This window comes from Eleutherodactylus coqui, chromosome 7, assembly GCF_035609145.1.
Source record: "Eleutherodactylus coqui strain aEleCoq1 chromosome 7, aEleCoq1.hap1, whole genome shotgun sequence".
NCBI classification, from domain to species: Eukaryota; Metazoa; Chordata; class Amphibia; order Anura; family Eleutherodactylidae; genus Eleutherodactylus; species Eleutherodactylus coqui.
Window position 1 is genome coordinate 29299234 of NC_089843.1, and position 72089 is coordinate 29371322.

At 47.0% G+C, this 72089-nt stretch overlaps 1 protein-coding gene across 1 annotated transcript; it reads left to right on the forward strand.

Moving 5' to 3' along the window:
- Positions 1-8343: 8343 nt before the first annotated feature.
- Positions 8344-31166, forward strand: LOC136573461 (vomeronasal type-2 receptor 26-like). Its single transcript, XM_066574751.1, has 4 exons — positions 8344-8352; positions 8449-9468; positions 9599-9722; positions 30226-31166. The coding sequence occupies exons 1-4, from the start codon at positions 8344-8346 to the stop codon at positions 31164-31166; spliced, it is 2094 nt and encodes a 697-aa protein (XP_066430848.1).
- The last annotated feature ends 40923 nt before the right edge of the window (positions 31167-72089 follow it).

The following is a 72089-nucleotide window of genomic DNA, read 5'->3' on the forward strand; positions in this document are numbered from 1 at the left end:
TATACTGCTGCTACACAAATGTTACAGGGGTCTGCCTATACTGCTGCTAAAGAAATGTTACAGGGGTCTGCCATTACTGCTGCTAAAGAAATGTTACAGGGGTCTGCCATTACTGCTGCTACATACATTTTACTAGGGTCTGCGTATTCTTCTTCTACTAAAATGTCCCTGGGGTCTGCCTATGCTTCTGCCACGTAAATGTTACAGGGGTCTGCCTATACTGCTGCTACAGAAATGTTACAGGGGTCTGCCTATACTTCTGCTAATCAAATGTTACTGGGGTCTGTCTATACTGTTACTACAGAAATGTTACTGGGGTCTGTCTATACTGTTACTACAGAAATGTTACTGGGGTCTCCCTAGACTTCTGCAATATAACTGTTACTGGGGTCAGCTTATACCTTTGCTACAGGAATATTACAGCGGTCTGTGCATACAGTGGGTGCACTAAGTTTTCCCATTGTGGTGTTCTACCTATCTGCCCCCCCAAAAAACCCAGACTGACTAGGACATGGAGTGTGGGCCGAAGCCAATATGTATTTTCTATCACGTTACCACAGCTATCCGGAGCACTGCAATGGGATTTCTTTATATACCTTCTCTGGGTGCCTGGTAGCCACCCATGCTGTGGGTGCACAGCACACAGACTTCCCATAGCGGAGTTGTACCTGCCTGGCACTTAAATAAAAAAAACAGATTGACTGCAGCAAGGAGTGTGGGCCGAAGCCAACATGTATTTTCTCTCACGTTACCTCAGCTATCCATGGCACTGCATTGGGATTTCTTTATGTACTGTCTGTGGGTTCCTGGGAACCACCCATGCTGTGGATACACACAGACTTCCCATAGCGGAGTTGTACCTGCCTGGCACTTTAAAAGAAAAACAGACTGACTAGGGCATGAAGTGTGGAACGAAGCCAACATGTATTTTCTCTCATGTTACCACAGCTATCCGGGGCACTGCAATGGGATTTATTTATGTACCGCCTGTGGGTTCCTGGGAGTCACCCATGCTGTGGGGGTTGCACGCAGACTTCCCATAGTAGAGTTGCACCTGCCTGGCACTTTAAATAAAACCCAGACTTACTAGGGCATGGAGTGTAGGTCGAAGCCAAAATGATTTTTCTCTCACGTTAGCTCAGCTATCCGGGGCACTGCAATGGGATTTCTTTATGTACCTTCTCTGGGTTTCTGGGACCCACGCATGCTGTGGGTGCACACAGACTTCCCATTGCAGTGTTGTATCTGCCTGGCACTATGAAAAAAGCCCAGACTGACTACAGCATGGAGTGTGGGACGAAGCCAACATGTATTTTCTCTCTCGTTACCACAGCTATCCGGGGCACTGCATTGGGACAAACAAGAGAAGCGATACAGTGCTAATAAGACGTTCACACCTACGCTAGCATTGGAGTCCGTTCTAGGCCCGTGATTGCTGAGGGTTTGTGCAGAGGCCTATGTCCTGGTTGCAGTGAAAATCTGCTTCCTGCCTACGGTTGCTGAAGCTGTTGGCCGAGTCCTATGTCCCGGGGGAACTGCAATGGCGCCAGGTTGGGCCTGTGGAACTTTTTCCTGGCTAATCCAGTCTTTGGAGCAGTGAAAGAAAATGTAACGGATTTACTGAGACCTTCACAGGTGTACTAGCATCGAAGTCCGCTACATGCCCGCGATTGCTGAGGGTGTGGGCTGAGGCCTATGTCATCGGCGCAGTGAAAGTCCGCAATGTTTGGGCACTCTAATTTCTTTATTGTTCATGTTTTGGTTTGCCTAGGACCCACCTATGCAGTGGGTGCACACATACTTCCCATCGCGGTGTTTGACCTGTCTGGCACAAAGACACTGACTGACTTGGGTAGGGGGCAGAGTGCAGATGGCTTTCCCCTTGCGGTGTCGATTGAGCTATCGGACTTCTAGACAGAATGAATACTGTGTGGGCACATGGATTCCCCATAGCTATGTAACTCATGCCCACGTTTGCAGCTCCTGAAGGAGGTTGGCACTTTATTGGAATGAAGGTCGAACCTCAATTTCTCATTGATTCTCAACTGCATTGTGGGCTATCCCCCCTCCTTTTAAAGAAGGTCGCTACCTGGCCCTACCAACCCTCTGCAGTGTGTGCCTCCGGTTCCTACTTATCACAGACACACTTATAAATAGACATGAGGGTGGTGTGGCATGAAAGCATCTGAAGGCTGCGCAGGGACACTTTTGTGTGTGCTGCGGACGCAGGGTCGTGCGGGGAGGTTGGGCAGCATGTAACCCAGGAGAAGAGGCAGCAGTGTGTCCCGCAGGCAGTGATTGTGCTTGGTTGGAGGTAGTGTGGTGCTTAGCTAAGGTATGCCTTGGTAATGATGCTTTGTCCGAAGTAAAAATTATTAGGGAGGGGGCCCACTCTTGCCGCTATAGTAGCTTAATAGTGGGTCCTTGGAACCTGAGACGCAGCCCAGCATGTTGCCCATCGCCTGCCCTATTCGTTTCTGTGTCGTTTCCATCACTTTCGTAGGTTTTCCAGATTTTCACAAATGAAAACCTTAGCGGAGCATGGGTCATATACAAAAATGCTGGAGTCGCCCATTGACTTTAATGGGGTTTGTTACTCGAAACAAACTCTCGAGCATCGCGAAAAGTTTGACTCGAGCAACGAGCACCCGAGCATTTTGGTGCTTGCTCATCTCTACACAACACCAAACAACTCTTTGAGACCTTCTACTTCCTCCTCAGCCCCAAAGAACAGGTCCCCGTGACAGACCTGACTGCTGGAGAACTAGCTTCCTATTTCAAAGAAAAAATTGACAACATTTGAAAAGAAATCTCTGAAAACCGCGTGGCTAGCCCCGATACCACTTTCGTCAGCACTGCTTCCAGAACATACTCACTTTCTACGTTAGAACCAACGACAGAGGAAGAAGTCTCCAGGCTCCTTTCCGCTGCCCGCCCTACCACCTGCGCTAGCGACCCTCTCACCTCCTCCGGTCCCTTTCCCCAGCTCTCATTACTCACCTCACCACAATCTGCAACCTCTCTTTAACCTCTGGCACTTTCCCCTCCTCATTTAAACACTGCATCATATCCCCTCTGCTTAAAAAACCAACCCTGGTCCCAACTGATGCTGCCAACTACAGACCAGTCTCAAACATCCCCTTCATCTCCAAATTACTAGAATGCCTGGTCTACTCCTGCCTTATACGTTTTCTCTCTGAGAACTCACTCCTCGACCCCCTCCAGTCTGGTTTACACTCTCTACACTCAAATGAAACTGCCCTCACTAAAGTAACAAATGACCTGATGACTGCAAAGTCGACAGGTAACTACTCCCTAGTAATCCTCCTTGAACTGTCTGCTGCATTTGACACTGTCGACCATAACCTCCTTCTCACTATGCTCCGCTCTATTGGTCTAAAGGACACTGCTCTCTCATGGTTCTCTTTTTACCTCTCTGACCGCTTTTTTAGTGTATCCTTTGGCTTCCGGCTTCTGACCTCTCCTTTACCCCCCATATCTAATCTCTGGCTCAAACATGCCACATGCACCTCAGAAATATTGCAAAAATATGGCTGTTTCTCACCACGGACACGCTAAAAGCACCGCAGCCCAGGATGACAGCTCCATGCTGTCGGCTACCTGCGGGCACCAACGTCCTCATCCAAGAGGGTGCATGTTTTTACGTCCTCTAGGATTAAAGCCCACTTAGTGAGGACGTAAAAACACTATGGGGACGTCACTAAGAAGTTAAGAATTGCAACTTCCCAGAAGTGATGCAAGACATTTTTAATCAAAACACTTCATGTCGGCGTGAAAATGAGTTTCTCCGCTTGATATTTTGCTCGCTCATGTGAATGCAGCCTCAGTTGAATAACTTGAGACAAATAAGGTCTCTTGTTGTTCTTCGGTTCTATATCCATGTCTTTGTTGTGTGTGTTACACAGCCCCAGCGCCCACCAACGGACCCCCCTAACACGTGCTCAAGCAGATTATATAGTCAGCAGTAGGTGTTTCCTTTACATGAGATTTTTATATAAAGATAACCATGACAGATAGATTTACCAACGGCCCATAGAGCCTTAGTGTACCAATATAGGTATATGCATCAGTAATGTGTGAAGTTCACCCTTTCACTTATCATTTTCATTACATTTCAAATAAATACATTTAACAAAAATGTGGTAACAAGGATGGAGCTGCCAAAGTAAAGCCATTGCCTGTAGCTGTTATATATGGACCCCACATGTATTACTGTGTGCAGCTGTTATATATGGACCCCACATGTATTACTGTGCGCAGCTGTTATATATGGACCCCATGTGTATTACTGTGTGCAGCTGTTATATATGGACCCCACGTGTATTACTGCATGCAGCTGTTATATATGGACCCCACATGTATTACTATGTGCAGCTGTTATATATGGACCCCACATGTATTACTGTGTGCAGCTGTTATATATGGACCCCACGTGTATTACTATGTGCAGCTGTTATATATGGACCCCACATGTATTACTGTGTGCAGCTGTTATATATGGACCCCACGTGTATTACTGTGTGCAGCTGTTATATATGGACCCCACATGTATTACTATATGCAGCTGTTATATATGGACCCCACATGTATTACTGTGTGCAGCTGTTATATATGGACCCCACGTGTATTACTGTGTGCAGCTGTTATATATGGACCCCACGTGTATTACTATGTGCAGCTGTTATATATGGACCCCACATGTATTACTGTGTGCAGCTGTTATATATGGACCCCACGTGTATTACTGTGTGCAGCTGTTATATATGGACCCCACATGTATTACTATATGCAGCTGTTATATATGGACCCCACATGTATTACTGTGTGCAGCTGTTATATATGGACCCCACGTGTATTACTGTGTGCAGCTGTTATATATGGACCCCACGTGTATTACTGTGTGCAGCTGTTATATATGGACCCCACGTGTATTACTGTGTGCAGCTGTTATATAAGGATCCCACATGTATTACTGTGTGCAGCTGTTATATATGGACCCCACGTGTATTACTGTGTGCAGCTGTTATATATGGACCCCACATGTATTACTGTGCGCAGCTGTTATATATGGACCCCATGTGTATTTCTGTGTGCAGCTGTTATATATGAACCCCACATGTATTACTGTGTGCAGCTGTTATATATGGACCCCACATGTATTACTGTGTGCAGCTGTTATATATGGACCCCACGTGTATTACTGTGTGCAGCTGTTATATATGGACCCCACATGTATTACTGTGTGCAGCTATTATATATGGACCCCACATGTATTACTGTACGCAGCTGTTATATATGGACCCCACGTGGATTACTGTGTGCAGCCGTTATATATGGAGCCCACATGTATTACTGTGTGCAGCTGTTATATATGGACCCCACATGTATTACTGTGTGCAGCTGTTATATATGGACCCCACATGTATTACTGTGTGCAGCTGTTATATATGGACCCCACATATATTACTGTGTGCAGCTGTTATATATGGACCACACGTGTATTACTGTGTGCAGCTGTTATATATGGACCCCACATGTATTACTGTGTGCAGCTATTATATATGGAGCCCACATGTATTACTGTGTGCAGCTGTTATATATGGACCCCACGTGTAGTACTGTGTGCAGCTGTTATATATGGACCCCACATGTATTACTGCGCGCAGCTGTTACATATGGACCCCACATGTATTACTGCGCGCAGCTGCTATATATGGACCCCACATGTATTACTGTGTGCAGCTGTTATATATGGACCCCACATGATTACTGTGTGCAGCTATTATATATGGAGCCCACATGTATTACTGTGTGCAGCTGTTATATATGGACCCCACGTGTAGTACTGTGTGCAGCTGTTATATATGGACCCCACATGTATTACTGCGCGCAGCTGTTACATATGGACCCCACATGTATTACTGCGCGCAGCTGCTATATATGGACCCCACGTGTATTGCTGTGTGCAGCTGTTATATATGGACCCCACGTGTATTACTGTGCGCAGCTGCTATAAAGGGACCCAACATGTATTACTGTATGCAGCTGTTATATATGGACCCCACATGTATTACTGTGTGCAGCTATTATATATGGACCCCACATGTATTACTGTGTGCAGCTATTATATATGGACCCCACATGTATTACTGCATACAGCTGTTATATATGGACCCGACATGAATTACTGTGTGCAGCTGTTATATATGGACCCCACGTGTATTACTGTGCGCTGCTGTTATATATGGACCCAACGTGTATTACTGTGTGCAGCTGTTATATATGGACCCCACATGTATTACTGTGTGCAGCTGTTATATATGGACCCCATGTGTATTACTGTGCGCAGCTGTTATATATGGACCCCACGTGTATTACTGTGTGCAGCTGTTATATATGGATCTTACATGCATTACTGTGTGCAGCTGTTATATATGGACCCCACGTGTATTACTGTGTGCAGCTGTTATATATGGACCCCACGTGTATTACTGTGCGCCGCTGTTATATATGGACCCCACATGTATTACTGTGTGCAGCTATTATATATGGACCCCACATGTATTACTGTGTGTAGCTGTTATATATGGACCCCACATGTATTACTGTGTGCAGCTGTTATATATGGACCCCACATGTATTACTGTGTGCAGCTATTATATATGGACCCCACATGTATTACTGTATGCAGCTATTATATATGGACCCCACATGTATTACTGTATGCAGCTGTTATATATGGACCCCACATGTATTACTGTGTGCGGCTATTATATATGGACCCCACATGTATTACTGTATGCAGCGGCTTCATCAGCTTCACATTTCAGATTTGATACAGAAGTTCCACTGCTTTCATCTAAATGCGGCACGCTCATGTAGAAACAATTCCATCCCGCTGCATGGGAGAGATATTCATCTGCATTCTATTCTACAAGTCTCCAGCATGTGAGCGCACCCTTAGGTCGGCTTATTTATGGCATATTTGTGTGCATAATTACAAACACAAAATTTGCACTGGCGATACGCAGTGACTAGATCCCATTAATTTCCCTGGGTTCGCTCACATGCACATTTCAGTGGCGCAAATAAAAAACAAAAATGTAGCATTCTTTATATTCCTGTGCCTTTGCACACCAAATGTCCCCATAGAAGTCAATGGGGATGCGCAAATACGTGTACAATACACTAGGAGATGCGTGAAACACTGTGGAGTTGCACTGAAAAAAAAAACACATCTTGAACTTATTAGAGTAATTAGCCATTCCAACTGCTGGGAGCATCGGTGCTTTTTTTTGCATGCACAAATGCACATGCCTGCAGGATATACACTAATGAACGTGCAAAAAAGCATTATTAATTCCACAAATACGCAGCGCTCATGTGCACGCAGGCCTATGTTCATGTGAAGCTGGACTTAAGCCGCCTTCACATGGATTGTAAATGCTGCAGAATTACCAGAGTGGCTTTGACTGTAGATTTTCTGCATCATTTAGGTGGGTTTTAAGCAGGACAGATTTGCAGCGGGATTTCTGTGCTGACCCTCCGCACGGAAATTCTGCGGCATTTACAGTAGCAGCAAAGTAGATAACATTCTGAAAATGTCATCCACAAGTTATCCACTAATAACCCGCACAAAACCAATTCTTCAGCATATCTATTTTATTGCCGTTTCCACTGTGGAATTCACCGCTCCTCAGGGCTCAGTCAGACGGGTGTTTGTTTGCTGCACATCTCTTTGTGCAGATCGCAAATGCGCAAAAATTTGCGTTACCGAAGAGGGCATCGCGCTGAAAAAAAAAGCACATAGTTGTGTTTATACGCACATAAAGTGCGCTGCCTGCAATCCCCTGCTGTGGCTGTGACAGCTGCAGCAGGGGAGTCCTTGGATGTAAAACCCCTGGATGCTGTCACATTCAGGGGTTTCACCTTGTGGTCAATGGGGCCAGTAGTAGCAGCGGTGGTCCCATTGACATACAGAGAAGAATGCGATCCTCTGCCACAGCTGTGACAGCTGTAGCCGAGAATTTCTTCATCTCTGCGGGGAATCCCCTCATCACTGAAAACTGTCAACAAAATGACAGATGAAGATATCCTCTGCCACATGAGAATTTTTTTTTATTCTGACCAAGAGTCTCAGTTGGAAAATCGCTGCATGTCCTATCTTTGTGTGAATCTCGCTAGACAATGGGGCATGTAATGTACGGTTTCCGGCACCTCGCACAGCACACAGATGGGGTGTCCATGTGTTGCGCCATGCGTTCTGCATTCGAGACTCTTGGGCACAACTTGCTACAGCACATCTAAATACAGTATAACAGAATGGGTTTTGTATGTGTAGTTTTGGATTACTGAGGACGTCCTATTAACTAACTGACTGAGAACAGTCTGTACAAAATGATCTTAGTTTTCTTCTGTGTTTTGCAGATCAGCTATGGAGCCTCCGACCCCTCATTATCTGATAGACTCCTCTATCCTCATGTTTTCCGAATGGTCCAAAATTACCACATCCACAATATGGTGATCAGCGAACTGTTGGAGCACTTTGGCTGGACCTGGGTTGGGATTATACTATCGAATGATGAAACTGGAGAGGATGAGCTGCATATACTAACAAAGTACATGAGGGAACGCGGGATCTGTGCTGCCTTCATCATAACACTTAGAAATAAAAATTATAATAGGATTTTACAAGCTGTAAACGATCCACAAGTCACCATCATTATAATGTGCGGGACCTTCTTTCCTCATATAATTGTTTTAATGCAATACTATGAATTTATATTTTTAGACACCACCTTCATACTTTCACCATCCTGGATCTCTACTGCTCCCGAAGGGATTATTGAAGACCTTCTGGTATATAATGGAAGTCTAGCAGTGAAGTTTTCATCATTTTTTCCAGGTCTGGAGGATTTTAAAAAAACATACAGAAAACATGATGAGATGGACCAAATACAGTCTTACTGGAGATTGCTAGATGATCTAGCTAAGAGTAATGATATAGATTCCTTCATATCAGACTATGTCATCAATAAAGAGCACAACTACACTCAGAACTATACTGTACCAAATCTGAGGGATAGCTTTATATCAGGGGTCATCCCAAGACTGTATTCTGCAGTAGAAGTTCTGGCAAAAGCTCTACATGAAATGTTCTTATTTATAAAGGACGAATATGAAGAAAGCTCAATAACTGGATTTATACACTACAGACGGAAGTTACAGCGCTACATACAAATGATGAAGTCCTCACCGGATCCATTGAGTCCTTCGTATTACTTTAATGAGCAGGGAGAAGTCGTACATCCATATGAGATAATAAACTGGTTATATATAGGAGAGGCCATGCGTGAGGTTGTAGTAGGAAATTATACTCCGTGGGCCATCAGTGGTGAAAAGCTTCACATAAATTGGCAGTCTATAACATGGAGACACAAAAAAGAGGTGAGAAGTTATATTATGTAGGTGATTATGTAAATCTTGTCCGCTCTATAACATCATTATATGGTTTACATCTTCTTATCATGCATGCGTGTTTTATCTTTGTAGTAAAGGTTCTTGTCTTTTCCTACAGATTCCAGTATCCCGCTGCTCCGACCAATGTTCACTTGGAAGCAGAAAAAAGTCAGGAGGAACAATCCATGCCTGCTGTTATGACTGTGTCCCGTGTTCAGAAGGGGAGATCTCCAATATAACCGGTATATGGTAGTATGAGCAGTAGGTGATGATGACCATGATTTACTAAAGGGTGCACATATGAAAGAAAAAATAAGTGAACTCTTTGGAATTATCAGTATTTCTGCAATCATTACTAATAAAATGTGTCAGGGTCCATCAACATTTTAGACAAATAGAAAAACAAAAATGTTCTACCATTCATATAGGTTATTGTACACATTAAATACTCATCCAGAATGCATGGAGAAAAAGAATGTGAACTTATAAATTTAAAACAAGCCTGTCACCTCCCTACAAGACCATAAAGTAAGTCCTGGTCCTGTTAGGGAGGTAAAAGGGAGCCGGGTGATATATGCTTTATACTCACCTGCTCCCGGGTTCCTGCATTGTTTGCCACTGAAGTCACATAGTGAAGTGAAATCTCTTTTCAGACTGCCGTGTGTGCGCTCTACTATAGATGTCTATGGGAGAGCGCACAGACAGAAACCTGAAATGAGTCTGATATTTGTGTGCCGCATTGACGTCAGTAGCAGGAACCAGGGAGTGTGTATATAAAAAAAATTACCTGGCTCTGTGTCACATGTAGAGATGAGCGAGCACCAAAATGCTTGGGTGCTCATTGCTCGAGTCGAACTTTCCGTAATGCTCGAGAGCTCGTTTTAAGTAATGAACTCCATTGAAGTCAATGGGCGACTCGAGCATTTTTGTATGGGACAGATGCTCTGCATAGCTGATGACTTGTCAAACACCAGAAAACATGAGAAAGTCATGGAAACACCACAGAAACGGATAGGGAAGGGCAGGGGCAGCATGCATGGCTGCATCTGAGGCTCCCAGGTCCCACTAAAGCCAAAATAAGGGTAAGAGTCTGGCATCACCCCCCTAACAATTTACTTCGGACAAACCCTAATAGCAAGGCACACACGCTGGCACATCTTAGCTAAGCACCACACTACCTGCAACCAAGGACAATCACTGCCTGTGGGTGATCCCGCTGCCTCTTCTACTGGGTTACATGCTGGCATTGCTGTCCAACCCCCCCTGCTCGACCTTCCGTCCACAGTGCACACAAAAATTTCCTGCGCAGCGTTCAGCTGCCCTCATGCTACACGCTCGCTTCATAGCCACACCACCCTCATGTCTATTTATAAGTGCGTACTGGATGAGGAGGAACTGGAGGCACACACTGCAGAGGGTTGGCAAGGCCAGACAGCGACCCTCTTTGAAAGTGTGGATAATAGCCCACAATGCTGTTGAGAATTTATGATAGCTTGACATACGATCAACATTTTAATCCCGTGCTACCTCCGTCACAAAATTGTCAGGAGCCGCAAACGTGGGCATAAAGGGGACACAGGTGCCACCACTTCTACACATCTCCACAATGCAGTAATACTGGTTGGGAAGCACGCAAGCGGGCCCAGGGTCAGGCTCGGTCCCAGCCTCCACCTTGTGTGACCCAAGGTGCCGCGAGTTACTTAGCAATGGGAAATCTGTGTCCTGACACAATTCATTCTATGTAGGTGTCAGATAGCTCAACACCGCAATGGAAAGTCTTTGAGTTCCTTTGGCTCGCCTATGGCAGAGTTTCACGCCGCCAAGGACCTTGGCCCACATTTCTACCCCACTCAGTTAGTGTATTTGTGCCAGATCAGTACAACACAGCAATGGGAAGTCTTTGTGCACCCACAGCATAGGCGAGCCCAAGGAACTTAAAGATGGTATTACACATAAAGAAATCAGAGCGCCCAAACATGGCAGAGTTTCACCCCACTAAGGACCTTGGTCCACATTTCTACCCTTGTCAGTTAGTGTGTTTGTGCCATACCGGTAAAACACCGCTATGGGAAGTCTTTGTGCACCTACAGCATAGGTGAGCCCAAGGAACTTAAAGATGGTATTACACATAAAGAAATCAGAGCGCCCAAACATGGCAGTTTCACCCTGCCAAGGACCTTGGCCTCGGCTCACACCCTCATTAATCGTGGGCATAAAGCGGACTCGGAATGCTTGTGCAGCCGTGAACGTTCCATTAACGCAGTAACGCTTCTTTTGTTTGGCCCAAACCAGTGTCTCAGATAACTGTGGTAACACGAGAGAAAATACATGTTGCCCAACGCTGATCCCCAGACCCCAAGCAGGAGGAGGAGGTGGCATAACAAGCCCAAGAAACCATAACTGAGGTAGGACTCGCAATAGTCTGTGTGGGAAGTATGTGAGCGGGCCCTGGGTCAGGCTCAGTCCCAGCCTCCACCTTGTGTGACCCAAGGTGCCGTGAGTTACATAGCTATGGGAAATCCATGTGTCCCCACACACTTCATTCTGTGTAGCTGTCAGAAAGCTCAACACTGCAATGGGAAGTCTTTGAGTTCCTTGGGCTCGCCCATGCTGTCGGTGCGCAAAGATGGTATTACACAAGAAGCAATCCAAGTGCCCAAACATGGCAGAGTTTCACCCCGCCAAGGACCTCAGCCTTGGCACACATTTCTGTAGTAACGGTATAGGCAGACCCCAGTAGCATTTCTGTAGCAAAAGTATGGGCAGACCCCTGTAACATTTCTGTAGCAAGAGTGTAGGCGAACCCCTGAAACATTTCTGTAGCAAAAGTATAGGCGAACCCCTCAAACCATTCAGTAGAAACTGCATAGGCGGACCCCAGTAACATTTCTGTAGCAAAGGTATAGGCGGACCCCAGTAACATTTCCGTAGCAAAAGTATAGGCAGACCCCAGTAACATTTCCGTAGCAAACGTATAGCGGACCCCAGAAACATTGGTATACCAAGAGTATAGGTGGAACTCCAGTAAGATTTATGTAGCAAAAGTATATGCAGACCCCTGTAACAGTTCTGTAGCAAGAGTGTACGCAAACTGCTAAAACATTGGTGTACCAAGAGTATAGGCGAACCCCTAAAAAAATGTGGTTACCAAGAGTGTAGGCGAAGGCCGGAAAAATGAGTTAGATAACAGTATAGGCAAGGTCCAAAAAAATTGGTGTACCAAGAGTACAAGTGTACCCCTGAAAAATTGCTCAACCGCTAGCGCAGGTGAAACCCATAAACATTTTTTAAAGATACAGCTCGCTGTTACTTAATTTGCAACAGAGCCTGGAGGCAGCCCTGTGAAAAAACTTGGTGTCTGTTAAAGTATCAATCCTTTTGAAACGTTTAAAAATTGTAAAACACTTTTAAACAGAACCTTTTGGGCTGCAGAAAAGTTGGCAGTTCAGCGTGATGACATTCTGTTTTAGGAGGAGGAATAATAATAATATCCGAGAGTGATTGACAAAGCTAATTCTTCCTTTTTTGTGTTGATAGAGGATGCAATTATCTACTGTTGCAGCAAAAAGTATCATTAGGTTCCGCTGCTTTCCGTCGGTGGAGAAGAGAAGTCTGGGGGAAATCCAGCTTTTGTTCATCTTTATGAGTGTAAGCATGTTGGCAATGGCAGTTGACAGGCGGGTATACTTATCTGTGATGATTCCCATGGTGATTCCCCCAGCTGCACTAAACACCCTCTGACAAGATGCTAGCGGCAGGGCGGGCCAGAACCTCCAGGGCGTACAGCGCAAGTTCGTGCCACGTGTCCAGCTTTGACACCCAATAGTTGTATGGAGAAGAGGCATCATGGAGGACAGTGGTACGATCGGCTACATATTCCCTCACCATCTTTTTACAGTGCTCCCTCCAACTCAACCCTCACTGGGGAGTGGTGACACAGTCTTGCTTTGGAGCCATAAAGCTGGCAAAGGCCTTGGAGAGTGTTCCCCTGCCTGCACTGGACATGCTGCCTGATCTTCGCTCCTTCCCTGCTACTGCGTCTTCTGCAATTAGCACTGTCAGATGGGAACTTTAGCATCACTTTTTCCACCAGGGCTCTGTGGTATTGCATCACTCTCGTACCCCTTTCCTCTTCGGGAATCAGAGTGGAAAGGTTCTCCTTATACTGTGGGTCGAGAAGGGTGTACACCCAGTAATCCGTGTTCGCCAAAATGCGTCTAATGCGAGGGTCACTGGAAAGGCAGCCTAACATGAAGTCAGCCATGTGTGCCAGGGTACCAGTATGCAACAAATCGCTGTCCTCACAAGGAAGATGACTTTCAAGATCCTCCTCCTCCTCCTCTTCAGCCTATACACGCTAAACAGAGGAGAGGCAAGCAGCGTGGGTACCCTCTGCAGTGCGGCCAGCTGTCTATTCCCCCTGCTCCTTCCCCTCCTGCTTCTCCCCCAAAAACGCGCTGAGATATAGACATGAGGGTAGTCTGGCAATCAAGCTACATACTGTCATCCCCCGTCTCCTGTTCCAACCGCAAAGCGTCGGCCTTTATGCTTTGTAGCGAACTTCTCAGCAGGCAAAGCAGCGGGATGGTAACGCTAATGATTGCCGCATCGCCGTTCAACATCTGGGTGGACTCCTCAAAGTTTCTGAAGACCTGGCAGATATCTGCCATCCATGCCCACTGCTCAGTAAAGAATTGTGGATGCTGACTACCACTCCGCCGCCCATGTTGCAGCTGGTATTCCACTATTGCTCTACGCTGCTCGTACAGCCTGGCCAACATGTGCAGCATAGAATTCCAGTGTGTGGGCACGTCGCACAGCAGTCGGTGCTCTGGCAGCTGAAACCGATCTTGCAAGGTCCTCAGGGTGGCAGGGTCTGTGGTGGACTTGCGGAAATGTGCGAAGATGCGGCGCACCTTGCCGAGCAGGTCAGACAAGTGTGGGTAGTTTTTCAGAAACCGCTGAACCACCAGATTGAAGACATGGGCCAAGCATGGCCCGTGTGTGAGGCTGTCGAGCTGCAGAGCTGCCACCAGGTTACAGCCATTGTGACACACGACAATGCCTGGTTGGAGGCTCAGCGGCGAAAGTCAGAGGTCGGTCTGCTCTGTCAGACCCTGCAGCAGCTCGGAGGCAGTGTGCCTCTTGTCACCTAAGCTGATTAGTTTCAGCACGGCTTGCTGACGCTTGCCCACCGCTCTGCTGCTGCGCCGCGTGCTACCGACTGCTGGTGATGTGCTCACACTTCTTAATTGAGAGGTAGAGGGGGCAGAGGAGGAGGCATAAAATGCTGCAGATACCAGCATTGAGGTAGGACCTGCTATTCTGTGTGTAGGACGTGAGCGGTCCCAGGCTCTGACTCGGTCCTAGCCTCCACCAAGTTCACCCAATGTGCCGTCAGGAAGATATAGTGGCCCTGCCCGCCAGTACTTATCCACGTGTCCATGGTTAAGTTGACCTTCCCAGTAACCACATTGGTGAGGGCATGATTTATGTTGCGGGAGACGTGCTGGTGTATGGCTGGAACGGCACACCGTGAAAAATAGTGGCGACTGGGGAGCGAGTAGCGTGATACCGCCGCCATTATGTTTTTGAAAGCCTCCGTTTCCACAAGCCTGTACGACAGCATCTCCAGGCTGATTAATTTCCCCTGTGCACGTTTAAAGTTTGTGCATGCCGGTGGGTAGCGGCTTTCACTCCAACACTTGGGTTAGCGACAGCTGAACGCTGCGCTGAGACATTGCTGGATGGAGTGGAGAACAGTGGAGGTGACAGTGTAGGTGCAGGCCAGGAGGCGCTCGTTCCTGAGTCCTGGGAGAGGGATTGAATCTGTGTGGCAGGTTGGGGCACAGGGGAAGAGGCAGTGGTGTGACCCGGAGGCGGTGAACGGCCTTTGTCCCACCTTGTGGGATGCTTGGCCATCATATGGCTGCGCAGGCTGGTGGTGGTGAGGCTGGTAGTGGTGGCTCTCCAGCTGATCTTGGTGTGACACAGGTTGCACACTACTGTTTGTCGGTTGTCTGCGCTCTCACTAAAAAACATCCACACCTTTGAACACCTAGCCCTCTGCACTGAGGCTTGTCGCGAGGCGGTGCTTTGGGAAACAGTTGGGGGATTCTTCGCTCGGGCCCTGCCTCTACCCCTGGCCACTCCACTGCCTCTCCCTACCTGTCCTGCTGCTGCACTTGCCTCCCCCTCTGAAGCCCTGTCCTCCATAGGCATAGCAAACCAGGTGGGGTCAGTCACCTCATCGTCCAGCTGCTCTTCCCCGAATCCTCTGTGCACTCCTCCCTCGGACTTACTGTCCGTTACTACTACCTCACTGACAGACAACAGTGTCTCATCATCCTCATACACAAAAAGCTGTTGAGACAGATGCCGGAAGTCCCCAGCCTCATCACCCGGATTCCGGGAACTTTCCAAAGGTTGGGCATCGGTCATGACAAACTCCTCAGGTGAGAGAGGAACCGTTTTTTCCAACTTATGGCAGGGACCCAAGAGCAGTTCCTGGGAGTCTGCCTGCTCAGAATCTGTCATTTTCATAGAGTGAGGAGGCAGGGAGGAAGGAGGAGCAGCCAGAGGATTCAGAGTTGCAGTTCCTAGGCCGGGAGCAGTGGACTGCATAGAAGACTGTTTAGCGGTGAGACCTCTGTTTAATGCACTGCAGACACAGAACGGTATAACTGAAGTCTTTTGCAGTAGGCTAGGAAATATTAGAGAGCTGGTTGTACGGCACTGCAGGCTGAGAACGCTATTACTGAAGGCTGGAAACTGGCCTAGATGCGTAATACAAAAATTGATGCACTACTACTCCCAGCAAGCCACAACTATAATGCACACGGTCAGATGTAGCTCTAAGAAGGACCTTTGGGGGTTTTTGAAGACAGGATCCTACTTTAACACTTTCCCTATATAAGCAGCTCTTCCACTCAACTCTGCCTACGGCACTGCAGACACAGATCAGTATAGCTGAAATGGCCTCCACAGCCCGAGATGCTTAAAAAAAAAGATTGGTGCACTACTGCTCTCAGTCAGCCACAACAGTAATGCACACTATGAAGAGTAGCCCTAAGAAGGACCGTTGGGGTTCTTGAAGACAGGATCCTACTCTAACACTTTCCTTATATCAGCAGCAGCACTTTCCCTAACCTCTGCCAGCATGTGTCTGAGGCGAGCCACGGGTGGGACCAATTTAAGTACTTGGCGGTCACCTGATCGGCCCAGCCACTCACTGGGTGAGAGGGCTGGCACTTCACGGCAGGAAGTGGTAATACCTTCCCGCATGTCTATTGGCTAGAAAATGGCGATAAACAAGCAGGGAAGGAAATGCAATTGACTCGAGTACCGCGTTGTGTTCGCCTCGAGTAACGAGCATCTCGATTACCCTAATGCATTTAGCTCGGACGAGTGTGCTCGCTAATCTCTACTCACCATCTCTGCCTCTATTGTGGGAAAGCCAGACATCGTGTTGCGACCTGTCCTCAGAAGGATGTACAATAGCGATGAGCGAGCATCAAAATGCTCGGGTGCTCGTTCCTCGAGTCGAGCTTTCCGCGATGCCCGAGAGTTCATTTCGAGTAACGAACCCCATTGAAGTCAATGGGCGACTCGAGCATTTTTGTATATCACCAATGCTCGTTAAGGTTTTCATTTGCGCAAATCTTCAAAACCTACGAAAGTGATGGAAACGACACAGATATGGATAGGGCAGGCGAGGGGCAACATGCAGGGCTGTATCTCAGGTTCCCCGGTCTCACTTTTAAGCCACAAAAGCAGCAAGAGTGGGTCCCCCCAACAATTTTTACTTCGGACAAACCCTCATTAGCAAGGCACACCTTAGCTAAGCACCGCACTACCTCTAACCAAGCACAAGCACAAGCACTGCCTGTGGGACACACCGCTGCCTCTTCTCCTGGGTTACATGCTGCCCAACACACACCCCCACCCCCCCGCACGACCCTGCGTCCGCAGCGCACACAAAATTGCCCCTGCGCAGCCTTCAGCTGCCCTCATGACACACGGTGGCATCATAGCCACACCACCCTCATGTCTATTTATAAGTGTGTCTGCCATGTGAAGGAACCGGAGGCACACACTGCAGAGGGTGGGCAGGGCCAAGCAGCGACCCTCTTCGAAGGGGTGGGGGGAAGGGGATACCCCACAATGCTGTTGTTACGGCACTCTGCCCCCCGAGCGCCAGGTGGGGTGCCCTGATCTTCCCACACCCCACTGTCCCTGCCCACTTGCCTCGGCCCTGGCTAACCCCAGGCGGACAACTGGGCGGGACAAAAGGTTTCAATAGCGACTTATGGAATACCCTGTGAACCCTCCATGTGGCTGGCAACCCCAGCTCATAGGCGAGTGGGTTTACCACACGTGTGATGGCAAACGGCCCCACGTAACGTGGCACCAGCTTCAAGGACAGGACCCGCAATTTGAGATTTTTAGAAGACAGGTATACCTTCTGTCCCACCCTGTAAGGTTCAGACACAGACTCTTCCCACTACGCAACTGCATACGGGCCCCCGCTGCCTCCAAGTTTCTCTGTACCTCTTTCCATACCCCCTGAAGCGTATCTGTGGCGACATCAGCTGCAGGACAGACCGACGGAGTGGGGACTGCTGTAAGGAAGCGAGGATGCTGAGCGTATACACAAAAAAATGGAGACACCCCAGTGGAAGAACAAAGGCAGTTGTTTAGTGCAAACTCTGCCAACGGCAGGAACTCTCCCACTGATGAGCCTTTTCGCTAGCAAACAATCGTAAATATTGCACTAAATCTTGGTTCTTCCGCTCAGTCTGACCATTAGTCTGCGGGTGGAACGCTGAAGAGAAGGAAAGCGACGTTCCCAGGTTTCTAATACCCTACAAAGTGGCTACAAAGATGATCCGTCACTCTGGAGGACTCTGCATTACAAGGACAGTGCATTAATTTGTGATGCTTTTTCCCTGTGGAGGAGCTGTAGGGAAATTTTTAACTGATGAGCAGTGCAATACTGTGATGAACCTTTAGTGACCAGGAACCACAAGATGAAAATAGATTTCCAAAGTAAACAACCCTTTAAGAAAAGGGAATATGCTGCTGGTTGTGATCTAGCCTACGCCTTGTGATTTTGACATTTTGGGGATGCGGGGACCCCTGTAGCAGGTTAGTTAAGAAATGTTGCAGTAAACAGTCTTTACTGGGGCAACAAAGTGGCAATACAGTTTTTAGAACTTGGCACAGTCTGAGCCTTAAGGCCTGCCCGGCGTCAAGTTACAGTCTCTTTAAAGTGCATTTAGAAGGAACGTGTTACGGCACTCTGCCCCCCGAGCGCCAGGTGGGGTGCCCTGATCTTCCCACACCCCACTGTCCCTGCCTACTTGCCTCGTCCCTGGCTAACCCCAGGCGGACAACTGGGCGGCGGTCCCTGCGCTGGCTAGGGACCTGGCGGCTACCTAGATGGAACTACTAACAGGGGACAGAGTGCCGACAGAAGAGGCAGGTGGAACAGACCAACAAAACGTACAAAGCAGACTAAGGCTGGAGATGGAGCTCACAGGCAAACTGACAGGATACTGACGAGCAACTAGAGCAGACTGAGACAGACCTGACTAGAGGCTAGCAGAACCAATAACTGGTAGTGAGCTCAGGTCACTGCCAGCCTTTTAACTTAAAGCCTCCGCCCAGGGGCGGAGAGTGGGAGGAGCCGACTCTCCCACTGTTGCATATGGAAGGTGGAGGAGAGCGGGCGGCACCCTACGGGCGGACACGCCCACGCCTTTGCACGCTGGCTGCTCCATGCCGCTGGGAGAGCTCTGGGACGCCGGAGCCGACATCGGAGCGCCGCGCGCCGGCCGCGGGACCCTGCGCCGCCCTGCATGGTAACAGCTGTTGAAAATTGATAATAGATTGACGTTACTTCTTCATTATAATCCTTTGCACCTCCATCAGGAGCTGCAAACGTGGGCATAAAGGGGACTCCACTGCCAGCCCAGCACTTCTACACATCTCCACAATGCAGCAATACTCGGTGTGGGAAGCATGTGAGCGGGCCCTGGGTCTGCCCCTGTCCAAGCAAACACCTTGTGTGGCCCAAGGTGCTGTGAGTGACATGGCAATGGGGAATCTATGTGTCCACACACTACTCATTCTGTTTGGGTGTCGGATACCTCATCGACAACGCAAGGGGTAAACCATCTGCACTCTACACCCTACCCAAGTCTCTCAGTGTTTTGGGGACAGAAGTCTGTGTGCACCCACAGCATGGCTGCCTCCCAGGAACCCACAGACGTTACATGAAGAAATCCCATTGCAGTGCCCCGGATAGCTGAGGTTACGTGAGAGAAATTACATGTTGGCTTCGGCCCACACTCCATCCCCTTGTCAGTCTGGGTTTTTTTAAAAGTGCCAGGCAGGTACAACTCCACTATGGGAAGTCTGTGTGCACCTGCAGCATGAGTGGCTAGCAGGAACCCACAGACGTTACATCAGTGGTTCTCAACTCCAGTCCTCAGGACCCCCAACAGGTCATGTTTTCAGGATTTCCTCAGTGTTGCACAGGTGATGTTATTATGGTCGGTGCCTCAGACATTGCCACAGGTGTTCTTACTATAGGATATCCTGAAAACATGACCTGCTGGGGGTCCTGAGGACTGGAGTTGAGAACCACTGCGTTACATAAATAAATCCCATTGCAGTGCCCCGGATAGCTGTGGTAACGTGAGAGAAAATACATGTTGGCCTCGGACCACAATCCATGCCCTAGTCAGTCTGGGTTTTTTTGGGGGCCAGATAGGTAGAACACCGCGATGGGAAGACTTAGTGCACTCATAGTATACACAGACCCCTGTAATATTCCTGTAGCAAAAGGTATAAGCTGACCCCAGTAACATTTCAGTAGTAACAGTATAGACAGACCCCAGTAACATTTCAGTAGTAACAGTATAGACAGACCCCAGCAACATTTCTGTAGTAACAGTATAGGCAGACCCCAGAAACATTGATGTAGCAGCAGTATAGGCAGACCCCTGTAACATTTCAGTAGCAGCAGTACAGGCAGAGCCCAGTATTAGTAACATTTCAGTAGTAACAGCATAGACAGACCCCAGTAACATTTCTGTAGTACCAGTATAAACAGAACCGAGTAACATTTCTGTAGTAACAGTATAGGCAGACACCAGTAACATTTCAGTAGCAGCAGTATAGGCCGACCGCTGTAACATTTCAGTAGCAGCAGTATAGGCAGAGCCCAGTATTAGTAACATTTCAGTAGTAACAGTATAGACAGACCCCAGTAACATTTCTGTAGTAACAGAATAGACAAAGCCGAGTAACATTTCTGTAGTAACAGTACAGGCAGACCCCAGTAACATTTATGTAGCAGCAGTATAGGCAGACCCCTGTAACATTTATGTAGTAACAGTATAGACAGATCCCAGTAACATTTCTGTAGCAGCAGTATAGGGAGACCCCAGTAACATCCTTGTGGCAGCAGTATAGGCAAACTCCTGTAAAATTTACGTGGCAGCAGTATAGGCAGACCCTAGTAACATCCTTGTGGCAGCAGTATAGGCAGACCCTAGTAACATTCTTGTGGCAGCATTATAGGCAGACCCCTGTAACATTTATGTGGCAGAAGTATAGGCAAACCCCTTTAACATTCAAGTGGCATCAGTATAGGCAGACCCCTGTAACATTTAAGTGGCATCAGTATGGGCAGACCCCTGTAACTTTCTTGTAGCAGAAGTATAGGCAGGCAGACCCAGTAAAATTTCTGTAGTAATAGTATAGGCCAACCTCTGAAACATTGGGGTAACCATGAGCGTAGGCGAAGGCCGGAAAATTTGGATTGATAAGAGTGTAGGCATGGGCCCGAAAAACAAGTGTACCTCTTAATCAACTGAGAGGGCAGGTGAAACCCATAAACATTTTTTTAAAGATACAGCTCACTGTTGCTTAATTTGTAACAGAGCCTGGAAGCAGCCCTGCTGAAAAAATTGGTTCATGTTACAGTCTCAATACTTTTGAAACTTTGAAAAATTGTTAAAAAAATTGGTAGATGTAGATGAGCCTTTTGGGCCGCAGAAAAATTGGCCGTTCAGCGCGATGACATGTTGTTTATGGAGGTGGATTAGCAGGAGGAGGACTAATGTCAGAGACAGATTGACAAAGACAAATACCCCGCTTTCTCGGTGATAAGAAGGAGTGCTTTTATCTGCGGTTGCAGCGAAAAGAATCTTTAGGTTCCGCTGCTCTCCGCAAGTGGAGAAGAGGAGTCTGGGGAAATCCAGGTTTGTTCATCTTTTTAAGTGTAAGCATGTCGGCACTGGCAGTTGACAGGCTGGTACGCTTGTCCGTGATGATTTCCTCAGCTGCACTAAACACCCTCTCTGACAAGATGCTAGTGGCAGGGCAAGCTTGCACCTCCAGGGCATACAGCGCAAGTTCGTGCCACGTGTCCAGCTTTGACACCCAATAGTTGTATAGAGCTGAGGCATCAGGGAGGACGGTGGTACGATCGGCTACGTACTCCCTCACCATCTTTTTCCAGTGCTCCCTCCGACTCAGCCTTGACTGGGGAGTGGTGACACAGTCTTGCTGGGGAGCTATAAAGCTGGCAAAGGCCTTGGAGAGTGTTCCCCTGCCTGCACTGAACATGCTGTATGATCTCCGCGCCTCCCCTGCTACTTGGCCCTCGGAACAGCGCCTTCTGTACCATCAGTTTTTCCACCGGGGCCCTGTGGTATTGCATCACTCTCGAACCCCTTTCCTCTTCGGGAATAAGAGTGGAAAGTTTCTCCTTATACCGTGGGTCGAGAAGGGTGTACACCCAGTAATCCATAGTGGCCAAAATGTGTCTAACGCGAGGGTCACGAGAAAGGCAGCCTAACATGAAGTCAGCAATGTGTGCCAGTACGCAAGACCTTCTACCCCTCCTCCTTCCTCCCTCCTCAATCGGTCCTCCTCCTCCAGGGTCCTCAGGGTGGCAGCCTCCGTGGTGGACTTGCGGAAATGTGCGCAGACGCGGCGCACCTTGCCGAGCAGGTCAGATAAGTGCGGGTAGTTTTTCAGAAACTGCTGAACCACCAGATTAAAGACGTGGGCCAGGCATGGCACGTGTGTGAGGCTGCCGAGCTGCAGAGCCGCCACCAGGTTATGGCCGTTGTCACACACGACCATGCCCGGTTGGAGGCTCAGTGGCGAAAGCCAGAGATCGGTCTGCTCTGTCTAACCCTGCAACAGTTTGGGGGCCGTGTGCCTCTTGTCACCTAGGCTGAGTAGTTTCAGCACGGCCTGCTGACACTTGCCCCTGCTGTGCTTCCGTGCCGCACACACCGACTGCTGGCGACGCGCTGCTCACATTTCTTAGTTGAGAGGTTGCGTAAGAGGAGGAGGAGGGGGAGGGTTTAGAGTAGGTGGCATAGACCGCCGCAGATACCAGAACCGAGGAAGGACCCGCTATTCTGGGTGTGGGCAGGACGTGTGCAGTCCCAGGCTCTGACTCAGTCCCAGCCTCCACCAAATTCACCCAATGTGCCGTCAGGGAGATATAGTGGCCCTGCCGGCCAGTACTTGTCCACGTGTCCGTCGTTAAGTAGACCTTCCCAGTAACCGCATTGGTGAGGGCACGATTGATGTTGAGGGAGACATGCTGGTGTAGGGCTGGGACAGCACACCCGGAAAATAAGTGGCGACTGGGGACCGAGTAGCGTGGGACCGCCGCCGTCAACATTTTTTTTTAAGTCTCCGTTTCCACAAGCCTGTTCGGCAGCATCTCCAGGCTGATCAATTTGGCAATGTGCACGTTTAAAGCTTGAGCATGCGGGTGCGTGGCGGCGTATTTGAGCTTTCGCTCCAATGCTTGTGCTAGTGACAGCTGGACGCTGCCCTGAGAGACATTGCTGGATGGGGTCGAGGACAGCGGAAGCGAGGGTGTGGGTGCAGGCCGGGAGGCGCTCGTGCCTGTGTCCTTAGAGGGGGGTTGGATCTGAGTGGCAGGTTGGGGCACAAGGGGAGAGGCAGTGGTGCAACCCAGAGGCAGTGAACGGCCGTCGTCCCACCTTGTGGGATGCTTGGCCATCATATGCCTGCACACGCTGGTGGTGGTGAGGCTGGTAGTGGTGGCTCCCCGGCTGATCTTAGCACAACACAGGTTGCACACCACTATTCATCGGTCATCCGCACTCTCACTGAAAACATCCACACCTTTGAACACCTAAGCCTCTGCACGGTGGCTTGGCGCAAGGGAGTGCTTTGGGAAACAGTTGGGGGAGTCTTCACTCTGGCCCTGCCTCTACCCCTGGCCACCCCACTGCCACTTCCAACCTGTCCTGCTGCTGCACCTGCCTCCCCCTCTGAAGATGTGTTCTCAGTTGGCTTAGCAAACCAGGTGGGGTCAGTCACCTCATCGTCCAACAACTCTTCCTCCAAATCCTCTGTGCACTCTTCCCTCGGAGTTATTGCCCTTACTACTACCTCACTGATAGACAACCGTGTCTCATCATCATCGTCCTCCTCACCCATTGAAAGCTCTTGAGACAATTGCCGTAAGTCCCCAGCCTCATCACCCGGACCCCGGGAACTTTCCAAAGGTTGGGCATCGGTCACGACAAACTCCTCAGGTGAGAGAGAAACCATTTTTTCCCCAATCAAGGCAGGAGCCCGAGAACAGTTCCTGGGAGTCTGCCTGCTCATCAGAATGTGTCATTTTCATGGAGTGAGGAGGTTGGGAGGAAGGAGGAGCAGCAGCGAGAGGATTCAGAGTTGCAGCAGTGGACGGCGTAGAAGTCTGGGTGGTCGATAGATTGCTGGATGCACTTTCTGCCATCCACGACAGGACCTGCTCACACTGCTCATTTTCTAATAAAGGTCTACCGCGTGGACCCATTAATTGTGAGATGAATCTGTGGACCCCTGAAATTTGCCTCTTTCCTAATCCCGCAGCAGTCGGCTGCGATACACCTGGATCAGGAGCTCGTCCTGTGCCCACACCCTGACTTGGGCCTCCGCGTCCTCGCCCGCGTCCACGTCCTCTAGGCCTACCCCTACCTCTCAGCATGGTGTATTACGAGTAGAGCAGAAACAGAACGCTGTAATTAAATGTAAGACTGGGTGGTTGATACATTGCTGGTTGCATTTTCTGCCATCCACGACAGGACCTGCTCATACAGCTCTGTTTGTAATAAAGGTCTACCACGTGGACCCATAAATTGTGATATGAAGCTGGGGACCCCAGAAACTTGCCTCTCTCCTAATCCCACATAAGCCAGCTGTGATTCTCCTGGACCAGGAACTCGCCTGTGCCCACACCCTCACTTGGACCTCCGCGTCCTTGCCTGTGTCCATGTCTACGTCCTCTAGCCCTACCCCTCAGCATGGTGGATTACGAATAGAGCAGACACAGAGCAGTGTAAATAATTATGGAATTATTTCCGTACACTTTCACGCTGACAGCAGTATTGTAACGGTAACTCCAGGCAGAAACAAAGAATACGGAACGCTGCAAACAGGCCTAGCTGTGCAATAGCGATGCGCTGCAACTCCCAGCAGAACACCCAGTAAATTTCAGACGGTCAGAGATAGCCCAACGAAGGAGCTTTTATTTTTTTTAAAAAAAAGAATACAGGCTATATAGCGTGTATATGACTTTCCCTCTATCAGTGCTGTGGCCGTACGCTGTGCGTGAAGTTCACTGCAGACACAGACCTGTGTAAGAAATTATGAAATTATTGACGGACAGTTAGAGGCTGACAGCGGTATTGTAACGCAAACTGCAGGCAGAAAAAATTATATGGAAGGCTGCAAAAAGGTCTGACTGTGCAATAGTGATGCACTACAACTCCCACCAGACAACCTGTAAAATGCAGACGGTCAGAGGTAGCCCTAAGAAGGACCGTTGGGGTTCTTGTAGACAGGATCCTACACTACAATTGTCCCTGTATGAGCACCACTTTCCCTATACTCTGTATTACAGACTGCAGACTTAGGGCGCCCACCCACTGGCGATTTTTTTCCCTTTGCGTTTTGCATTTTTTCTCAAGAGCAATTAGAATTGAATGTGTTCCTGTCCACTTGCGTTTTTTTTTTTCAGTCCGTTGCAATTTTTAACATAGGAACTGTCAGTTGCATATGTGTCCTTATTTTTCTCTTAATGCACCCATGAATGTCAATGGAAACTAACGGAAAAGGCACGAAAATGCCGCAAAAACCGCAGCGAAAAACGCGCAGAAATCGCGCCAAAAACGCGCGGAAAATGCTGTGTTTTTCACGCACGAAAATCGCAAACGCCAGTGGGTGGGCACCCTTAGAACGCTATAGCTGTAATAGCCTGCACAGCCCGAGATGAAAAAAAAAAAATTTGGTGCAAAACTGCTACCAGCCAGCCACAACAGTAATGCACACGGTCAGATGTGGCCCTAAGAAGGACCGTTGGGTTCTTGTAGACAGGATCCTACACTAACACTCTCCCTATAGCAGCAGCAGCACTTTCCCTATGCTCTCCCAGTGTGTCTGAGGCGAGCCGCGGGCGGGACCGCTTTAAGTACTCGGCGGTCACTTGATCTCACCAGCCACTCATTGCAGGGGGGGTGGGATAGGGCTGGCACGTCACAGGAGGAAGTGGTAATGCCTTCCCTGCATGTCTATTGGCTAGAAAATGGCGCTAAACATGTAGGGAACGAAATGGAATTGACCTGAGTACCGCGTGGTGCTCGTCTCGAGTAACGAGCATCTCGAACACCCTAATGCTCGAACAAACATCAAGCTCGGACGAGTGTGCTCGCTCATCTCTAATCAGCACTGTATAACAATACAGAACTCATTGCACACAGTCTGTTTTTGGATTTAAGAGGATGTAAAATACCCTGAGTTGTAAACAGCCGGATTGGATTAGGCTGAGAAACGCACGCATCCCTGAGAGTCTGCGATGGGCGGTATGTACAATCTGCTCCCGATCTGTTGCGCAGCGCGGGATCCTGCTTTGGCCACTTAAAATTTCTTCATGTGTCTCACTGTCCTCGTAGTGATCAAAGGAAACGTTATTGATTTAATGAGACTTTCACAGGTTCACTGTATACTTGTGCTGGCAACTTTTGCAACACCTCCTGCTTCAAACCAATCTTTGGTTTTAGAATGTGTTGCTGAATTGTGGAGATGGGTAGAAGTACTGGCATCTGAGTCCCCTTTATGCCCACGTTTTTGGCTCTTGGCAATTTTGTAACGGGAGTGGCATGGGCATTGAAATTCTGATCAGCACTGTATAGCAAGACAGAACTTATTGTACACTATTTTTGGATTTAAGCAGAAGTAAAATACCCTGAGTGGTAAACAGCTGGTTTGGTTTGGGTCTGATAAACGCATGCATCCCTGGGGGTCAGCACTGGTCGGCATTTATTAGCTCTCATTTTACCACAGTTATCCGAGATACTGGATTAGAGCGTTCGCAGGAAGCATAACTTATTTAAGAGACTTTCATAGGTTCACTGTATACCTGTGGTGGCTGATTTTGCGACACCTGCTGCTTCAAACCAATCTTTGGTTTTAGAATGTGTTGCAGAATTGTGGAGATGGGTAGAAGTACGGGCATCTGAGTCCCATTTATTCCCATCTGTGGCTCCAGACTATATAGTCATGGAGGTGGCTCGGGCGTTAATTCTGATCATACGTTAATTTATCATCTATTCTCATCAGCATAGTTAGATATCGCCCACAATTTCAAAGAGGGTCACTGCCAGGCCCTTCCAACCCTTTGCAGTGTATGTTTCCTGTTCCTCCTTATCCAATACGCACTTATAAATAGACATAATGGTGGTGTGGCTATCAAGCGACCATGTGGAATGAGGACAGCTGAACGCTGTGCTGTGAAAAATTTGAGTATGCTGTGGACGCAGTCTCTTACCTGCATCCGGGGGGAATTGGACAGCAATGCCAGAATGTAACCCAGGAGAAGAGGCAGATATGTCACCCGCAGGCTGTGATTGGCCTTTGTTCCACCTAGTGTGGTGCTTAGCTAAGATGTTTCAGCGTGTGTTCCTTGCTGATTATGGCCTGGCCCAACTAAATTTTTAGGGGGGGTGACCATCAGGCACTTGCCCACAATTTGGCTTGATAGTGTAACCTAGGAGCCTCAGATGCATCCATGCATTCTGCCTCTGCTGTTCCCTATCCATTTCTGTGGTGTTTTCATCACTTTCTGATGTTTTTAGCTGATTCTCCCCTATGCAAAGCACGGGTCAGCTCGAAAAATGTTCAAGTCTCCCATTGACTTCAATGGGGTTCATTACTCGAAACGAGCTCTTGAGCATTCCAAAAAGCTTGACTCGAGCAATGAGCAGCCAAGCATTTTGGTGCTCGCTCATCTCTAGTAGCGATCCTTTTAATGCTAGGATCATCTCTGTTATGAAACATTCCGATGTAGCCATAGCTTAGCAATTGATATTCAATATTGGTTCTCTTTCTTTTACTATATCCCTTGCTGCACCACCGTCCTCATTGTGGGGGCTGTCTGCATAATTTGTTTTCTTTTCTATGGAGAGCTGCTTCACTCCTTCTTGCAGCGCTGCAGGCGCCATTTTCTTTATGGGGTCTGGGCTTAAGACTCGCTTTCTCTCTACTTTTCCTCACTTCCCCGGCTTTTTCCTTGTGCAGTAGGTGAGAATTGGAAGCTTGCTTACCTTGCTCTCACTGCGGGGTAATCTCCCGAAACCGCTGCCTTCATGATCTCCAGTTGCTCTGTGCCTGCGGTCGGCACATCCATCTCTCCTCCTGCATCTTGCACTGGGAAAAACTCTGTTAGTCTCCATAGCTGCTTCTTTAGCAATTGTTTCCTCTGCATCGTTTCCTCTTCTTTTTCTTTTTGGTAAATCAAAATTATTCTTTTCTCCTTACTTGTTTGTTGCTTGTAAAGGTTTCTTTCAGTGGAGCTCAGTCTTCTGCTTTTACTGCCACCACCATCCAGGCCACGCCCCCTATTGTTCACATTTCCAGTAGTCCAGTCAGGAAAGAGAGGTAGAATATGTTTAGGGCACCTTTTCTAGCTGCCTCCTCGTGTGGGGTGAGAAGGGGGTCCTAAATAGGGCTGCTCAGTCGTGGATATAAATGCCGAACTGCTCAGCTGCCTCAGACCTTGAGATAGTGCAGCATCCGAGGAGCAAGTTCACAGCTGAGGAGACAGAAGGATAGATAAGGGCCTTGTCATGGGCTTAATCATCTCCTCAAATGGGGGTAGCTCTGGACCAGAACAAGGCACTGCCAGGGGATATCAAAGGGTTAGCAATCAGAGGTTACATGTAGACTATTTGTCACTCATGATGCCACCATTCTGTCCTTTATTACATCTGGGAGATCCGCCACAAAGTAGTCCACACACAGGGTAACTTCTGAACAAGAACCGGGAAAGGTACATTCTGTCTGTTTACTGAATCTCTCGAACGTAGATCCAAATAAACAGTCTTTATACAGAAAACAAGTCATAGTGGTGTACCGGGGAGGATTATTGGGGCATTTACATAATCTACAGTCTAAGTTATCGGTAATATTTATCTCCCAGCAAATTCTCTCTCCACCGGCAAACACACTCTCTCTATCTGCTTCTTGCTATGAAGTGGCTTATCTATCTCTCAGCCTTCGGCAGAAGCATTGAGGACTCATGGGTTGAATGGGCCCATGCTGAGCATAAGGAGGTTGCACAGCATCCTCCATGACTTCACACACAGATCAACTTGTCTCTTCCTCTCATGTATCTGAGTTCGAGAACATCCAGAATCTCCTCTCTCTCTCTTGAATCTCCAGCAAACACATATCTAGCCACATCACGTGCACACAAATGATATATACATAATGATTAGAGATGAGCGAGTATACTCGCTGGCGCCGGGGAGCGGTGAGTAGCAGCTGTCAGCAGAAGGGAGGGGGGGGGGAGAGAGGGAGAGAGAGATCTCTCCTCCGTTCCGCCACGCTATCCCCCGCAGCTCCATGCCCGCCGCCGGCACCTGAACCTGCAGTCTCGAGCGGGGGAGATACTCGCTAAAGGCAATGCTCGCTCAAGCAATTGCCTTTAGCGAGTATACTCGCTCATCTATAATAATGATTCATTTTCTAGACAGGACAGAACATTCCCGACATTAAAGCTTTCAGTCCTGCAGATATTCAATATACATAAATCTAATGCACTCTTCAAACAAGACACTGACAAGACAATGACACAAGACAGACATAGAATATTATGGAGAGGCCCCACTAACTCTGGGCCACTACAATAGAACAACTGAATCCATAGCTAGCACCCATGTGCCAGTCTTTGGCTAGCGGCTTCCAGATTTCACAGTCTTGCTCTCGTCACTCGCTGATTGCCATGGTATAACCTGGGTATTTTCTACATATAATTATATACGCACAGCTGGTATAGGTTATGCATCTCCCTGTATATAGTAATAAGTACCATGCTAGTATAACCTGGGTATCTCCTGTATATGATGTCACACTTTATATACAATTAAAAAAACACATAAAAACCTGCATGCGGTATTGTTTGAATCCACATGCCAATTTTTAGTAGAGTATGCAGTTTCTTACAAATGCATGTAGTTTTTAAATATGACATGCAGTTTTTTGATATATTTTTAATTGTGGTTCAAAAATGCAACAAAACCATGAAACCAGCTTAAATAACTTTTGACATTGCCCAGGAAATGAGTCATCTTGGGAAAGCTTATACCAAAAGATGGATGAATATAATATTTAATGTGTTATGAAATATTTCTACAGATGCTGAGGACTGTGTTAAATGCCAAAGTGATGAATGGCCAAATGAGAAGAGAGACCGATGCCTGCCCAAAGTCCTGGAATTCATCTCTTACCAGAATGACACAATGGCTTCTGTATTTTCCTGTGTCTCGGTCTTTGGATGTCTTGTGACTGGCTTCATCTTTGGAATATTTATCTTCTACCGGGGCACTCCTATTGTTAAAGCTAATAACCGGAACCTGAGCTATCTCCTTCTGGTCTCCATCATCCTCAGCTTCCTCTCTGTCTTCTTGTTTCTTGGTCGTCCCAGTGACGCAACTTGTAGATTACGGGAAACCAGTTTTGGGATTTTTTTCTCAATAGCCGTCTCTTCACTTCTCGCCAAGACTACTATGGTTTGTGTTGCTTTTAAGTCCACCAAGCCTGGAAGCCCCTGGAGAAAATGGTTGAATGTTAAGCTGCCCTATACCATAGTGCTGTTGTGCTCATCTATTCAAGTTGTCATCTGTGTTATCTGGTTGTCCATTTCTCCCCCATACCAGGACCTGGACACTCTGTCTTATCCTGAGAAGATTATCATTCAGTGTAATGAAGGCTCAGATATCTGTTTCTACTCCATGCTGGGTTATATGGGGCTCCTGGCAGCAGTTAGCTTTGTTCTGGCTTTCACGGTGAGGACATTACCGGACAGTTTTAATGAGGCCAAGTACATCACCTTCAGCATGCTGCTGTTCTGCAGTGTCTGGATCTCCATGATCCCGGCTTATCTGAGCACAAGAGGGAAGTATATGGTGGTGGTGGAGATATTTGCAGTAATGGCATCCAGTGCTGGACTTTTAGGTTGTGTATTTCTCCCTAAATGTTTTATCATTTTGTTCAAATCTGAAATGAATAGAAAAATTGATCTGCTGGGAAAAAGAAGTAATGTTGGCAAAATATTGCCACCTGATAATATACAGTAGTACAGCATGTACGTGGCTCGTCAAACCACCCATTCCCAGAAAAGAGACATGTACCAACCCACTTATATCTCGTGAACCTATCCCCCGCTCCATGTAATAGTGCAGGCGGCCCCACCCTTAAGTACAGCTGATCAGTCCACCCACATCTCTGCAGTAGTGAGGGCCCAGCCAATCACTCAATGAGTTTCTCCCGACACTGGAGTTATTAATTTTTCCACACTGGAGCCTGTGCTATTCTCTCCAACACCCTCAATTGTTATTATATTGGCAGCCATCTAAAATTGTACACAGCACACTATTAAAAAGTTTAAAGTCTTTATTGAACAACCACAAGTATACAACAGGCATATAAAAACGTATGAAACTACACATGATCAGATGTATTTTCTTTTGAGCGATACAGTGGTCGGAATCTATACACAAACATCATATAATATTCATTATTAGTCGAGCTAATTATATATATAATTAGCTCAACTGTGGCTTTGTGTAGTAGTATGTCCAGCAAGTTAGATCTGGGAATAACAGCCTTCTTGTAATTAAATTTGCTTTAATGATTCCATGTTGTAATTTTTCTGCTCTGCAACAGTCTGGTTTTTGTAAACACTGTGTTAGGTAGATATGCTGTAAAGCAACACTAATTTCATCACCATAATGTGATATCCATATCCTTTGGTTCTCCCTTTACACCCTTTGTAGCTCAATGTTGGTTAAGCCTGGTATTGCAGAGAGGACTTTGTGTGATGCCAAAAGTCGAACTCCATTGTGCTAAAAAATCACATGAATGGGAGGCAGCCATGACCAAGTTGCGGTTGCATTCCCCGTGTAAACACCCGTTCGGATGGGCCGAGTGCCGTGTATATTTGCTGCAGCCTGGAATCCTGTCAGGCAGGAGGTAAAGAGTTTAGCTCTGCCAAACTCCCTTCCCCCTTCTGCGACTTTGCTGGCTGCCAGCAAGGGGAAGGAGCATGACAGGATGGGAGCTAGTGTTCTAATATCCTGCCCTGTCTTGCCCCCTCTCCTTGCTGGCAGCCGGCAAGATGTGGAGAGGGAGAGTGAAGCAGCAGGTTGTTTAGCAGAGCCCCGCAGGGAATTGTTGCCCCTTCCCTGTCGCAATCTAAGTAGATCGCAGCAGGGAAAGGGTTCACAGAGGGAGCGCACTCCCTCTCTGTGACTTCAAACGTCTCTTGCGATGTTATCGCAAAGAGCCCGGCTGGTTCCTATGGCAACAGGACTCCAGATCCCGGCGTCCTGTTTTGCCATTGCCTATGATCACTGTAATAAGCGATAAGGCATGGCAGGAGAGAAGTCCTGCCATGCCTTATCATAGTGATCATCAGTGCTGCAGAGTAAGTCCCCCAGAGGGATACAAATGGTGTAAAAAATATCAAAATAATGTACAAAAAATAAAAATGTTAAGAAATGTTAAACCTTTTTTTATGCTTTTTCTCATATTAGCATAAAAAATCCCACATATTTGGTATGAATGTGTCCATAAAGACCCGTGCCATAAATCAAACATGCTTTTTATCCTGCACGGCAAAAATTGTTTAAAAAAATGCTAAAAAACTGTGGCAAAATGCTATTTTTTTAGCATTTTGCCTCCAAAAAAATGCCATAAAAGTTATCAAAATAAACATATGTACCCCAAAATGGTACAAATAAAAACTACAGCTCGTCTCGCAAAAAATAAGCCCTCATAGAGCTCCCTCTATGGAAAAATAAAAAAGGTATAGGACTTTGAATGCAGTACACCTGCTTTGTTGCATAGTGCATTTTTTGGCATCTCTAGAGCTTTGCCTTGGAGTAGGCTTGTGTTCTTCTTATATAATTAATCCTTATAAAATGTATGACATTGCTTTTAAAACAAGCAGCTCTGCTGCTGTCTTTATTGGCACAATTTCTGACCTAGGAGACACTATCTGTGTTTCCTTTTGTTTTCAGTGACACCACTTTGCTGTGATTGACATCTACACCGCTGTACACCAAAATGTATTATCTCCTTTCCATAGAAGGTATTCTCCCATCCCCCACCCTTCAGAGAAATTATACTATACCCTGCTCAGAAACATTCAGATACCTACGACTCAAACACTTCATATCATCACTAGTAAAAAGCACTGCCCACTGACTATAGCACCCTTTGAAACCTTTTGTCTTAAATACCCTAATGCCAGAGCTGTTCTATCCCAAATCTATGCCAGACTAGTCCCCTCCTCTCATCTTACTCAATCATCATATATTTCCTTCTGGGACACAGATATTGGAAGTTCCCTTTACTGAAGATGGTTAGTCTTAGATCTGGGAATCAACTAAAAAAAGCTCCTGCAATATACTCATGTTAGAAACCTCCTTTATAGTACTATTCTGTTAGTGTCTAGTCCCAACCCGAATGCCCCCACTGTGCCAGGATACCCTTCAAATTGCTTTTGTGGTTTTCAACCTCCAGGTGACATGATACACATTTGGTCGTCCTGTCCCCGAGTCAAACAACTATGGATAAGAGTCTACTTATTCATTTATTTAAAAAAGGGGTAGCATAGTTTGCTTCTAGAAGACTGGGTTGTCCTCACAAGATGTGTCAGAAAAAAATTGAAAAAATGGTTTGATGTTCCACACCAGATCTATAGAGATAGAAAAAGGAGCAGCATCCAACAATGTTAAACTGAAGATCTCAAATGTATAGCAGACACAGCTTGTATGTCTCAAAGTATGGTATCTTTATTCCCACACACCAATATGCAGCGACGTTTAAATAGAAACCTTGTACCAATCACCAAACACCACTCATTAAAAATGCTCTCTTACACCTGTAGCTCACCTTCCCAGTGTTGAGAGCGCACCTGATATCCTGGGACGACAACCTCTCATCACCAGGGCAACGCTGAAAGCCGCGCCATCATTATCCTGAGAACGGCGACATCCGTATGTACCGCGCATGAGCGAGATTAGCGGAAAAACGCGAGAATTCGGCAGCCATTTTCTATAGCCCTAGAAATGCAGAAGGAGTCAACCACATCACGTGTGGGGCATACCAAGTCCCGCGAGAGTTCAGCGGCCATCTTGGTCTACCCAATCTCTGCATGTTAAGTAGTACTCCATAATAGAGTATATGCGGCAACCATCTTAGGACTCCTAAAGATACCGCCAAATCCCGTGAGAGTTCAGCGGCCATCTTGGTCTGCCCAATCTCTGCATGTTAAATAGTACTCCATAATAGAGTATATGCGGCAGCCATCTTAGGACTCCTACAGATACAGCCATCTATTACTGCGGCATCCCTATATGTAATTAAACAAGATCCAAATAGTGATCAAAGTAGCAGCAACACCCATCGCAGCAATTACAAATTTGTACATTCAAAACACTTAGGTAGCCCAATTATAATGTAGGGGTGCATAAAAAGAACACAAGGAGAACCTTATCATACGTTGACTGATGGGAAATGATCACATTATATACCCCATTAGTGCATAAATCTAGTGTAGATAACCAATGTTATGTATATAGACTAAGTGACCCCTATAATGCTTATTGTTTTTGTTTTGGGGCCCACCCTGGGAACAAAGTCACACTGCTCAAGTATTAACGATGACCCATACTCAAAGATATTACGTAACTCAGAACTCATGCTGACAATATTCTTTTTTTATTATATACACGTCAATAGAGAAAACGTAGAAAGGGGAATAATGGTCTCGATGTGTCTCATTATATTATGCGAAAAAGCGGCAAAAATAATCCCAATGGCTGTGGAAGAGATGGAAGCCCAGAAATCGATGCGCGCTCCTCAACCGGTGTACAATCTAGAAAAGAGAGCACAAAATGTACATTATAAACAGATTAATAAAAAATACAAATTCTATCCTATAGCATAACCACAACATGACTATAGGGTATCATGATGCTGACGACACCTAACCTCCTATAAATGTAAAGCAGTATTGAACTCCAGATTTAAGCCCAAAGGTGATAAAGTCTCCAACCTATGGATCCATTCTGATTCCTTATGCTTCAGAGTCCTCTCCCTGTCACCTCCTCTGATGTCAACCGGGACATCGTCGATGACTCTGAAGCGTAACTGGCTCGTTGCATGATTCTTTTCCACAAAATGACGCGGTACGGGGAGATCAATCTTTTTAGTACGAATAGTACTTTTATGATTCGTAATTCGAGTTTTTACCTCTGTTCTTGTTTCTCCCACGTAATATAATCCGCATGGACATGTAATGATATAGATGACAAATGAAGAGCGACATGTAAAATGCCCTTTAATTTGGTAGGTTTTCCCCGTGTGGGGGTGATGGAACTGATCCCCTTTCAAAAGATTGCTGCAGCATGAACAACCCAGGCATGGGAAATTCCCACGCCTGGGTTGTGCCAGAACCTGTTAGCCCTTGCCCCTGTCTACTTTCTGGTAGGAGTGTACCAATTGATCTTTAATATTAGGGCCCCTCCTATACGCCATCATTGGAGGACTAGAGAATTCAACAATTTGTGGACAGCTCTTCGTCAAAATGGGCCAGTAACGCCTAAGGACATTCGAGACCTGTCCACTCATTCTGTTGAATGTAGAGACAAATAGCATTCGTCCTGTTGTTCCAGTCTTATCTCGTGGGGTCAAAAGTTCTGTCCGATCTTGGGCCCTTGCTCTCTCCGAGGCACCCTCGACTAGATCTGATGGATAGCCCCTTTCCTTAAATTGGCACATCTGCCCAAGTCTCTCATCAACAACCGTTTCTCCTACGATACGACGGAAACGCAACAACTGGCTCCAAGGTAGTGATAATAAAGTCAGTTTAGGGTGACAACTCCCAAATTGGAGCAAGTTGTTGCGGTCTGTCTCCTTGCAAAATAGGTCAGTCCCTAACACTGTTCCTTTTTTAATGACAAGGACATAGAGAAAATGAATTTTCTCTTCTGAATAGGTCATTGTGAAATTCAACTCAGGCAGAATCTCATTCAATGACGCATAAAATAGGTTCAGTTCTTCAATCGTACCTTCCCAAAGACAGAATACATTGTCAATATAACGACCCCAAAAGGGGACCTTGGACCACATAGGATGTGTATAAACATAATTGCGTTCAATCCAATCCATAAAGATGTTTGCGTACGTGGGTGCCACGTTGGATCCCATCGCGGTACCCTGGCACACCAGATCTAGTGGACAACTGCCACTTCTGTCAAGTTGGAAAGAAAAGAGACATAGTTACATCCAGCCATTGAAAAAAAGATTTTGCCTCCAGAGCCTGATGGATTCTTGGAAAGTTGTTTCTGCTGTTATGGACAATCCTCAGTATAAAGGGACTGTATGATGTGCTAAATAAACATTGGGACAATATGTTATTAAGCATTGTGAGATTATTGTGAAGACTTGATAGATCAGAGAAACATAAAAACTGTTGGAAATGTTGGAAATGCAAATAGCAATCCCCTTAATTCCCCATAATTCCATCAGAACTACAACATATAGTCTGTAACAATGTTAAATTCACACAGGTGAAAAGAAAAAGCCAAGTCAACGAGAGCCCACTCCAAGTTGGTGTTTGGTGCCAGGACCCTTGGCTTATTCTCAATCTGTCAATGCCAAGCGGGGAAGGTGGGATCAGTCACATACCTTTTCCTCAGATGTGCGCTCATCCTCCTTCCACAACTGTTCATATGTTGAGATTAAACAAGAGATAACCCTAGTGAGGGCAGTGACCAAAGCCAAGATACACATGGGATTTAATAATAATGATCTCTCATGTATGAGTATACTCAAACACATCCTTTTTAGAAGAGCAGCCTATAATAATCCAACACAGAATGGTAAACCTCATGTGGTGTCTATGAGTGCAGGGTAATAAGTTTTCTTTATTACATTGTTCACTTTCCCAATGATTATGTAGATAATGGAGATGTTAGTAGTGGCACGTGATTATTTAGTTGATCAGATATATTCACAGTGTTATTGCCCTTTTACAAAGGGTGACAGTCGGCTCAATGACTGCACAAGCGCTGATGTCACCACTAAGGTCATTAACGCTCATGCAGAGGGTTTAGAGAAAGACTTCGCTGCTGGATTGCTGGTTTCTTGCTAGCCTCTCACTCAGTGCTTTACCTTCTATGTAAAGAATTAAGCGGGAAGCATTTACACGGAACAAGAAGACAGTGATCCAGTGATAGTTTTTATGCTGTCTGAAAATCAGCAATAACGAATTGTGAACGAATAATGGGTGGTTTTTTTTTTTTTTGCATTTACACTGTATGATTATCCCTAAACTTTGTTCATTTGAAAGAAGTTTGGGAGAAAATCCTTATGTATAAATGGGCCATAAGGACTGATAAATCAGAAATATGATACAGTCCCAGATAATTGTCACTAACCAACATACAATATTACTAAATTACCTTACAGCTTCCCAGGGTGGAAAGTGTCAAATGATGGATCATACAAGCTATATTTCAAACACTGCTGTTGTGTGTAGCTGCTTACAAAATATTTAGATTGCTGATGTACTGCATGCCTTATATGTTTAAAGCTTGGAAAACAGGAATTAGGACTAGAGATGAGCGAGCACACTCGTCCGAGCTTGATGCTCGTTCGAGTATTAGGGTTCTCGAGATGCTCGTTACTCGAGACGAGCACCAGAAGGAACTCAAATCAATTTAATTTCCATTCCCTGCATGTTTAGCGCCATTTTCTAGCCAATAAACAAGCGGGGAAGGCATTACCACTTCCTGCTGTGACGTGCCAGCCCTGTGGCCACCAACAGAAGTGAGTGGCTGGTGGGATCAGGTGACCGCCGAGAACTTAAGCTGGTCCCGCCCGCGGCTTGCCTCAGACGCATGCTGGCAGAGGTTAGGGAAAGTGCTGCTGCTCATATAGGAAAAGTGTTAGAGTAGGGATCCTCTCTTCAAGAACCCCAATGGTCCTTCTTAGGGCTACTCCTCATTGTATGCATTACTGTTGTGGCTGGGAGCAGTAGTGCACCAATTACCAATCTACAAGTCTCTGTGTGCGGTAAATTAGTCACAGTTTTCAGGGCTATAAGGTGGGATAATTTATTTTGGCCCTGCTCTATCCTTAATCCGATATGATTAGGAGTAGGGCTAAGGGTCGAAGACGTGGACGTGGCCGCAGGTGTCCAAGTGAGGGTGTGGGCACAGGCCGAGGTCCTGGGCAGGGTGCATCACAGCCGGCTGCTGAGGGATAAGAAGAGCGCCAAGTCCCTATGCTTCCCAGCTTCATATCACAATTTGCTTATCCGCGTGGTAGACCTTTATTACAAGCACAGCAGTGCAAGCAGATACTGTTGCAGATGGCAGATAACGTGTCCAGCAATGTATTGAATATCCAGTCTTCTACGCAGTCCACTACTCCCGGCCTAGCAACTGTAACTCTGAATCCTCTGGCTGCTCCTCCTTCCTCCCAACCTTCTCACTCTAGGAAAATGACAGATTCTGAGCAGGCAGACTCCCAGGAACTGTTCTCGGGTCCCTGCCATGAGTGGGAAAAAAATGCTTCCTCTCTCACTTGAGGAGTTTGTCATGACCGATGCCGAACCTTGGGAAAGTTCCCGGAGTCCGGGTGATGAGGCTGGGGACTTCCAGCAACTGCCTCAAGAGCTTTTTGTGGATGAGGATGATGAGACACAATTGTCTGTCAGTGAGGTAGTAGTAAGGGCAATAAGTCCAAGGGAGGAGCGCACAGAGGATTCGGAGAAGAGCTGCTGGATGATGAGGTGACTGACCCCACCTAGTTTGCTAAGCCTACTGAGGACAGGGCTTCAGAGGGGGAGGCAAGTGCAGCAGCAGGACAGGTTGGAAGAGGCAGTGGAGTGGCCAGGGGTAGAGGCAGGGCCAGAGCGAAGAACTGTTTCCCAAAGCACCCTCTCGCGGCAAGCCTCCATGCAGAGGGCTAGGTGTTCAAATGTGTGGATGTTTTTTAGTGAGAGCACGGACGACCGATGAACAGTGGTGTGCAACCTGTGCCGCACCACTACCAGCCTCACCACCACCAGCATGTGCAGGCATATGATGGCCAAGCACCCCACAATGTGGGCCAATGGCCATTCACCACCTCCGGGTCACGCCACTGCCTCCTCCCCTGTGCCACAACCTGCCACACAGATCTAATCCCCCTCCCAGGACGCAGGCACGAGCGCCTCCTGGCCTGCACCCACACCCTCACCTCCACTGTCATCCACAGCCTCTGGCAAAGTTGTTCAGCACAGCGTTCAGCTATCGCTAACACAAGCGTTGGAGCGAAAGCAGAAATACACTACTACCATGCACAAGCTTTAAATGTGCACATTACCAAATTAATGAGCCTGGAGATGCTGCTGTACAGGCTTGTGGAAACAGAGGCTTTCAAAAACATGATGGTGGCAGCGGTCCCACGCTTCTCCGTTCCCTAGTCACCAATATTTTTTACAGTGTGCCATCCCCGACCTACACCAGCTCGTCTCCTGCAAAATTACTTGTGCTCTCAACAACACAGTTTCTGGAAAGGTCCACTTAACGACGGACATGTGGACAAGTACTGGCGGGCAGGGCCACTATATCTCCCTGATGGCACATTGGGTGAACTTGGTGGAGACTGGGATCGAGTTAGAGCCTGGGATCGCTCACATTCTACCCACACCAAGAATAGCGGGTCCTACCTCAGTGCTTGTATCTGTGGCATATTAAGCCTTCTCCAAAATCCCTCCTCCTCCCCCGCCACCTCCACCTCTCAATAACGAAGTGTGAGCACGTCGCCAGCAGTCAGTAGCGCGCGGCATTGCAGCACAGCAGTGGGCAAGCGTCAGCAAGCCGTGCTGAAACTAATTAGCTTAGGTGACAAGAGGCACACGGCCCCCGAGCTGTTACAGGGTCTGACAGTGCAGACCGACCTCTGGCTTTCACGGCTGAGCCTCTAACTGGGCATGGTCCATGTGTGACAACGGCCGTAACCTGGTGGCGGCTCTGCAGCTCGACAGCCTCACACACGTGCCATACCTGGCCCATGTCTTCAATCTGGTGGTTCAGCGTTTTTTGAAGAACTATCCCCACTTGTCTGACCTGCTCGGCAAGGTGCGCCATGTGTGCGCACATTTCCGCAAGTCCACCACGGATACTGACACCCTCAGGACACTGCAAGGTCGGTTTCAGCTGCCAGAGCACCGACTGCTGTGCGACGTGCCCACGCTCTGAAATTCTATGCTGGCCAGGCTGTACAAGCAGCGTAGAGCAATTGTGGAATACCAACTGCAGCATGGGCGGCGGAGTGATAGTCAGCCTCCACAGTTCTTTACAGAGGAGTGGGCATGGATAACAGACATCTGCCAGGTCCTCAGAAATTTTGAGGAGTCAATCCAAATGGTGAGCGGCGATGCGGCCATCATTAGCATTACCATCCCGCTGCTTTGCCTTATGAGAATTTCGCTGCTAAGCATAAAGGATGACACTTTGCGGTTAGAAGAGGAGACGGGGCATGACAGTATGTCGCTTGATAGTCACACCACCCTCACCTCTATATCGCAGCATGTTTTGGGGGAGGAGGAGGGGGAGGGTGATGAGGAGGAAGAGGGGGAAGAGACTGCTGGCCACACTGCAGAGGGTACCCATGCTGCTTGCCTGTCATCTGTTCAGCGTGTATAAGCTGAAGAGGAGGAGCAGGAGCATCCTCCTATTGAGCACAATGATGTGTTGCGTACTGGGACTCTGGCACACATGGCTGACTTCATGCTTGGCTGCCTTTACCATGACCCACATGTTAGACGCATTTTTGCCAACACGGATTACTGGGTTACACCCTTCTCGACCCACGCTATAAGGAGAACCTTTCCACTCTCATTCCTAAAAAGTAAATGGGTACGAGAGTGATGCAATACCGCAGGGCCCTGGTGGACAAAGTGATGCTAAAGTTCCCATCTGACAGCGCTAGTGGTAGAAGATGCAGTTCTGAGGGCCAACTAGCAGGGGAGGAGCGGGGATCAGGCAGCATGTCCAGCGCAGGCAGGGGAACTCTCTCCCAGGCTTTTGCCAGTTTTATAGTTCCCCAGCAAGACTGCTTCACCACTCCCCAGTCAAGACTGAGTCGCAGGGAGCACTGTAAAAAGATAGTGAGGGAGTACATAGCCGACCATACCACTGTCCTCCGTGATGCCTCTGCTCCATACAACTATTGGCTGTCAAAGCTGGACACGTTGCACAAACTTTCACTGTACGCCCTGGAGGTACTGGCCTGCCCTGCCGCTAGCGTCTTGTCAGAGAGGGTGCTTAGTGCTACTGGGGGATCATCATGGATAAGCGTACCCGCCTGACAGTGCCGACATGCTTACCCTCATAAAGATGAACAACGGCTGGATTTCCCGAGACTTCTCTTCTCCACCAGTGGAAAGCAGTGAATCCTAAAGATTCTTTTCACTGCAACATGAGAAAAATGCATCCCCTACCACCCCCAAAAAATGGGAGACTTAGCTTTGTCAATCGCTCTCAGATATTACTCCTCCTCCTCCTCAAACAGCATGTCATCACGCTGAACTACAAATTTCTCTGTGGCCCAAAAGGCCCTGTTTAAAAGTTTTAAAAGTTAAACTTACACAAATTTTTTCGGAGGGCTGCCTCCAGGCTCTGTTACAAATGAAGCAATTACGTGTTGTATCTTTAAAAAATGTTTATGGGTTTCACCTGCCCTCGGCGTTCAGCAATTTTTCATGGGTACACTTGTACTCTTGGTACACACATTTTTCAGGCCATTGCTAATACTGTTAGCAAACTAATTTTTCCGGGCTTTGCCTATACTCTTGAAAAACAAATTGTTCCAGGTATTCACCTATACTCTTGGTACACCAATGTTTCAGGGGTTCACCTATACTCTTGCTACTGAAATGTTTGAGGGGTTTGCCTATACTCTTGCTACTGAAATGTTTCAGGGTTCCGCCTGTATTCTTGCTACAGAAATGTTTCAGGAGTTCTTCAATAGTCTTGCAACAGAAAAGTTTCAGGGGTCTGCCTATACACTTCCTACTAAAAGGTTTGAGGGGTCCACCTATACTCTTGCTACAAAAATGTTTTTAATTGGTCCACTCGGGAATTGACACATTGGGGGTTGTCCTGTCATAATCACTTAGCTACTATATCCATGTGTTTCGCAGATACCATACTTATCCCTGAGTATTTGTCTGATTTTCATGACGTATTTTCCAAGAAACTGTCTGAGACTTTGCCTCCCCATAGGGAGTGGGACTGTGGTATTCATTTGATCCCCGGCAGTCCCATCCCTAAGGGAGCCATTTTCAATTTGTCTGCTTCTGAAACTGTAAATATGCAATCGGCTTGGTTATGTTACATCAAAGGTCTATTCCCTTCTTAAACAATTTTGTCTGAGATGGGGATATCCATCTCAATAGGGCAGCCAGCTTGGCTGTTTCCATACTTCTGTCTGCAACGTGCGGGCAGGTATTCCCTTCTTAGGCAAGCGTGCATGAGTATGTATAAGTGCAATTGCTCACACCTTAGTGCAACTTTTTGTGCTTTGAACGAGTTTTTTTTTGCGTGCGTGTTGTCATATTTCATTATACTTTTTCTAGCTGCAGGGCAAGCTTTTATGCACACAATACACAAAGACGCACTGATTGATTTGCTAATTTGTCTTATGAGTTCCAAGTGTTATATTTTTCCAGGGGAATTAGACAGTGTTTCACGCCTCTCCTTGTGTACCGCACACACGTTCGCATCCCCCATTGACTCCTCTTGGTATCTTTGGTGCCCATTGCAGAACAATAGAACATGTATATCTTTTTCTGTAAAATCAAATTGCACAAGGCCAAAATGTGAACAAACGCATTGACATCAATGTATTGTATTCTCTGCGTATTGTGCACACAAGTGTTACAAGCACAACTATACGTGCAAAAATGTCTGTGTGAAGCCGGTCGAAGCTACAAATGTATAAGATAAGAATAACCCTTTAGGCATCACCACACAAGCGTATGCATATTTCGGGGCGCCTTAGTGCCACTTCTGTACACTAAACAATGCTTTTTATGGGTCGCGTATCGGCTTGTTTTACTGTGCTTTTGGGTGTGTTTTACTGTTTTCCTTTTCCAGGGGAATTCCACAGCATATTATACGTCTCCTTGCATATTGCACTCACATTTGCATACCCCTCATTTATATCTATAGAGACCTCTGGTGCACAAATGCGAAGAAAAGAAGGGCATTATGCGGGTATTTTTGCACGACTGAATGTGCGTGCAAAATACGGAAATATGAGTGAACTCCCTGAAATTAATGGGTTCTATTGTCTGTGTATTGTGTGTATAAATCTTATATGTACAAATATGCCCATGTCAGGAAGCACTTAAGTTTTCCAGAGAAAAAAGTTGTGGATTTCCTATTTTATCCATCGTGGAGGTTTTGGAGGGGATCAAGGGGTTTGTTAAAGTGGCAGGACATCATCTGCGTCGAGTGAGATTAAATGATTTATCACAGACAGTAATACCATGGATATCCGGGTGAGCCCTAATGTTGGTTACAAGGGGATCTGTAGTGAAGGCATATAACAGTGAGGATAAGGAGCAGCCTTGACAGGTTCCAATAAAGGAGAGGAGTAGGTGAGGCGATTGGGGTAGAGTACAGTCCTTCCAGCGCAGGTCTGCATTGAATAGAGCTGGGGCATTCAAGAGGATCTTTCCTTGCTCTAGGGATAACTGTTATATTGGATTGCAATATGCTAGTGAATATTAAACTGCCATGAAGAAATGAATTTAAAGGGGTTGTCCCGCGCCGAAACGGGTTTTTTTTTTTTTCAATAGCCCCCCGTTCGGCGCGAGACAAACCCGATGCAGGGGTTTTAAAAAAAAAAACGGATAGTACTTACCCGAATCCCCGCGCTCCGGTGACTTCTTACTTACCTTGCGAAGATGGCCGCCGGGATCTTCACCCATGGTGGACCGCAGGTCTTCTCCCATGGTGCACCGTGGGCTCTGTGCGTTCCATTGCCGATTCGAGCCTCCTGATTGGCTGGAATCGGCACACGTGACGGGGCGGAGCTACGAGGAGCAGCTCTCCGGCACGAGCGGCCCCATTCATAAGGGAGAAGACCGGACTGCGCAAGCTGAAAGCATTTGCACCGTATGGCAAGGTGGAGTGTGAGGGATGCTATACACAGAGACAATGGTCAGACATTTAGCCATGTGACCTCAGAAATGGAATGACTGCAGAGTGGAGAGCCCGGGCTAGGTGATAGATTGAGATGAGGGAGGCAATATAGGGTGGTGCTGCGCTGTGGAGGGCTTTGTGGAAGAAGGTAGTGAGTTTAAATTGAATTCTGTATTTGACAGGCAGCCAGTGCAGTGCAGTGCAAGCTAAACATTTTGCAATGTTTAGCTTGCAAAAAAGGAGACTTAATAGCAGTCTACAAATATCTGAAGGGTTGTCACACTGCAGAGGGATCAGCCCTATTCTCTTTGCACAAGGAAAGACTAGAAGCAATGGGATGAAACTGAAAGGGAGGAGACACAGTTTAGATATTAGAAAAAACTTTCTGACGATGAGGGTGATCAATGAGAGGAACAGGTTACCACGGGGGGTGGTGAGTTCTCCTTCAATGGAAGTGTTCAAACAAAGGCTGGACAAATACCTGGGATGATTTTGTAAATCCTGCACTGAGCAGGGGGTTGGACCAGATGACCCTGGAGGTCCCTTCCAACTCTACCATTCTATGATTCTATGATAAGCAGGGCCAGAGCAAGTAATACCCCAACTGTTCCCCACAGCACCTCCTCGCGACAAGCTCCAATGTGGAGGACTAGGTGTTCAAAGCTGTGAAGGTTTTTTAATGAGAGCGTGGATGACCGATGAACAGTGGTGTGAAACCTGTGCCGCACCAAGATCAGCAGGGGATCCACCACTACTAGCTTGACCACCACCAGCATGCACAGGCATATGATAGCTAAGCACCCGACGAGGTGGAACAAAGGCCATTCACCGCCTGTGGGTCACACCCCTGCCTCTTCCCCTGTGTCACATGCTGGCACTGAGATGCAATCCCCCTCCCAGGATGCAGGCATGAGCGTCTCCCGCCCTGCATCCACCCCTCTGGCTGCACGGTCCTCCACTGCCTTCACCAATGTGTCGCAGCGCAGCGTTCAGCTGTCCATAACACATACAGTAGAGCGCAAGCACAAAAATACAGCCACCCGGCCACATGCACAATCGCTAAACGTGCATATCTCCAAACTGCTGAGCCTGGAGATGCTGCCATATAGCTGGTAGAAACTCAGGCTTTCCATAACCTCATGGTGGCAGACGTCTCTTGCTACTAGGTCCCCAGTCGTCACTATTTTTCCCGCTGTGCCATCTCCGCCCTACATCAGCACGTGTCACGGGATATCAACCATGCCCTTACTAACGCGGTTACTGGGAAGATCCACTTAACTACCGACATGTGGACTAGTGTTGTGGGCAGGGACACTACATCTTCCTGACAGCAAATTGGGTTAACCTGGTGGAGGCTGGGACAGAGTCTGACCCTGGGTCCGTTCACGTTCACCCACACCAAGGATTGCGGGTCCTACCTCGGTCATGGTTTCTCCAGCTTTTTTTGCCACCTCCTTCAATCCCACTCATCCGCCTCCACTTCTCAATTACCATCTGTGAGCACATCACCCTCAGATGGGAGGTCGAGGCACTGCAGCACTGCCGTGGGGAAGCGTCAACAGGCCATGCTGAAACTGCTGAGCTTAGGTGACAAGAGGCACACTGCCGAAGAGCTGTTACAGGGTTTGTCGGAGCAGACAGATCTGTGGCTTTCACCGCTGAACCTCCAACCAGGCATGGTCGTGTGTGACAATAGGCTTAACCTGGTGGCGGCTCTGCAGCTTGGCAAACTAACACATGTGCCATGCCTGGCCCATGAGTTCAATCTGGTGGTTCAGCGCTTTCTTACAAACTAACCTAATTTGTCTGAGCTGCTCAGCAAGATGCGTCGCGTGAGCGCACATTTCAGAAAGTCCACCACAGATGCTGCCACCCTCAGGACACTGCAACAGAGCTTCCAGCTGCCAGTTCACCGACTGTTGTGCGACGTGCCTACGTGCTGAAATTCAACTTTGCGCATTTTGGCCAGGGTTTACGAGCAGCGTAGAGCCATTGTTGAATCGTCGGAGTGGTAGTCAGCCTCCCCATTTTTTCACAGAGGAGTGGGCATGAATGTCTGTCAGTTCCTAGGAAACTTTGAGGAGTCAAGACAAATGGTGAGCGGTGATGTGGCCAATGTCAGTGTAACCATCCCGCTGATTTGCCTGCTGAGAAGTTCGCTTCTAAGCATTAGGGCCAACGCTTTGCGGAGAGAACAGGACATGGGGGATGACAATACATCGCTTGTTAGCCAGGGCACCCTCAGTTCTGTTTCTTAGCACGTATTGGAGGAGGAGGAGGGGGAAGAGACTGCTATCCACACTGCAGAGGGTACCCATGCTGGTAAATTCGATAGAAGGGGAGGCACTGGTATGACAAACTTGCTGCTTTATTGTTTAAAATATGTGCATATTCACAGATAAAGAAGGACCAGTTTCAACTCTATCAAGAGACTTGTTCACCTCTGCATGCACTCTGTTTACAAACCTTTAAAAAGCCTTAGCCTTAATTAACTGATTAAAACCAAACTGTGAATTTTAACCCTTAATATGCCTAGTAGCCAGATTAAATCTTTCTGTCAGTCTCTCCCCATAAGAACTGACAAGAAAGCAGTCAATGCTATCATTCACCTCATTACAATATACACATATGGTTCCATAAATATTTATAGGATAACTGGTTAATATTTTATAATAGAAAAAGAATCACTGCATGTTATTTATTACATGGAAACAGTTCATATTTTTACATGTGCAAAAGCGCTTTAGCCATCCATTATTTTTATCAGATGTGATTCCATAAACATTTTTATAATGATTAATTGATATTTTAATATAGGGACAAATAATTAATTGATATAATTTTATGTATAAAATCAGCTTAAATATGAAGGCAGATTGAAAAATGCATATACAGATTAATTAGGTTTTTGCTCAATTAGTGGCTGACTCGCCACTAATTCTCCAACTTCCCGGTGTCGTAGAAGCATGAAATTTGGTAAGAGCATAGATTATGTCCAAAATAGGAAAAGTAAAGAGGTCCCAACTCGATTATTTAATTCTAGCGCAAAAGAATTAGCATCAACATTTTACGAACATAATCTAAATCTCTCACTTCCCAATGTCATGGAAACTTAACATTTGGCACGAGCATCGATTATGTCATTAAGTTAATGGGTCCCAACTTCCCAACTCGATTATTCAATTCTAGCGCAAAAGAACTAGCGTCCAAATTGTACGTACGGAATCTAATTCTCTCACTTCTTGGTGTAATAGAAAGTTGAAATTTTGCACGGGCATTGATTATATCATAAATAGGAAAAATTAATGGGTCCCAACTCGATTATTCAATTCTAAGCGCAAAAGAATTAGCATCCAAATTTTACGTACAGAATTTAATTCTCTCACTTTCCCGTGTCATAGAAATGTGAAATTTGGAATGGGCATTGATTATGTCATAAATAGGAAATGTTAATAGGTCCCAACACGATTATTCAATTCGCTGCGCAAAACAATTAGCGTCCAGATTTTATGTACGTAATCTAATTCTCTTACTTAAAATTTGACACGGGCATAGATTATTATGTCATAAATAGGAAAAGGTAATGGGTCCCAACTCGAATATTCAATTCTAAGCGCAAAAGAATTAGCGCCCAAATTTTACGTACGTAATCTAATTCTCTCACTTCCCGATCTCATAAGAACTTGAAATTTGGCACGAGCATTAATTATATTATAAATAGGAAAAGTTAATGGGTCCCAACTCGATTGTTCAATTCTAAGCGCAAAAGAATCAGCGTCCACATTTTACGTACGGAATCTAATTCTCTCACTTCTTGGTGTAACAGAAACTTGAGATTTGGCACGAGCATTGATTGTGTCATAAATATGAAAAGCTAATGGGTCTCAACTCGATTATTCAATTTTAAGCGCAAAAGAATTTGCATCCAAATTTTACATACCGAATCTAGTTCTCTCACTTCCTGATGGCATAGAAACGTGAAATTTTGCACGAGCATTGATTATATTATAAATAGGAAAAGCTAATGCGCCCCAAGTCGATTATTCAAATCTTTTTTTTTTTTTTTTTTTTTTTTTTAAATCAGATTTTTATTGTGATTTTCACAAAATATACAGGGATAACAGATACAAATAACATGGACAAATAGAAGCCCGAAGGCCACAGGTTAAGGGTCCAACTCGAGTCAGCGCTCAATAGTAAGTTCTACCACAACGTATATAGTATTTTCAACTTGAAGCGGTCTACACCGCCTGTAACTGAGCTAATGGTATGTAGAAGAGACTAGATTGTTTCACCTCAGCATTACCAAACAGTTATCCTAATCCAGTCGGACCGTCATACAGCGACAAAAGAGGATTAGTCCAAATAACCCATAATGAAAGGAGGGGGGGGGGGGAGGGAGGGAGGAGAGGAAAAGGCAGTGGGAAAGGCAGGGGGGGGGGGGGGGAAGAGATGCATTATAGAACACCTGTACCAGAGGGGGCGAAGAGAGGTACGAATCACTGATACCACAACGCCAAGGATCTCACCTCACGCCACGGAGCCCAAGTCACGATAAATTTATCATAAGAATTGTTTGACCAGCTGTGGAGTTCCTCCAAGGAATACAAATTGTCAACTCTTTCCCTCCATTGACCTAGCGTCGGAGCCACATTCTGAAGCCATAGGCGGGGTATCAGAGATTTGGCAGTATCAACCAGCAGGGCGACCAGTTTGTTTCTTTTCGGGTGAAAATGACTACTAGGCCTCCAGAGGAAGACTAGGTCTGGGGAGAGGAGGACACCTGGCGCAATTTTCTGAATGATCTTTCCTACTCCCTGCCAGAACAGGGACAACGTCGGGCATGACCACCAAATGTGCAGGTAAGACCCTGCGTCATTCATACATCTCCAGCAAGAAACCTGAGAGGAGAGCTTGTGATCAAATAGCCACTGGGGAGTTCGATACCATCTGACTAAGAGTTTGTAATGCACCTCCTGGGCTAGGACACATGGCGATAGGCCGAAAGATGTATCGAGGATCGTCTTGGTCTCCTCCTCTGAAAGCCGTATACCCAATTCTTTCTCCCATGACGTAAGATAAGCTGGTTTGTAGTATTGATGTGGAGAGATGAAAGACTTACGTATAACGGAGATCCTTCCAAGGGAGGATTTGTTTTCTGACCAGGTCTTCTCGAACGAGGTAAGGGGTCTGGTTGATTTAAATACGTTAAAAAATTCCCTACAGAGCCCCGTTATTTGGGCAGTCTCAAGAAAGGAAAAGGTTTCCGTAGGGAGGAGACTCTGTGGTATCATCGCTGGTGTCAGGTGGGAGAGAGCTTGTAAATTAGCTATAGAGAACGCCTTGAATTTTTTCCATACTGGAGCCAAGGGCCGGTTAGCTTCAGGGTTCAGAATTCTAGGTATGGTATTGAGGGGGAATATGGGGGAAGGAGTTGGAGCAAGTTCGGTTCTGTGCTTATCCCATACCTCACAGGGACCTCTGAGTAGAGGGCTAAATGTTTTGGACCGGTAATGGACACCTTTGGGCATCCATAGGACTTCGGTTAGGGGGGAGCTGCTATATCCTGCCGCCATCGTTGTGAGTAGAACGTCGCCTCCTGGATGGGAGAGATCCCGCCAGTAACGGAGCTGTGAAGCGCAGTAGTACTCGTAAAGGTTGGGGAGATCCACTCCTCCCTCCTTTCTCCTCCTGGTCATCAGACCATGCGCCAGCCTCGGCCTCCTCTGCCTCCATACAAACGAAGAGAAAACTGAACGCATTAGTTTGAAAAACCTTGTAGGGAGATGAATTGGCAGCATTCTGATCTTGTATAAAATTAGGGGTAGAATGTACGTCTTTATGACATTCCTTCTCCCTAGCCAAGAGATAAAGGGAAAGTCATATGATTTGAGGAGTTGTTTTACCCGGGCGATAAGGGGGATGAAATTAGTATTATAAAGGTCCTCCGCTTTTTTAGACAATTTAATACCTAAGTATTCCAGGTAGGACAACGACCAGGAGAAGGGGGAGTTACTTCTTAATAAGTTGTATTGCTTTAGTGGTATAGATACATTCAATACCGTGGATTTCGCAAAATTAATCTTAAAGTTCGATAACTTGCCAAATTCTTCCAGAAGCTCAGAAAGTCTGGGAAGGCTTCTCTGGGGATCCGTAACCAAAAAGGCTATATCGTCCGCGAAAGCAGCAGACGATATCTGCTGTTCTCCCACACTTAGCCCCTTAACGTCTGGGTCCTGTCTGACTTTCAGAAGAAGGGGTTCAAGGGAGAGAATGAAAAGAGAGGGTGAGAGGGGGCATCCCTGCCGAGTGCCATTTCTTATGAGGAAGGGAGGGGAGAGGATCTCGTTAATTTTGAGTCTTGCATGGGGGCAGGCGTAGAGCGAGAAAATCGCCTTCGTGAACTGCTCCGGAAGACCAAAGTGACGCAGAACTCTCTCCATGTAGAGCCAGTTGACCCTATCAAAAGCCTTTTCGGCATCTGTACCTACTATGGCAAGGGGTATCTTGTAGTGTTGAGCGTATCTAGCCGCATGGAGGAGTCTGAGGCAGTTGTCTCTCCCCTCCCTTCCCTTAACGAAACCCGCCTGTTCTGTGTCAATCAGATCGGGCAAATATGGCTCTAGTCTTTTTGCTAACAATTTGGCCCATAGTTTCGTATCTAGGTTGATCAAAGATATGGGACGGTAACTCCCACATAATTCCGGGTCCTTATTGTCCTTGTGGATCAACGTGATATGGGCTTCCTGGGATTGCCGCGGCAGGGATGCCCCCCCCATCAAGTCATTGAATAACGCTGTTAGTTTTGGTTTTAGCACCGGGAGAAAGGCTTTATAGTATTGTATCGGGAGTCCATCTGGGCCTGGGCTTTTATTGGGGGGACTAGAGGTTATCAAGGCTTCCACCTCCTCCTGTGTGACCCGTGTAATCAAAGATGAGGCCTCTGCAGTGTTCAGAGACGGCATCTTGAGTCGTTGGAGAAAATTGTCAATCTGAGCGGAAGGGTTCTCCACTGGAGGGGTGCTATGGGTATTTTGTAGGTTATAGAGGTCAGAATAGAACCTTTGAAACTCCTCTGCAATATCTTTTGAGGTGGTCAGAGTCGATCCCGTGGGGGATTTAATAGCTTTGATCTGGTTTCTTACCTTAGCTTTTTTAATCAATGCTGACATTAGCTTACTGCCTCTGTTGCCCTGGGCGTATATCTTATGCTTAAAATGGAGCTGTTTTTTGTTAAACTTAGAATTAAGCAGGAGTTTCAGGTCTGCTCTTGCTGCTGCAAGTTCCGCTATATTTTGTTTCGCCTGCGAAAGTTTCAAAGTCAGCTCCAGTTTTGCAATCTTTGATAGTTTCTCATCAATGGTTTTTTGGTTACGTTTCCTGATACGGGAGCCCAGGGCAATAAGTAGTCCGCGCATATAAGCCTTATGGGCTTCCCATACTATCGGGGACTCCGACCCTTCAGTTGAATTTAAGCAAAAATACTCTTCTAGGAGTTCACTTAAGTATTCTCTGTCCTCTATTTGGTCGAGGAGGGAAGTGTTAAGAGACCATCTCCATTCCTTAGGGGTTGGGTGAGGTAGTCGCAGTGACGCATGTACCGGGGCGTGATCGGAGATCGTCATTGTGTCGATATCCGATCCAATCAGGGACGGGAGAAGAGAGGAGGAGACCAAGACGTAATCCAGCCTCTGAAAGGTGGCATGCACGGAGGAGAAAAAGGAGAAATCCTTCATGGTGGGGTGTAAAGTGCGCCAGGTGTCCACTAGTTCTAGTTCCTGGAGCCGTTTACCTAAGCTTTTTAATTTACGTTGGGAGATTTGGGAACGGCCTGAGGAAGAATCTAAGGTGGGATTGAGGGTAACGTTTAGGTCACCCGCAAGTATGATCTGACCCTCACTGAAGTGCTTCAGAGTCTCCAGCTGCTTGAGCAGCCACGGGATCTGCTCGGAGTTAGGTGTATAGAGGTTGGCTAAGGTCAATTTTCTATTGTTCAGTGTGCCCTTAACGAATAGGACTCTTCCCTCGTCGTCCCTAAACTGAGCCTCCTCAACGAAATTAATCGTTCTGTGGATAAATATGGAGACCCCTTTCGAGGCCGACGAGGGGTGAGTGCAGTGAAAAGCCTTGGGAAAGGATCTCCCCGGCAAGGTGAATGTTTTGTTACCTTTGAAGTGGGTCTCTTGGAGGAAGAGAATTTTAGTATCATACCTCCTCAGAAGCAGCTCGAGGTTGTGGCGTTTGGAAGGTGAATTTAGACCCCTGGCGTTGAAGGTGGTGAGACGCAGACTACTCATCACGATAGACCTGTACTAAAATTGAGAGAGAAAAACACGTGAGCAATCAACAATATACTCGCAAATACGGTGAGAGAGGGTGTCTCCAAATAAACCCCCTAGCGCAGTGTCTCAACTAGGTGGGTGGGAAAGGGTGCGGGAAATGAGGGGAGGAAAGAAGGGAAGGAAGGAACAATATGAAAGGGAAGGGATTAATATGAACAAATAAGCAATGTGATGCAAAATACAATACCGCAGAATCTCTGCTGGCAAAAATAATCTTGATGAGTGCGCCCCAGGGGGTCCGATGACTCCCTGACGCAGGCTCACTCGTAGGGCAGTCTACTGAAATCCCGCCGAGCAAAGGGCTCTGGCAGGAGGTCAGAGTCTTAGTTACGGCCTGGATGATACAGGCACCCACTGACTCAAACAAAACACAGTAAGCGGAGAAGGAGAGATGAAAATTAGGAAGAAGAGAGAAAAAAAAAAAAGAAAAAAAAGAAGAGAGAAAAAAAGGAAAAACACCAATCCAAGATCAGGGCGGGCTCGCCGCCCTAATCTATGCAATAATGACCTGAACACATAACCGACAGATATGTTGCCTGGCGCTCTTCTTACACATCGGCTTGCACGTGTAGCAAGTGAGAGACACTCCAGCAATATGGAACAAAGTCCTGAAGGCGACGAGACATCCTTTTCCTCCCGACCTCCAGAAACAAACCGCGACGGCTTGGACCTTATCAGAGCTCCGAACCTGTATTTCCGACCACTGTGGGGGCAAAAGTTAAAGTGGTGATAAGAGTCTCCACAGGGGAAGAGAAAATACTCGAAGTGGAGCTGGAAAACCCGCCTCCGCTGGAAGGCAACAGCAAGGTGAAGGAACAGGTAAAGCCCGCCTCCGACGGACTTAGAACAGCGCAGGAGAAAATAACCGGAAAGGATCACTCTCCGAGCTTAGGGTTTCACGAGTCCTGCTTGGGCTTCTTTTTCTTTCCCTTGGGGGATTTTGTATTACCCGCCACTAGCCAGTCTCCTGGGTTCTCTAAAGATTGGAACCGGGGAAGCTCAGGAAGCGGCTGCCAGTTTGGAAGTTCGATTGGCTCCATGTCTAGAAGGCTCCATAAATTCTGCATCTCTTCTTGGGTGCGTATGTTGATTCTCTTGCCCTTAATGGGAATACTGATGCCAAATGGGAATAACCATGTGTACCTGATCTCCCTGGCTCTCAGGACCTCCAGTAAAGGACGAAGGGCTCGGCGCTTTGCTAAGGTGGAAGGCGCTAGGTCCTGGAATATCAGAATCGATGAACCCTCAAATTTCAGATCTTTATGGGTTCTGGCCGCACTTAGAACCGCGACTGTATCCGGAAACGCCAGAAGTTTACAAATGACATCTCTGGGCGGCTCTGAGGCTCCCGACGGAGGTCTTAGGGCTCGATGGATCCTTTCAATGCAAATAGGAGTCGCTCTTTCTTCCCCCAGTAAATCTCCAAAAATGGCTTTGGCGATTTTCTCTAGGCAATCGTTTGCATAGGACTCAGGAATACCTTTAAAACGCAGGTTATTGCGTCTATTCCTATTTTCAAGATCTTCTTGAAGCAGGAGAGATCTGTTTAAATGTAGGTGCTGTTCCTTTAAGGATTGTTCCAATTGCAGCGAGTGAGAAGTCATGGCCGCAGATGATGCTTCCAGGTCTTCCACCCTGTGACCTAGCTGTTTCAACTCTTCCTTGATCTCAGCCAAGTCAGAGCTGATAGGACGCAGGGCATGAGAGATTAAATTCTTCATGAAGCTCCTGGAGACGGACTCACCATCTTCTTCCTCAGAGACTTGGTCTTCTTCTTCCTCGTGGTCAGGAGCGGGAGCGAGCGCTCGTGCCGGCGCCATCTTAGGCATGGGCCGCGGGGAGCGGGCAGTTCGTTCCCTGAAGAATCTCTGCATGTCGGCTTGTGTTTTGGCCGGACGAGGAGTGCACTGGAGGTCTGTACTCTTCTCCTTACTTGTCTTCCCCATTTCTGTGTCGGCTGGTAGCAGCTATAAGGAGCCGTGGGTGCCCGTTAGAAGGAGCGCAGCTTTCAAGCAGCCATTGCGCTCGGCGTCCAGGCTCCGCCCCCGGATGCACTCAAATAAGCGCTTGAGTGTGAGATTTCTTGCAGTTTTTGTTACAGGTAGTGTCCTGCTTAGGGTCTGCTCTGTGGGTCAGAGTGTCCAGGTTTTAGGGGTGACTCTATAGTCGTGTGAGCCCTTAATCAGAGTTGCCCGCTTCTGGGTATGGGGGTCTCTGGGGGGTGTTGTCTTGGTAGGGTCTTGCTATCTCATCAGGCCCCTGGGTTCATGTAAAGAGTTTAATTCCCCTGCAGTGGCCCACTGACTGCTCCACTTCTGGTGTCTGTGGGGGCTGTCCTGGGGGAGCACTTACTTGTGTCCCTGTTGCTCTTGTTTCCCCTGTTCCTCTTGCTCTCTGGCTGTCTCTTTCCTGCCAGTGGCTGCTCCTCCTTGCCTGCTTCTTTGCAGGAGGTATCTGTTGCTGCCGATCGCGGCCGGCCTTCACTTCCGGTCGGCCACGTTTATAAATTTAGCCTGGGGATGCGCCCGGTCCAGTAGGCCGCAAAATCGCGGTTTCAGCTAGAGACCTGTGAGAGGTCTCGTTTTAAAGCCCAGGTCCCGGTGGTGCTAGCGGTGGTGGTTTCGGCCCCGTGGGAGCTTTTGGACCAGAGTTATTGGCGCCGGAGTTTTCTAGCAGCCAGGAGTTTTCACTGCTGCTTCTCTTCCCGCTGCTGGCTAGCCACCGATTATTCAAATCTAAGCGCAAAACAATTAGCGTCCAAATTTTATGTACGCAATCTAATTCTTTCACTTCCCGGTGTCATAGAAACTTGAAATTTGGCACGGGCACTGATTATGTCATAAATAGGAAAAGTTAATGGGTCCCAACTCAATTATTCAATTCTAAGCGCAAAAGAATTAGCGTGAAAATTTTATGTACATAATCTAATTCTCTCACTTTCTGATGTCATTTTATATAAAGGAAACGTTGCATGGTTACCTCCACGTGGTGTTTCCTGGGTAACGCAAAGAACCATGCAAAATGGTGAACATATTTTTTTCCCGGTATCTCTAAAGTAACCACGACTTCATAAGATTTTTCGTGTGAACACCAGATAAATACCCGTACCAAATTAACTCAGGCGAAGCCGGGTATATCAGCTAGTTAGTTTATATAGAGGAGGTCCGTTTTAAAATGTATGCCCTTTGGGTATCTGGTATTAAGCGTTAGTATCCAGAACGCCTCTCTTCTAAACACTAGTAACTTTCTCTAGCCCAAAAAAGGTAAAGCTATTCAAACTTCCTGAGTGTGTCTCCAGGAAGTGCCTTGCTGCTCCTGAACCATTTTTGATGTATCGCACATGTTTCGCAATACAGGTTCTGATTGTGCGAGTCGTACAACCAATGTAGTTCTTATTACATTCTGCGCATGAGATTAAATAGATTGCATTACTGGTGTTACAATTCATGTAGGTTTTAATTTTATATTCTTTAGATCCCTCACTATCCATGAAGCTAGTTTTTCTATTATCAGCCAGATGACATATGCTGCATCGAGAGTTACCACACCTAAAAAAAACATTGTTTTTCAGCCATTGTGTTTTTTTCATTCCTGATTTGAAGGTGCTTGGAGACAACATGTCCCCTAAATTCCAACTTTTTTTTAGACACGACCATAACCCTTTCATCTAATATACTGTCTATTGTATCATCTTGACACAGGATGGGCAAAAATTTGTAAAAAATTTTTTTCATTTTATAAAAATCTCGATTATACACTGTGAAAAAAATTAAACCTTTTCTCTTCATTGTATTTTCATTTCTCTTATTATTGAGTAAGATCTTCCTATCCATTTTATCAATTCTGTTACAGGTTTTTTCAAAGCTGATTTTTTGTAACCTCTCTCCCCTAATCTCTCTATAATACAATTTTTTGTTTTGTCATATAGATCTTTACTAGTACATGCTCTTTTTGCTCGTATATTTTCCCCTGTCGGGATTGCCCTCAATGTATGTCTGGGATGACTGCTGCTCGCGTGCAAAACAGTATTCCCCGCTGTTTCTTTCCTAAGCAAACATGTCTCTATTTTGCCAGTGGAAACATTACCTCTTAGGGTTAAATCTAGAAATGGAATTTCTATATCATTTTGTGTAACCACAAACTAGGTTGAACAAATTGTCATTGATGTATTCAACATATTCTGATATATCCATTGTATCGTCACCCAAGTCTGTACCCTTATCCCAGATGATAACTATGTCATCAATAAATCTAGCATACCACACCATGCGGCCCGCATGCGGATTTCTGTGGTTGAAAATAAAAAAAAGATGCTCCCACCAGCTCATCGTGAGATTTGCTATGGATGGTGAAAATTTGGATCCCATAGGGGCTCCAGATACCTGTAAAAAAAGTTCATTATCAAAAGAGAAAAAATTGTGTTTCAACAAAAGTTCCGTAGCCAGAACAATAAATTCCTTCAACTCATCGTTGTAATTACTATAGGACTGTAAATGAAATTGAATAGCTTCCAATGCCGCATGGTGTGGTATGCTAGAATATAAGTCTTTAATAGAGATGAGCGAACGTACTCGTCCGAGCTTGATGTTCGTTACTCGAGACGAGCGCCACGCGGTACTCGAGTCAATTCCATTTCCTTCCCTGCATGTTTTGCGCCCTTTTCTGGCCAATAGACATGCAGGAAAGGCATTACAACTTCCTCCTGTGACATTCCAGCCCTATCCCACCCCCCTGCAGTGAGTGGCTGGTGAGATCAAGTGACCGCCAAGTATTTAAAGCAGTCCCGCCCGCGGCTCGCCTCAGACACACACTGGGAGAGATCAGGGAGAGTGCTAATGCTGCTATAGGGAGAGTGTTAGGCTACTGTTAGCATCTTCAAGAACCCCAACGGTCCTTTTTAGGGCCACATCTGACCGTGTGCATTACTGTTGCGGCTGCTGGGAGCAGTTTTGCACCAATTTTTTTTTTTCATCTCTGGCAGTGCAGGCTATAGCGTTCTCAGTCTGCAGTCTATTATACAGAGTATAGGGGCAGTACTGGTGAGGCAGGGACAGTGGTAGTGTAGAATCCTGTCTACAAGAACCCCAACGGTCCTTCTTAGGGCTACCTGTGACCGTGTGCATTTTACTGCCTGGCTGCTGGGAGTTGTAGTGCCTCACTATTACCCAGCTAGGCCTTTTTGCAGCCTTGCGTATAATTTTTTTTGGACTGCAGTTTGCGTTACATAACCACTGTCAGCCTTCAACTGGACACCAATAATTGCATAATTTTGTACACTGCTCTGTGTGTGCCATCAATTTCACGCACAGCGTGCGGCGACAGCCCCTGATAGAGGGAAAGTCATATACACGCTATAAAGGCTTTATTCTTTTTCAAAACATTTTTTAAAAAAGCTCCTTCTTAGGGCTACCTGTGACCGTGTGCATTTTACTGCCTGTCTGCTGGGAGTTGTATTGCCTCACTATTACCCAGCTAGGCCTTTTTGCAGCCTTGCGTATTATTTTTTTCGGACTGCAGTTTGCGTTACATAACCGCTGTCAGCCTCCAACTGGACACCTAATTGAGTAATTTTGTACTCCACTCTGTCTGTGCCGTGAACTTCACGCACAATGTGCTGCGACAGCCCCTGATAGAGGGAAAGTCATATACACGCTATATAGGCTGTATTCTTTTTCAAAATTTTTTTTTTTAAAAAGCTCCTTCGTTGGGCTAACTGTGACCGTGTGCATTTTACTGCCTGCCTGCTGGGAGTTGTAGTGCCTCACTATTACTCAGCTAGGCCTTTGTGCAGCCTTGCGTATAATTTTTTTCAGGATGCAGTTAGCGTTACATAACCGCTGTCAGCCTCCAACTGGACACCAATAATTGCATAATTTTGTACTCCGCTCTGTGTGTGCCGTCAACTTCACGCACAATATGCTGCGACAGCCCATGATAGAGGGAAAGTCATATACACGCTATATAGCTTGTATTGTTTTTCAAAAAAAATTAAAATAAAAGCTCCTTCGTTGGGCTACCTGTGACCGTGTGCATTTTACTGCCTGGCTGCTGGGAGTAGTAGTGAATCACTATTGCACGGCTAGGCCTGTTTGCAGCCTTCCTTATTCTTTGTTTCTGCCTGGAGTTAGCGTTACATAACCGCTGTCAGCATGAAAGTGTACGCCAATAGTTCCATAATTATTCACACCACTCTGTGTCTGCTCTATTTGTAATACACCATGCTGAGGGGTAGGGGTAGGGTTAGAGGACGTGGACGCGGGCGAGGACGCGGAGGTCCAAGTGAGGGTGTGGGCACAGGCCGAGTTCCTGGTCCAGGTGAATCGCAGCCGACTGCTGCTGGTTTAGGAGAGAGGCATGTTTCTGGGGTCCCCAGCTTCATATAACAATATATGGGTCCATGTGGTAGACCTTTATTACAAACAAAGCAGTGTGAGCAGGTCCTGTCGTGGATGGCAGAAAATGCATCCAGCAATGTATCGACCACCCAGACTTCTACGCCGTCCACTGCTGCAACTCTGAATCCTCTCGCTGCTGCTCCTCCTTCCTCCCAGCCTCCTCACTCCATGAAAATGACACATTCTGATCAGCAGACAGACTCCCAGGAACTGTTCTCGGGCCCCTGCCTTGATTGGGAAAAAATGGTTCCTGTCTTACGTGAGGAGTTTGTCGTGACCGATGCCCAATCTTTGGAAAGTTCCCGGGGTCCGGGTGATGAGGCTGGGGACTTACGGCAACTGTCTCAAGAGCTTTCAGTGAGTGAGGAGAACGATGATGGTGAGACACAGTTGTCTATCTGTGAGGTAGTAGTAAGGACAGTAAGTCAGAGGGAGGAGCGCACAGAGGATTCGGAGGAAGAGCCGCTGGACGATGAGGTGACTGAACCCATCTGGTTTGCTAAACTAACTGAGAACAGGTCTTCAGAGGGGTAGGCAAGTGCAGCAGCAGGACAGGTTGGAAGAGGCAGTGGGGTGGCCAGGGGTAGAGGCAGGGCCAGAGCGAAGACTCCCCCAACTGTTTCCCAAAGCACCCCCTCGTGCCCAGCCACCCTGCAGAGGCCTAGGTCTTCAAAGGTGTGGATGTTTTACAGTGAGAGCGCGGACGACTGACGAACAGTCGTGTGCAACCTGTGTCGCGCCAAGATCAGCCGGGGAGCCACCACTACCAGCCTCACCACCACCACCATGCGCAGGCATATGATGGCCAAGCACTCCACAAGGTGGGACGAAGGCCGTTTACCGCCTCCAGGTCCAACACTGCCTCTCCCCCTGAGCCCCAACCTGCCACTCAGATCCAACCCCCCTCTTAGGACACAGGCACGAGCGCCTCCTGGCCTGCACCCACACCCTCACCTCCGTTGTCCTCGCCCCATCCTGCAATGTCTCACAGCGCAGCGTCCAGCTGTCGCTAGCGCAAGCATTGGAGCGAAAGTGCAAATACGCCGCCACGAACCCGCACGCTCAAGCTTTAAACGTGCACATTGCCAAATTAATGAGCCTGGAGATGCTGCCGTACAGGCTTGTGGAAACGGAGGCGTTCAAAAACATGATGGCGGCTGTGATCCCACGCTACTCGGTCCCCAGTCGCCACTATTTTTCCCGATGTGCCGTCCCAGCCCTACACCAGCACGTCTCCCGCAACATCAATCGTGCCCACACCAACGTGATTACTGGGAAGGTCCACTTAACCACGGACACGTGGACAAGTACTGGCGGGCAGGTCCACTATATCTCCCTGACGGCACATTGGATGAATTAGGTGGAGGCTGGGACCAAGTCAGAACCTGGGACCGCACACGTCCTACCAACACCCAGAATAGCGGGTCCTTCCTCAGTTCTGGTATCTGCGGCGGTCTATGCCACCTCCTCTAAACCCTCCCCCTCCTCCTTCTCCTACGCAACCTCTACCTCTCAATTAAGAAATGTGAGCAGCACGTCGCCAGCAGTCGGTGTGGCGCGGCAGCACAGCGGTGGGCAAGCGTCAGCAGGCCGTGCTGAAACTACTCAGCCTAGGTGACAAGAGGCACACGGCCCCCGAGCTGTTGCAGGGTCTGACAGTGCAGACCGACCTCTGGCTTTTGCCGCTGAGCCTCCAACCGGGCATGGTCGTGTGTGACAACGGCCATAACCTGGTGGCGGCTCTGCATTTCGGCAGCCTAACACACGTGCCATGCCTGGCTCACATCTTCAATCTGGTGGTTCAGCGGTTTCTGAAAAACTACCCGCACTTGTCTGACCTGCTCAGCAAGGTGTGCCGTGTCTGCGCACATTTCCGCAAGTCCACCACGGACGCTGCCACCCTGCGGACTCTGCAACATTGGTTTAATCTGCCAGCGCACCGGCTGCTGTGCGACGTGCCCACATAGTGGAATTCTATGCTCCACATGTTGGCCAGGCCGTATGAGCAGCGTAGAGCAATAGTGGAATAGCAACTCCAACATGGGCGGCGTAATGGTAGTAAGCCTCCCCAATTCGTTACCGAGAAGTTGGCCTGGATGGCAGACATCTGCCAGGTCCTCGGAAACTTTGAGGAGTCTACCCAGATAGTGAGCGGCGATGCTGCAATCATTAGCGTCACCATTCCTCTGCTATGCCTGCTGAGAAGTTCGCTGCAAAGCATAAAGGCTGATGCATTGCGGTCGGAACAGGAGACGGGGAAGAGTATGTCGCTTGATAGTCAAAGCACCCTCATGTCTATATCTCAGCGCGTTTTGGAGTTGGAGGAGGAGGGTGAGGAGCAGGAGGAGGAGGAGGAGGAAGAGACAGCTGGGCTCACTGCAGAGGGTACCCATGCTGCTTGCCTCTCATCTGTTCAGCGTGTATGGGCTGTGGAGGAGGATCCTGAAAGTGATCTTCCTAGTGAGGACAGCGATGTGTTGCATACTGGTACCCTGGCACACATGGCTGACTTCATGTTAGGCTGCCTTTCTCGTGACCCTTGCGTTAGACGCATTCTGGCCACTACGGATTACTGGGTGTACACCCTGCTCGACCCATGGTACAAGGAGAACCTTTCCACTCTCATTCCCGAAGAGAAAAGGGGTTTGAGAGTGATGCAATACCACAGGGCCCTGGTTGACAAACTGATGGTAAACTTCCCATCTGACAGCGCTAGTGGCAGCAGGCGCAGTTCCGAGGGCCAAGTAGAAGGGGATGCGCGGAGATGAGGCAGCATGTTCAGCGCAGGCAGGGGAATACTCTCCAAGGCCTTTGCCAGCTTTATGGCTCTCCAGCAAGACTGTGTCACCACTCCCCAGTCAAGGCTGAGTCAGAGGGAGCACTGTAAAAAGATGGTGCAGGAGAACGTGGCCGATCATACCACCATCCTCCATGATGCCTCTGCTCCATACAACTACTGGGTGTCAAAGCTGGACACGTGGCCCGAACTTGCGCTGTATGCCCTGGAGGTGCTTGCTTGCCCTGCCGCTAGCGTCTTGTCAGAGAGGGTGTTTAGTGCAGCTGGGGGAATCATCACAGACAATCGTACCCGCCTGTCAACTGCCAGTGCCGACATGCTTACAATCATAAAGATGAACAAAGCCTAGATTTCCCCAGACTTCTCTAAAGATTCTTTTCGCTGCAACAGCAGAAAAAAGCACTCTTCTGTATCGACAGTAAAGCGGGGCATTTAGCTTTGTCAATCTGTCTCTGACATTAGTCGTCCTCCTGCTACTCCCCCTCCAGAAACAACTTGTCATCGCATTGAAAGGCCAATTTTTCTGCGACCCAAAAGGCTCATCTACATCTACCAATGTTTTTACAATTTTTCAAAGTCTCAAAAGTATTGAGACTTTAACATGAACCTATTTTTTCAACAGGGCTGCCTACAGGCTCTGTTACAAATTAAGCAAGAGTGAGCTGTATCTTTCAAAAAATATTTATGGGTTTCACCTGCCCTGTCGGTTGATATATTTTTCAGAGGTACACTTGTACTCTTGGTACACTTATTTTTCGGGCCCACGCCTACACTCTTATCCAACTAATTTTTCTGGCCTTCGCCTACGCTCATGGTACCCCAATGTTTCAGAGGTTGGTCTATACTATTACTACAGAAATTTTACTGGGGTCTGCCTGCCAATACTTCTGTTACAAAAATGTTACAGGGAGGTCTGCCTATACTGCTGCCACTGAAATGTTACTGGGGTCTGCCTATATTGCTGCTACAAAAATGTAACAGGTGTCTGCCTATACTTCTGCCACGTAAATGTTAGTGTGGTCTGCCTATACTGCTGCCACGTAAATGTTACAGGGGTCTTCCTATACTGCTGCCACAAGGAAGTTACTGCGGCCTGCCTATACTGCTGCCACGTAAATTTTACAGGGGTTTGCCTATACTGTTGCCACTTAAATGTTACTGGGGTCTGCCTATACTGCTGCCACAGGGATGTTACTTGGGGTCTGTATATACTTCTGCCACGTAAATTTTACAGAGGTTTGCCTATACTGCTGCCACAAGGATGTTACTGGAGTATGCCTATACTTCTACTACAGAAATGGTACTGGGATCTGACTATAGTGTTACTACAGAAATGTTACAGGGGTCTACGTATACTTCTGCTACAAAAATGGTACTGGGGTCTGCCTATGCTTCTGCTACATTAATGTTACAGAGGTCTGCTTATGCTGCTGCTACACAAATGTTACAGGCGTCTGCCTATACTGCTGCTACACAAATGTTACAGACGTCTGCCTATACTGCTGATACTGCTGCCACGTAAATGTTACAGCGGTCTTCCTATACTGCTGCTACATAAATGTTACTGGAGTCTGCCTATACTGTTACTACAGATATGTTACTCGGCTCTGTCTATACTGTTACTACAGAAATGTTACTGGGTCTGTCTAAACTGTTACTACTGAAATGTTAAAAATACTGGGCTCTGCCTATACTGTTGCTACTGAAATGTTACAGGGGTCTGCATATACTGCTGTTACACAAATGTTACAGGGGTCTGCCTTTACTGCTGCTACAGAAATGTTACAGGGGTCTGCCAATACTGCTGCTACATAAATGTTACTAGGGGGTCTGCGTACACTTCAGCTACTAAAATGTTACTGGGGTCTGCCTATACTTCTGGCACGTAAATGTTACAGCGGTCAGCCTATACTTCTGCTACAGAAATGTTACAGGGGTCTGCCTATACTTTTGCTAATGAAATGTTACTGGTGTCTGTCTATACCGTTAATTCAGAAATGTTACTGGGGTCTCCCTAGACTTCTGCAACATAACTGTTACTGGGGTCAGCTTATACCTTTGCTACAGGAATATTACAGGAGTCTGTGTATACTATGGGTGCACTAAGTCTTCCCATCGCGGTGTTCTACCTATCTGGCCCCCCAAAAAAACCTAGACTGACTAGGGCATGGAGTGTGGGCCGAAGCCAACATGTCTTTTCTCTGACGTTACCTCAGCTATAGAGGGCACTGCAATGGGATTTCTTTATGTACCATCTGTGGGTTCCTGGGAGCCTCCCATGCTGTGGGTGCGCACAGACTTTCCATAGCAGAGTTCTACCTGCCTGGCACTTTCAAAAAACCCAGAGTGACTGGGGCATGGAGTGTGGGCCAAAGCCAACATGTCTTTTCTCTCACGTTACCTCAGCTATCCTGGGCACTGCAATGGGATTTCTTTATGTACCGTCTGTGGGTTCCTGGGAGCCACCCATGCTGTGGGTGCACACAGACTTCCCATAGCGGAGTTGTACCTGCCTGGCATTTTTAAAAAAAACAGACTGACTAGGGCATGGAGCGTGGGCCGAGGCCAACATGTATTTTCTCTCACGTTATCTCAGCTATCCGGGGCACTGCAATGGGATTTCTTTATGTACTGTCTGTGAGTTCCTGTGAGCTACCCATGCTGTGGGTGCACACAGACTTCCCATAGCAGAGTTGTACCTGCCTGGCACTTTTTAAAAAACCTAGACTGACTAGGGCATGGAGTGTGGGCCGAAGCCAACATGTCTTTTCTCTGACGTTACCTCAGCTATCCAGGGCACTGCAATGGGATTTCTTTATGTACCGTCTGTGGGTTCCTGGGAGCCACCCATGCTGTGGGTGCACACAGACTTTCCATAGCGGAGTTGTACCTGCCTGGCACTTTTAAAAAACCCAGACTGACTAGGGCATGGAGTGTGGGCCAAGCAAACATGCATTTTCTCTCACGTCACCTCAGCTATCCGGGGCACTGCAATGGGATTTCTTTATGTACCGTCTGTGAGTTCCTGTGAGCTACCCATGCTGTGGGTGCACACAGACTTCCCATAGCAGAGTTGTACCTGCCTGGTACTTTTTAAAAAACCTAGACTGACTAGGGCATGGAGTGTGGGCCGAAGCCAACATGTATTTTCTCTCACGTTACCTCAGCTATCCTGGGCACTGCAATGGGATTTCTTTAAGTACCGTCTGTGGGATCCTTGGAGCCACCCATGCTGTGGGTGCACACAGACTTTCCCATAGCGGAGTTGTACCTGCCTGGCACTTTTAAAAAACCAAGACTGACTAGGGCATGGAGTGTGGGCAAAAGCCAACATGTCTTTTCTCTCACGTTACCTCAGCTATCTGGGGCACTGCAATGGGATTTCTTTATGTACCATCTGTGGGTTCCTGGGAGCCACCCATGTTGTGGGTGCACACAAACTTTCCATATCGAAGTTGTACCTGCCTGGCACTTTAAAAAAAAACAGACCGACTAGGGCATGGAGTGTCGGCCAAAGCCAACATGTCTTTTCTCTCACGTTAGCTCAGCTATCCGGGGCACTGCAATGGGATTTCTTTATGTACCGTCTGTGGGTTCCTGGGAGCCACCCATGCTGTGGTTGCACACAGTCTTCCCATAGCGGAGTTGTACCTGCCTGGCCCTTTAATAAAAACCCAGACTGACTAGGGCATGGAGTGTGGACCGAAGCCAACATGTATTTTCTCTCACGTTACCTCAGCTATCCGGGGCCCTGCAATGGGATTTCTTTATGTACCGTCTGTGAGTTCCTGTGAGCTACCCATGCTGTGGGTGCACACAGACTTCCCATAGCAGAGTTGTACCTGCCTGGCACTTTTTAAAAAACCTAGACTGACTAGGGCATGGAGTGTGGGCTGAAGCCAACATGTCTTTTCTCTCACGTCACCTCAGCTATCCAGGTTACTGCAATGGGATTTCTTTATGTACAGTCTGTGGGTTCCTGTGAGCCACTCATGCTGTAGGTGCACACTGACTTTCCATAGCGGAGTTGTACCTGCCTGGCATTTTTAAAAAACCCAGACTGACTAGAGCATGGAGTGTGGGCCAAAGCCAACATGTCTTTTCTCTCACGTTACCTCAGCTATCCGGGGCACTGCAATGGGATTTCTTTATGTACCATCTATGGGTTCCTGGGAGCCACCCATGCTGTGGGTGCACACAAACTTTCCATATCGAAGTTGTACCTGCCTGGCACTTTAAAAAAAAAAAAAAACGACTAGGGCATGGAGTGTCGGCTAAAGCCAACATGTATTTTCTCTCACGTTAGCTCAGCTATCCGGGGCACTGCAATAGGATTTCTTTATGTACCGTCTGTGAGTTCCTGTGAGCTACCCATGCTGTGGATGCACACAGACTTCCCATAGCAGAGTTGTACCTGCCTGGCACATTTTAAAAAACCTAGACTGACTAGGGCATGGAGTGTGGGCCGAAGCCAACATGTCTTTTCTCTGACTTTACCTCAGCTATCCAGGGCACTGCAATGGGATTTCTTTATGTACCGTCTGTGGGTTCCTGGGAGCCACCCATGCTGTGGGTGCACACAAACTTTCCATAGCGGAGTTGTACCTGCCTGGCACTTTTAAGAAAAAACAGACCGACTAGGGCATGGAGTGTGGGCCAAAGCCAACATGTCTTTTCTCTCACGTTACCTCAGCTATCCGGGGCACTGCAATGGGATTTCTTTATGTACCGTCTGTGGGTTCCTGGGAGCCACCCATGCTGTGGTTACACACAGTCTTCCCATAGTGGAGTTGTACCTGCCTGGCACTTTTGAAAAAACCCAGACTGACCAGGGCACGGAGTGTGGGCTGAGGCCAACATGTCTTTTCTCTCACGTTAGCTCAGTTATCCGGGGCACTGCAATGGGATTTCTTTATGTACCGTCTGTGGGTTCCTGGGAGCCACCCATGCTGTGGGTCCACACAGATTTCCCATAGTGGAGTTGTACCTGCCTGGCCCTTTTAAAAAAACCTAGACTGACTAGGGCATGGAGTGTGGGCCGAAACCAACACGTATTTTCTCTCACGTTACTTCAGCTATCCGGGGCACTGCAATGGGATTTCTTTATGTACCGTCTGTGGGTTCCTGGGAGCCACCCATGCTGTGGTTACACACAGTCTTCCCATAGTGGAGTTGTACCTGCCTGGCACTTTTAAAAACCCGGACTGACTAGGTTACGGAGTGTGGGCCGCAGCCAACATGTCTTTTCTCTCACCTTACCTCAGCTATCCGGGGCACTGCAATGGGATTTCTTTATGTACCGTCTGTGGGTTCCTGTGAGCCACCCATGCTGTTGGTGCACACAGACTTCCCATAGCAGAGTTGTACTTGCGTGGCACTTTAAAAAAAAAAACAGACTGACTAGGGCATGGAGTGTGGGCCGAAGCCGACATGTATTTTCTCTCACGTTACCTCAGCTATCCGGGGCACTGCAATGGGATTTCCTTATGTACCGTCTGTGGGTTCCTGTGAGCCACCCATGCTTTGGGTGCACACAGACTTCCCATAGCGGAGTTGTACCTGCCTGGCACATTAAAAAAAAAACCAGACTGACTAGGGCATCGGGTGTGGGCCAAAGCCAACATGTCTTTACTCTCACGTTACCACAGCTACCCGGGGCACTGAAATGGGATGTCTTTATGTACCGTCTGTGGGTTCCTGGGAGCCACCCATGTTGTGCGTGCACACAGACTTCCCATTGAGCTGTTTTACCTGTCTTTCCCCAAAACACTGACAGACTTGGGTAGGGTGCAGAGTGCAGATGGTTAACCCCTTGCGTTGTCGATGAGGTATCCGACACTTAAACAGAATGAGTAGTGTGTGGACACATGGAGTCCCCATTGCTATGTCACTCGCAGCACCTTGGGCCACACAAGGTGTTTGCTGGGACAGAGGCTGACCCAGGGCCCGCTCACATACTTCCCACACAGAGTATTGCTGCATTGTGGAGATATGTAGAATTGCTGGGCTGGCAGCTGAGTCCCCTTTATGTCCTCGTTTGCAGCTCCTGACGGAAGTGGTGCAGGGTTGGAATAAAGATTGAACGTCAATTTCTCATCGATTCTCTACAGAATTGTGGGCTATTGCCCCCCCCCCCCTTTTAAAGAGGGTCGCTACCTCGCCCTGCCAACCCTCTGCAGTGTGTGCCTCCAGTTCCTCCTCATGGCAGACGCACTTATAAATAGACATGAGGGTAGTGTGGCTATGAAGCCAGCGTGTGTCATGAGGGCAGCTGAAGGCTGCGCACGGACACTTTTGTGTGCACTGCGGACGCAGGGTCGTGGGGGGGTGGGGAGGGGCTGGGCAGCATGTAACCAAGGAGAAGAGGCAGTGGTGTGTTCCACAGGCAGTGATTGTGCTTGGTTGGAGGTAGTGTGGTGCTTAGCTAAGGTGTGCCTTGCTAATGAGGGTTTGTCCGAAGTAAAAATTGTTAGGGGAGGGCACTCTAGCGGCTTAATAGTGAGACCTGGGAACTTGAGATGCAGCCCAACATGTAGCCCCTCGCCTGCCCTATCCGTTTCTGTGTCGTTCCCATCACTTTCTTGAATTTCCCAGATTTTCACAGATGAAAACCTTAGCGGAGCATGGGTCATATAGAAAAATGCTCAAGTCGCCTATTGACTTTAATGGGGTTCGTTACTCGAAACGAACTCTCGAGCATCGCAGAAAGTTTGACTCGAGCAACGAGCACCCGAGCATTTTGGTGCTCGATCATCTCTAGTCCCAACTCGATTATTCAATTCTAAGAGCAAAAGAATTAGCGACCAAATTTTACATACAGAATCAAATTCCCTCACTACGCAATGTCATAGAAACGTGAAATTTGGCACGAGCATTGATTATGTCATAAATAGGAAAAATTAATGGGTCCCAACTCGATTATTCAATTCTAAGCACAAAAGAATTAGCATCCAAATTTTACGTAGGCAATTTAATTCTCTGACTTCCTGATGTCATCCATATATATAAAATTGAATATATGCGTGTCTCTGTGTCTGTCTGTGTTTGTTTGTCTCTTATGCGCTACGACACCATTCATCCGATCGCCATGAAACTTTGGGATGTTGTTGAGTACACTCCTGGGAAGATTATAGGCATAGTACAACTATCCTATGATGAATGGCGCGTGCGAGCGTCGGCAGTTACGCCCCCCCCCCACGTAGATCGTTCGATTTCCATCATTTCCACCAATTCTCTCACTTCCCGATGTCGTAGAAACATGAAATTTGGCACGAGCATTGATTATGTCATAAATAGGAAAAGTTAATGGGTCCCAACTCGATTATTCAATTCTAAGCACAAAAGAATTAGCGCCCAAATTTTATGTGCGGAATCTAATTCTCTCACTTCCCAATGACATAGAAACGTGAAATTTGGCATCAGCATTGATTATGTCATAAATTGGAAAAGTTAATAGGTCCCAACTCGATTATTCAATTCTAAACGCAAAAGAATTAACGTCCAAATTTTACGTATGTAATCTAATTCTCTCCCTTCCCGATGTAATTTGACACGAGCATTGATTATGTCATAAATAGGAAAAATTAAAGGGTCCCAACTCGATTATTCATTTCTAAGCGCAAAAGAATTAGCGTCCAACTTTTACGTACGGAATCTAATTCTCTCACTTCCTGATGTCATCTATATATATATAAAAATGAATGTATGTCTGTCGGTCTGTCTGTCCTTTATGCATTACTACACCATTCATCCAATCACCATGAAACTTTGGGAAGTTGTTGAGTACACTCCTGGGAAGATTACTGGCATAGTACAACTATCCTACGATAGGTGGCGCGCGTGCGAGCATCGTCGACAGTTATGCCCCCCAGACAAAGATCGTTTGATTTCCATCTCAAGCACAAAAGCAAAAGGCATTACGAGCAACAGGATGCGTGTTCAACTACAAAATGATGCATCCGCCGAACGTTTCGCAAGACAATTGCTGGATATTGAGAATGCTAAGGTAAAATGAAAGCTGTGCTGTGATTGGTTGCTATTTCTTATACTGCTGAGGTAACATGAAAGCTGTGCTGTGATTGGTTGCTATATATTATCCTGCTGAGGTAACATGAAAGCTGCGCTGTGATTGGTTGTTATATATTATACCGCTGAGGTAACTTGAAAGCTGCGCTGTGATTGGTTGTTATCTAGATATATAAAAACGAATGTATGTATGTATGTCTGTCTTCGCAGCAACGCGCAACGGGTAAGCTAGTATATTATAAAGCTGAGGTAACATGTAAGCTGCGCTGCGATTGGTTGTTATATATTATACCACTGAGGTAACATGAAAGCTGCGCTGTGATTGGTTGTTATCTAGATATATAAAAACAAACAAATGAATGTATGTCTGTCTGTCTTCACAGCAACGCACGACGGGTAAGCTAGTCTATATATATATATAATTGAATGTATGTCTGTGTGTTTGTCTGTTTGTCCTTCATGCGCTACTACACTATTCATCCGATCGCCATGAAACTTTGGGCAGTTGTTGAGTTCACTCCTGGGAAGATTATAGGCATAGTACAACAATCCTATGATAATTGATGCGCGTGCGAGCGTCGTCGACAGTTACTCCCCCCCACGAAGATTGTTCGATTTCCATCATTGCCACTTATTTTCTCACTTCCCGATGTCGTAGAAACATGAAATTTGGCACGAGCATTATGTCATAAATAGGAAAAGCTAATGAGTCCCAACTCGATTATTGAATTCTAAGCGCAAAAGAATTAGCGTCCAAATTTTACGCACAGAATCTAATTTTCTCACTTCCCAATGTCATAGAAACTTGAAATTTGGCACGAGCATTGATTATGTCATAAATAGGAAAAGCTAATGTGTCCCAACCCAAATATTTAATTCTAAGTGCAAAATAATTAGCGTCCAAATTTTATGCACAGAATCTAATTTTCTCACTTCCCGATGTCATAGAAACTTGAAATTTGGCACGAGCATTGATTATGTCATAAATAGGAAAAGTTAATGGGTCTCAACTCCATTTTTCAATTCTAAGCGCAAAAGAATTAGCTTCCAAATTTTATGTACGGAATCTAATTCTCTCACTTTCCAATATCATCTATATATATATATAAATGAATGATTGACTGTCTGTCTGTTCTTTATGCATTACTACACCATTCATCCGATCGCCATGAAACTTTGGGAAGTTGTTGAGTACACTCCTGGGAAGATTACTGGCATAGTACAACTATCCTACGATAGGTGGCGCACGTGCGAGCATCGTCGACAGTTATGCTCCCCAGACAAAGATCGTTTGATTTCCATCTCAAGCACGAAAGCAAAAGACATTACGAGTAAGCGTGTTCAACTACAAAATAATGCATCCACCGAACGTTTCACAAGTCAATTGCTGGATATTGAGAATGCTGAGGTAAAATGAAAGCTGTGCTGTGATTGGTTGCTATTTGTTATACTGCTGAGGTAACATGAAAGCTGTGCTGTGATTGGTTGCTATATATTATCCTGCTGAGGTAACATGAAAGCTGCGCTGTGATTGGTTGTTATATATTATACCGCTGAGGTAACTTGAAAGCTGCGCTGTGATTGGTTGTTATCTAGATATATAAAAACGAATGTATGTATGTATGTCTGTCTTCGCAGCAACGCGCAACGGGTAAGCTAGTATATTATAAAGCTGAGGTAACATGTAAGCTGCGCTGCGATTGGTTGTTATATATTATACCACTGAGGTAACATGAAAGCTGCGCTGTGATTGGTTGTTATCTAGATATATAAAAACAAACAAATGAATGTATGTCTGTCTGTCTTCACAGCAACGCACGACGGGTAAGCTAGTCTATATATATATATAATTGAATGTATGTCTGTGTGTTTGTCTGTTTGTCCTTCATGCGCTACTACACTATTCATCCGATCGCCATGAAACTTTGGGCAGTTGTTGAGTTCACTCCTGGGAAGATTATAGGCATAGTACAACAATCCTATGATAATTGATGCGCGTGCGAGCGTCGTCGACAGTTACTCCCCCCCACGAAGATTGTTCGATTTCCATCATTGCCACTTATTTTCTCACTTCCCGATGTCGTAGAAACATGAAATTTGGCACGAGCATTATGTCATAAATAGGAAAAGCTAATGAGTCCCAACTCGATTATTGAATTCTAAGCGCAAAAGAATTAGCGTCCAAATTTTACGCACAGAATCTAATTTTCTCACTTCCCAATGTCAT

Coding starts and splice junctions, on each gene's coding strand:
- LOC136573461 (XM_066574751.1), top strand. Junction 9,469..9,598: donor CATGGAGACACAAAAAAGAG/GTGAGAAGTTAT, acceptor CTTTTCCTACAG/ATTCCAGTATCCCGCTGCTC. Junction 9,723..30,225: donor GGAGATCTCCAATATAACCG/GTATATGGTAGT, acceptor ATATTTCTACAG/ATGCTGAGGACTGTGTTAAA.